This window comes from Macaca thibetana, chromosome 14 (assembly GCF_024542745.1).
Source record: "Macaca thibetana thibetana isolate TM-01 chromosome 14, ASM2454274v1, whole genome shotgun sequence".
In the NCBI taxonomy this organism is placed as follows: Eukaryota; Metazoa; Chordata; class Mammalia; order Primates; family Cercopithecidae; genus Macaca; species Macaca thibetana.
The window spans coordinates 16709956-16782044 of record NC_065591.1 but is presented as its reverse complement, the minus strand read 5'-3'; the positions used below and the strand labels follow the sequence as shown (position 1 = coordinate 16782044).

Sequence of the window (72089 nt, the reverse complement as noted above, 5' to 3'; positions counted from 1 at the left end):
TAGAGGTTTTAGTTCTAGAAGGAGGAACACTAACACCAGGAGACACAACAACAATTCCATTAAACAGGAAGTTAAAATTGCCACCTGGACACTTTGGGGTCCTCCTACCTTTAAGTCAACAGGCTAATAAGGGAGTTACAGTGTTGGCTGGGGTGATTGACCTGGACTATCAAAACAAAATCGGTTTGCTACTCCACAATGGAGGTAATATCCACATAAGAATATCCAAAAAGTACAGGCGATCCATTATTGCATTTCTTAGTATTACCATGTCCTGTGATTAAGGTCAGTGGAAAACTACAACAAACCAATACAGTCGAGACTACAAATGGCCCAGACCCTTCAGGACTGAAAGTTTGGGTCACTCCACCAGCACAAAAAAAACACCAAAAACCATGATCTGCTGAGGTTCTTGCCGAAGGCAAAGGGAATATAGAATGGATAGTAGAAGAAGGTAGTCATCAATACCAACTATGACCATATGACCAGTTGCAGATATGAGGACTGTAATTGTCATGTGTATTTCCTTTTTCTTTTGTTAAAAGCGTGTTTATGGATGTATACACTCGTATGAAGAAATATCTTCATTTTATTTCCTTTTTCCTTCATCATGTGACATAAGGTTTATTGACTTCATATCAGTATTTAAGTATTGTTCACTTTATGTAATAGCATTTGGGTTGGGAATTGGTGCATTGACACCTCTTCCCTGCCACCACCCCACCTCCACACAACACTCACAGTTTTGGAAGAGTCTTTGTTGGAGGAAAATTCAGAGGTGGAAGAGGTCTCTGACGCACTGTTCTTATAGTTCGTTCCATGTTAAAGTAATGCAAACACCATCTGGTCATATCCACCTTCATTATTGAAAGGCAGGATATATAGCTTTTAACATATAATCTGGAAGGAATAGATCCTCTTTAAGTTGGTCTGAATATGGGATCCTGTAGCCACCCTGGTCAAACTCTGGGATCTAGCCCTTTTCAGCGAACTCAAAATTCATTAGTTCTGAGAGCTCCAATTTCTTCTATAACTTGAACTAAAGACTGAAAAGCAAGCCTTGCAATCGAGACCTTTCATTGGAACAAAATCCTGACATTGCCACCAAGCAGCACCACCACACCTCAGGTGCAACCAAGGGCTGAGGTCCAAGTCTTGCAGTTGTAGCCCTACAAACTAGGAGATATGTGATCTGAGCTGCCACCTCGGCATTTGTTCTAGTTATATGGTGCTCTGCTACAAAACTTAGTGGCTTAGGCCAGACTTGGTGGCTCATGCCTGTAAGCCCAGCACGTTAGGAGGCCGAAGTGGGCGGATCACGAGGTCAGGAGATAGAGATCATCCTGGCTAACACGGTGAAACCCTGTCTCTACTAAAAATACAAAAAATTAGCCGGGCGTGGTGGCGGGCACCTGTAGTCCCAGTTACTAGGGAGGCTGAGGCAGGAGAATGGCGTGAACCCGGGAAGCGGAGCTTGCAGTGAGCTGAGATCGCGCCATTGCACTCCAGCCTGGGCGACGGAACGAGACTCCGTCTGAAAAAAAAAAAAAAAAAAACTTAGTGGCTTAAACCAGCAATTGCCATTCATCTGGCTCATGAATCTGTCATTTGGGAAGGGTTGGATAAGGATGAATTCTCTCTGCACCGCAACATCTGGGGTATCTTATGAAATCACTAGAACATCTGGGGCTGGAATAGCTTGAAGGTTGCTGAGTATCTCTTTTTTATTTAGTGTTAGTGCATCTCCTTTTGGTCTTTCCACATGTTCTCTTCCAGAGATGGCCTTAGGGTAGTCCAGCAGCAAGTGTTTCAAAGATCAGGGCAGACTCTGCTAGCCTCCCATGCCCTAACTGGAGGAATTCCAAAACATTATCCATCATTCATATTGTCTGCTGAGGAAAAAGCAAGTCACCAATGATATCCTGTATTCAAAGGGAATCCAACTTTTCTTGAGAAGTGTCCATGAAGTTACAGCCATCTTTATTCCATCACAGCAATCTATCATAATAGATAGAATTAATAGAATGTTATAATTGATTTCTCTAACCTCTATCAAGTTTTTACAGAGGTTTACAAGAGAACAGCCAGCAAAGACTTAGTGTTGGACAAATTTGCCCTTAACTTTTATTCCTGCCTTCTCTTAAAAATGACAGCTTTCATTGTTCAACCCCCACGTATGAGTGAGAACATGTGGTGTTTGGTTTTCTGTTCCTGTGTTAGTTTGCTGAGAATGATAGTTTCCAGGTTCATCCATGTCCCTGAAAAGGACATGAACTCATCCTTTTTTATGGCCGGATAGTATTCCATGGTGTATATGTGCCACATTTTCTTTATCCAGTCTATCATTGATGGGCATTTGGATTGGTTCCAAGTCTTTGCTATTGCGAACAGTGCTGCAATAAACATACCTGTGGCATGTGTCTTTATAGTAGAATGATTTATAATCCTTTGGGTATATACCCAGTAATGAGATTGCTGGGCCAAATGGTATTTCTGGTTCTAGATTCTTGAGGAATCACCACCCTGTCTTCCACAATAGCTGAACTAATTTACACTCCCACCAACAAAACACATGGACACAGGGAGGGGAACATCACACACCAGGGCCTGTCGGAGATGGGAGGCTAAGGGAGGGATAGCATTAGAAGAAATAGCTAAGATAGATGATGGGTTGATGGGTGCAGGAAACCACCGTGGCACATGTATACCTATGTAACAAACCTGTAAGTTCTGCACATGTATCCCAGAACTTAAAGTACAATAAAAGAAAATAATAATAATAATAAATGGCAGCTTTCATAGTGATTTACAGCTCACTAGATCAGTGATATATACCATTTTAACTAAAAAGGGCCTTGAGCATAATTCCCGGCATTGCTGTAGGAAAGAACTGTATCCAGCGAACCCAGGAAAGAAAGGTATGGTAACACTGAAACCTTCTACTGAACCAGGGACCAAGATTATTGCAAGAGAAAATATCCAAGGATGCTGAACGAATACTTAAGAAGATCACGTGGACTTTTCTTAAGTTCAAGGGACTGCCGATGTTGATCTATACATAACAGTATATGTTGGTCAGGATGCATGTATCACCCTGGCTGCTTAAGAGAATCATTGTAATGTAAAACAACCTTTCCAGACCAGGCCAAGCTTGACAGGTTAATCCATTTGCCTCCAGGAGCTGGATGATCTTTTGGCTCTTTGGCATAACATGACTAGCAGAGCTCAAATTATTTTTATCAGCTTAGTTACCTCTACCCAGTAAAAAATACAACTGCTGAAATTGTGCTTAGGTCTTTTGTGTTCCTCTAGTACCTGCAAAGTGTTGCGCATTAGTTTGTAAGACTAAATATGATTGTGAAAGGCTGGAAAAATATCCTGGAAAAACAGATGATTTAAGGGCCAATCCTGGAGTACAGGCTACATTCATGTGTGGTTAACAAGGGTAGAGATTTGTCCACATAGGAAGACTGGCCTTACAGGAACACTTGGTCCATTACAGAGGGGCTGTGTTAGCCAGCCAGTCAGTAGATATTCTCCCAGTGATATCATATGGATTATATAAGCCAGGCTGACATCCGTGGCTCCAGTGTGAAGACCTGCAACATCGCTCAAAAGCTTCTTTCAGTGACCAGGGAACCTGTTTTTAAGAGGGTGTATGTGCTATGAAGAATGAGGACATCTCGAAGATCAACCTCAATGTTTATAAGGCAGGAAGCACTGGCCCTTCCCATGGCTTGACTGAGATCAAGGACCTATGGTCCAAGCCACATACCTGCAAATATATGACTTTGGCCAAAGACCTGATTGGCCTCAGCCTTCATAGAGAAGGGAACACCATCTTTTTCACTGTCTGAATCAGAGACATGGATTCCAATTGGTCAGGTTCAAGTTTGTGAAATGTCAGAAATTGTAGTGTGGTCCCAAGTTCATCCCCTCAGCATCTTCTCAGGTTTTACTACCTTAGCAGTGATCTGTAGCTGGTCTCCATGCAACTTTGCAAGAAAGCAGCCTGCAGATAATAAGTTTTGGATAAGTTAAGGCTTAACTCTTTATTATTTTGGAAGAAAAATGCAGTGGCTTTGGTTTTCTATATTAACAAGTTTTATTTTATATTTTACTAGTGAATATATTTTATATTTTCACAGAATGTATGTCAACTACCATTTGACTTACTGGTCATCTGTTTTGAGAGGTGGCATCCATTTATAGAAGTACAGGCAATGTTTGATTATTCTGTTTGTGGTACACACATTGCCTTTACTTTTTGGAATTCAGATAAATTATTCATTAATATCCAGTCTCTTCAATTATTCACATATGCATAAATATACAAATTTATTCTTTAATATTTTACAATTGATACATCTATTATTTATTTCTACCTAATTCTGTGAGATATAGATTAGAATAACATAAAATGCCTTCCTTTGCTCCCTCCCTCCCTCCCTTCTTTCTTTCCTTCCTTCTTTCCTTCCTTCCTTCCTTCCTTCCTTCCTTCCTTCCCTCACCCCCTCTCTTTCTTTCTTCTTTTTCTTTCCTTGTTTATTTCTGTCTAGCACTAGATTTCATGGCAGACATAGACTAAGATATACATTTTTAATCCAGTATCATCAAAATTTCACTAATGATATGTGGGACTCTAGATGTAAAGAAATTATAAGCATTTAATTAGCAAAAGTTTATCAGTATGCTAAACTTAAAATATTACTAAGGAATTTAACTAGTATAGATAGGAAATCTGTTTTGGAATATTGAACAAATAGTTTCATGTATTTTATTTTAATGTGAGTAATTTGTTGTTTTCAAGAATGGCTTTTCTGCACAGAAAAGACTATACATTGTTAATTAACTATTTTATTTTACTTAACAGGTAGTGTTTTACTTTAACAAACATGATAATCAAATTTTTTAAAGTTATGATTCAAATTGCCAAGTATGTTATTCTAATTATGTAACAAGCAGATCATCACAATCACTTTTGCAAAGGCTCAAAGTTTCCTAACGTATACAATCTTTATTTAATTAAACTCTCAATATTTTAAATTGAATTTATAAATCCCTTTTAATTTTCTTCTTAAGCTTATGTATCTGACCAAGAAAAAATATCAACACAAGAATATAAGTACTTTTTGTGTACTAAATACATTAATCTATAAATATGGTGAATTTCACATTATCTTAATTACTTCAATGCTGTTTAAAAACACAATAAATCGCATTCTATTTTTAATTAAAAAATAATCCAGGTCTAAATCAATTTCTGAATTATATATTTGAAATTTGTTTCACAAATATGATCAGTCTGATGATCTATCTACCAAATTATCTTACAGGCATTGTTTCTCAAAAGACCGAAGTTGTGTATCTGCCGAGAGATTCCTGGCTAGCATACAAGATTTTCTTCTTGCAACTGACACTGACTGATCCCTTCCTTGAGTTACCATAACAGTGACTTCGCAGATCATAAAGGGGTTGGTTTATAGCATGTACCATTGATTTGATTTCATTTAATAATGCTCTATTTTGCCATTAATTAATTAATTAATATTCATCCATTAATTCTTGCCTAGCTCCTTTCATTAATTGACTGTTTTGCTGGGTTTAAATTTATTTTTCTCTTTTTTACATAGCAATAGCTTCCATTTGCCTCCAAAGGCATTCTTATGTTGGTCCATTGGAATCTTCACACTGTGTGTAGCTTTGCCATAAATCTGTGAATTTTGTGCATATTTGAATTGATATTTAACTTTATTATTTCACTTATTTGCATATAACACTCTGCTTTTCTGTTACAATACTAACAACAGAACTTAACAAAAGCATCCAAGCACACAAATAATTAATCAACCTTATGTAAAAATCAATAAATCATGTGAAACATATGTGAATTCCCTACTTTGTAATGTATGTCTAATACCACTGTGGGATAATGGGAGTTATAAAAAATGTATAAGACATAATTCACAGATCTATAGTGCCTACTGAGTTATTAGGGAGAAGAAAAACATACATTTTCAATATAAATAAGACAGAAATAGAGCACGGAATTCAATTAATTCTCTGTATGCGTGTGTGTAAAATCGTACTCATAAAACTAATTCAATAAGAGATTATTAAAGTTTCGGAGTATAACATGACCCATTAATCCACATCGATTTCAAATATGTGAATGTTCCCACTTTATAAGAAAGAAAACTTCAGCTGTTCCATCATTAGCACATTTGAATGTTTGTCTGAGTAGCAAATATGTGATCGGAACCATTTATTTTGTTCCTGCAATTGCATTTAATATTTGCATTTTGGTTTTATCCCTAGATCTTTGATTTAAATAAAATGTACTTTAAAAATTATCTCAGAATATAATTTTCACATTTATAAAAATAATCTTATTTTCACATTTTATCCATGTGAAATCAGAGGCATCTACTGAATAACGATTGAGAGAACGTGAAGCTTTATGATTAGTTCCAGTCTCAGAAGACAAGAAAGGATGCCAGTGATGCAACTTGTGGACAAGACTCACATCTGCACAATAAGCTGCAGCCTGTGTCCCCAGTGAAAAGAAGCTACACATAAAAAGTCTCTATTCCCAACAATAAGTCCTTTAACAATCATGAAATCCTGGTTATCTGCACTAGGTACTCTGCTTAATTTGGACTCCTCTTATTTGTGAGTATGTTTAGGAAGTGGTAGTGTAAGTTTCTTTTACACTTCTGTTATTCCCTGTTACTTCCTCATGCTAGAATAATCTGTGGACTCCTCTTAGTTGTGAGTGTGTTTAGGAAGTGATAGTGTAAGTTTCTTTCACACTTCTGTTATTCCCTGTTACCTCCTCACGTTAGAATAATCTGTTACTGACTGTATGATCTTAGCATTGCTTCTGAACAGCCAGAAAACAATTTCTTAAACTGTAGTTTATTTATTTTTCAATGGTCTTCTCATTTCATGAAAAAGGGCAATATTTACATAATACCTATAACCAATATTTTCATGTGTGTGCATGTTTATGGTGTTTAATACTTGATTTATATAGTACCCTAGAGCTACTTGTGCAATTTAACTTTATTATTTTATTTATTTGCATACAACACTCTGCTTTTCTGTTACAATTCTGACAACAGAACTTAATAGCATCCAAGCACACAAATAATCAATCTTATGTAAAAATCAATAAATCATGTGAAACATATGGGAATTCCCTACATTGTATTATGTGTCTAATACTGCTTTGGGATAATGGGAGTTATAAAAAATGTATAGCAATATAATAACATAATTATATTATATATTGTAATATATAATATATAATATTATATAATTATTATATATAATTATTATAATATTAATTATTATATTATATAATAATATATAGTATAATAATATAATGTGTAACAATATAATATAATCGAATTTCAATGCGTGTTAACTACATGACAAGGAAAAGAATGTCTTCCCCATTTTATACACAATAGTCTTTGGAAATCAGATGTAATTTTAAGATAGCAATATAACATTGTAAGAACTACTTTATATTTTCTCTGATTATTTTTCACTACTTCTTGTGTTTAACAAAACCAGGACATCTGCACAGATACTTTATTCCTGGAGCCCAGGACCTTTTTAACTATAACAAATTGTTCATTCTTTCCACCACAATTTTAGAGTGCCTGCATAAAATAGACTTCAAAAAGACCATTTTTTGATGATGCGTTTCTACACTTTTGTTATTGCTGTTTGTCAAATTTTTATTTATTTTACATATTCGACTTTTGGCCATTTTTGTCTTATAAACAGTTTTTATACATAAAGCATTCACTATATACTATTTTAAAAGTATAAGTGCATGTATATCCTTAAGAATGTATATCATGAATTTACATAAGTAATATATGTTTCATATAATGTTTAATCAGGTAAATATACATTTCTATATAATATTCTATAATAAAATTAACAGTACATGGAATATTTATATGCACTATTTATAATAAATTCATCTATAAATATTACATCATCAAAATCATATTTTATGAGTCAACCTCCTTGAAAGCATACAGTGAGCTATTTCAGGTTTGGTTAACAAAATTATAGTACAGTTTTATTTTGAAAATCTTTAAATCATTTGATAGGCTTTTGGCTGGATTCCCTTTAATATAATAAAAAATGCTTTTAATTTTGTGATTTCTCTCACCAACCTTATCTCCAATTGTTTTATAGATCAATGATGATTGCATATTTTTAAGTGTTCCTTTGGAGTCATGAATTAAAAATAAATTACCATGAAGTGATTTCACATTTTTAAGCAAAGATCCAGATTTTGTCATGATACTTATCTTATTAGATTATCTCCAAATTTGTATCCTTTCAAGTTCAAGATTTTTACAGCTTACAATGAAATACCAAATTCCAAACCAATCTGTATAATTCCCAAGTAATAGATCTCATTTTAAAAAGTTTTGCCAAATACATTCTCTCATGTCTTCCATATCTTGAAAAATAACAACTTCATTTGACACACACACACACACACACACACACACACACACATGCCCTTAGAACAATATTTTATTTCATGTTCAACTCTCCATCTTTTTGGTTACTACCCCAAAATGGTTATGGAATAGAGTCACTTTATAGTTTTTCCTACTGCCACCTCAATGTAAGGCGTAGTTATCTCTCTCTAGTGGATAACTGAAGTAGCCTCCTAAATAGCCTCCCTGCTTCTGCTCTTGCCTTGCTGAGATTTATTTTCAGAGCGTGTAAAAATATAACTCAGGCAGGGTGTGGTGGCTCACGCCTGTAATCCCAGCACTTTGGGAGGCCAAGATGGGTGGATCACCTGAGGTCAGGAGTTCGAGACCAGCCTGGCTAACATGGTGAAACCCCGTCTCTACTAAAAATACACAAAATTAGCTGGGCATGGTGGTGAGTGCCTATAATCCCAGCTACTTGGGAGGCTGAGGCAGAAGAATTGCTTGAACCTGGGAGGTGGAGGTTGCAGTGAGCCGAGATCACGCCACTGCACTCCTGCCTGGGTAACAGAGTGAGACTCTGACTCAAAAAAAAAAAAAAAAAAAAATATATATATATATATATATGTATATACATCTCAAATATGTGGATATGTGGATCCTATTACACACTTGTACCCTATGTAATGGGGTATATATGCAAAGCAACTTCCCATCTCACTGAGAAAGCATCCAAACCTCAAACAAGGCAAGGTGTGATAAATACAGCATTTCTTATTCCCCACTGGCCACTCTCCATCTTGTTCTCTGCAGTTCAGTCAATTTCCTGAAGTTTCTTGTTCAACACAATCCCACCTCAGGATTTTGAACTTGCTGTGCCATCTTCCTGGAAAAGTCTTTCTGTAGATAGCCACATATTTAGTCAAACCACTTACATCAGCTTTCTGTTCAGATTTCATCTTATATAGTTTTTTTTTTTTTTTTTTTTTTTTGAACAACCTATATGTGGTAGACTAAATGGTGGCCCCTATTCAAATCCTAATCCCATACCTGTGAATGTTATCTTATATGACAGAAAATACTTTTCAGAGATGAGTCAGTCAAGGATTTTGAGGACGGGAGATTACCAGGGATTATATGGGTAAATACTAAATGTGAGAGGGAGGCAAAGGGAGATTTTTCTATAGAAGAAGAAAGCAGTGTGATGACTGATGAAAGTGCTATGCTGTTGTCTTTGAAGATAGAAGGGGCCAAAATAGCGCTGTTCATACAGCCTGAAAAGGCAGTAAAACAGAGTCTCTCCTAAAGCCTTCAGAAGAAGTGTGGCCCCACACACAACTTGAGTTTGACCCAGTAAACTGATTTCTGGCTTCTGACCTGCAAACTGTAAGATAATACGTTATGTTTTAAGCCTCTGATTTGGGGGTAACTTGTTATAGCAGCAATAGAAAACGTGTACACTATGTAATAGAGTAACACACCATCTCTTTCTATTCACCTTTTCTTATTTTTCTTCATAGTTCTTATCATTTTATACAGTGTATCAATATATGTTTATTTTCTTAGCTGAATGTGAGCTCCTTGAAGGCATGACATTTGTCTTTTTCACTGTTTTATCTCTAGCAAATAGAATATTTCTTGCCACAGAGTAGAAATACATATTTATCGAATGCATGAATGTTTATGTGAATGAATTAAATTGTTGATACTTCATTACAAATGTTGAATTGGCCAGGTGCAGTGGCTCATGCCTGTAATCCCAGGATTTTGGGAGGCCAAGGCAGGTGGATCACGAAGTCAAGAGTTTGAGACCAGCCTGGCTGGCATGGTGAAACTCTTGTCTCTACTAAGAATACAAAAATTAGCCGTGCATGGTGGCAAACACCTGTAGTCCTAGCTACTCGGGAGACTGAGGCAGGAGAATCACTTGAACCCAGAAGGCAGAGGTTGTAGTGAGCTGAGATCACACCATTGCACTCCAGCCTGGGTGACAGAGTGAGACTCTGTCTTAAAAAATAATAATAAGGCCAGGCACAGTGGCTCATGCCTATAATCCCAGGACTTTGGTGGGCCAAGGCAGGCAGATCACCTGAGGTCAGGAGTTCGAGATCAGCCCAGCCAACATGGTGAAACTCTGTCTCTACTAAAAATGACAAAAAATAATAAATAAATAAATATTGAATTTGTAGCATATCATGTCAAAAACATGAGAAACTAAGTGGCAGTCCATGATTTTGCAAACAAGAAACATACAATAGATATAGTTTTGGTACCTCACAATGAACCTCAACTCTTTATAATGGTTGTTCAGGTTTGTTTCAATGCTGATAAAAATCAAAGATGCAAAAGCAAGGTTACACAAAGCTGCAAAAGCAAAGGTTGTAGAGTTAACACTGGTGTTTTCGATCAGCCTTAATACTAAATATCAAATAAAAGGAATGGCTTGCCTTTTTCTCTCAACTCAATTTTACTGGAGGGCACAATCATTGCTCTTTCAAGTTGGCAATCAGGGCAGAAAGTGAGGCAAAAAGAGGTCTAAGGTTGAGATTTGGAAAGAAATGGTGCTGCGTATGATGAAACTCATTTTCAGGAGCTTAAACAGGTATAAAAGAATAGGGACAGGTTAGTCACAGAACAAGGGAATATTTGTCACTGGATGCTCCTGTTTGTAACCCACATTAGCAGAAGGCTTATATATGTCACAGGATGAGTGGACATTCTACTCATTGTACTTGAGATTTGGTACCAGTCACATCTGGATTTAAATGTTAATTCTACCTTTAATAGTTGTGAAATATAAGAGCTTTCTTATCCCCCCTCTGACTTTTTATGATGTGAGAACTAAAAACAAGGAATAAAACAATCTCTAGTACCAAAAATTTGAATCACTATATATAGTCTAGCACATATATGAGCCACTTCTTAAGTGAACGTTCTTTCTTTATTTAACTACAGGGTAACCCTAAATGTCCCATGCTGTTCTGGATACTGGATGATGAAGGGATCATTTCTTTTCCATCACGGTCATGTCTTGTTCTGCAACTAAGGAACTATATATACCTGAGTAAAAATGAGAGGCTGGAATCATACAGGTGTGAAGGAATTCCTCCTGGTAGGATTAACTGAAAATCCTAATTTGCAGATCCCACTGTTTTTGCTTTTCACTCTTATTTATTTCATCACTTTGTTGGGTAATTTGGGCATAATTATCTTAATCTGGTTAAATGTCCAACTTCATACTCCAATGTACTTCTTCCTTGGCAACCTCTCCTTTTGTGATATCTGCTACTCTACTGTCTTTGCTCCTAAGATGCTAGCCAATTTCCTATCAAAACATAAATCCAGCACATTTTCTGGCTGTGTTCTACAGAGTTTCTCTTTTGCAGTATATGTAACCACAGAGGGCATTCTCCTGTCCATGATGGCTTATGATCGTTATGTGGCCATAGCTAATCCCTTGTTGTATACAGTCATTATGACCCAAACAGTTTGTATTCAGATGGTCCTTGCATCTTACTTGGGTGGGCTCATTAATTCTCTGACACACACAATAGGTTTGCTCAGATTAGACTTCTGTGGTCCTAATATTGTGAATCATTATTTCTGTGACATTCCTCCTCTTCTGAGGCTTTCTTGCTCTGATGCTCATATCAATGAAATGCTGCTCTTGGTCTTCTCTGGGCTTATTGCAATGTTCACTTTCATTGTCATTATGGTGTCTTATATCCGGATCATCATTGCCATCCAGAGAATTCGTTCAGCTGAGGGAAGGTACAAAGCCTTCTCCACTTGTGCCTCCCACCTGACCACTGTGACCTTATTCTATGGGTCTGTTTCTTTTAGTTACATCCAGCCAAGCTCTCAGTATTCCCTGGAACAGGAAAAGGTCTCAGCTGTGTTTTATACATTGGTGATCCCCATGCTAAACCCACTTATTTATAGCCTGAGAAATAAGGATGTAAAAGATGCAGTAAAAAGGTCGATATGGTGGAAGAGAAGCCCCACTTGACTCAGTCCTGCATATAGCTTTGTTAACCTAATTTTACCTGCAAATATATGGCTTATCTTTAAAATGATATCAAACAATTATAAATAAAACTATACTCCAGACACTCTTGTACAATTTGGATCAGGAATGATGAGTTTGACTTGAAGACTGAAAATCACTTTATTTCACAATTTATTGTGTTGATGACTTAATAAAATCATTATTTCAAAAGGTGAGAAATATTTTTCTTTTAACAAATTTTCACGCTAAGCTCTGAAAAAGCTCACCATGGATTTAAAGAAGGTTTTAAAGAAGGTGGCATTGATTCAAATCAAAGTAACACTCTAACAATAGGTGCTTATCAATTGTCTCAGAGGTAATTTTCAGAGAAAAATTCACATGTTCCTGTGGTATGACTTTCTTAGATTATACTATTATGTCTTATTCTAAAAGGGCTGTCATTCAATTAAAAATGAATATCTTCCATTTTGTATTTAATCTGCATTTCTTAAGAGTATCTTAGAAAAAATGACTATAGGAAATGAGTTCTTTTCCATGGTAATTTATTATTATTTACAGTTTACTATATAGTATTTATAATTTGCTATTATTATTTATGGTTTACTCATTCAACACACTTCTACAGTGCCAGTCACTTTGTATGTGTGATATAAACCTAAAAACGCCACGGGACCTCCCTCATTGCTAGCACAGCAGTCTGAGATCTAACTGCAAGGTGGCAGTGAGGCTGGGGGAGGGGCACCCACCATTGCAGAGGCTTGAGTAGGTAAACAAAGTGGCCAGGAAGCTCAACTGGGTGGAGTCCACCGCAGCTCAAGGAGGCCTGCCAGCCTCTGTAGACTCCACCTCTGGGGACAGGGCATAGCCAAACAAAAGGCAGCAGAAATCTCTGCAGATGTAAATGTCCCTATCTGACAGCTTAGAAGAGAGTAGTGGTTCTCCCAGCATGGAGTTTGAGATCTGAATGGACAGACTGCCTCCTCAAGTGGGTCTCTGACCCCCGAGTAGCCTAACTGGGAGGCACTCCCAAGTAGGGGCAGACTGATGTTTCACACGGCTGGGTACCCCTCTGAGATGAAGCTTCCAGAGGAACGATCAGACAGCAACATTTACTGTTCAGCAATATTCACTTTTACTCTAAATATCCTAACTAAACCATTAGGTCTTAGTTTGGAGATCCATTAACAATTGATGTGAGGTAATTTTTCAGAAATATGTGTACTTTTAAACCTAGCATTATCTATAACTTCGAGAGGTTAATAAACCTACAGAAGTCAGAGGACCTAATTTACAAGAGGCCTTTCTGAATGTACTTATTTGCTGTGGTTTCTTTTTGTATTTTGTTTTAAATTTTGGGTTGTTTGTTTTGTTTACTGTTTAAGTTCTTGTCAACTGAATGCCTGCAAATATAGACATTTATAAAGTCTTTTCAGATTCTTTTTTCCTTAATCTATAATATTCTAGGAGAAAATAGAATATTTATTTATTTATTCTTCATATACAGATTGGAAATAAATTATATTAAAAAAAGAATGCATCATAGGTACTTAGAATGTTCTAAGGATTCTGAAATAATGGATCATCTGCTGTACTAACTCATCGTAGAATATCACCCAGTCCTCACCCCTACAATCTGCTCCATTAGCCTCCAATTTAGGAAACTAATACATTTTAATTCAAGAAGATGAAATTTAATTTTTTTTTTGTATAAAGAATAAAGGCCCATTCCTATGTGGCCACATATGTAAGAGAAACATGTGAAACATTGTCACCAAAGTCTGTCACCATACAGTTTAAGCTGGAAAAAGCAGCATTATTGCTACATCAGCTGACACCTGCAGGACTGGAGGAATAAATCAGGAGGGGGCACTGGGTAGATTTCAAGAAAGCCTTTTAAGAAATAGTAGTTTTAATTTTATTTGATGATATTCTTGGAAAGGAAATCAAGGAGTGGAACTGATTTGATATTTTATGTTTTTGCTTTTGTCTTTTTTTTTTTTTTCTATTACTTGGACACCTAGGCCCAACTAAAGTGTTCTTAAAAGCATGAGAAATTACCAAGCAAGCATCACTAGGAATTCTATTGAATTTTTTCAGAGCTCATACTTTTGGTTTTCCCCCCACACTTGCCCCACATTTCCTTTTATTCATTGTAACCTTCAGGAAATTAAACACCTTAGGGGAGCCATTAAGTTCTTCAGAGTTTCCTAAATCCCTCAAGAAACAAAGAAGAATTTTTAATAATACATGCACTATATCCTTTTAATGACAGGATTAACTCCAGGGACTTTATTCCCATTTTGTTAGGGAACCACAAACTAGAGGAAAGCCAGGGTGACACCACTTTAAAATCAGCTCCATCTTAAAACTAGCAAGGCACATTCCTTCCCTGTCGCTGCCCATGGTCATAAGACGATTACAGTTAAGGAAGCAGTTTAATAAAGTGTGTAAGGAAAATACCTGTGACAAAAAAAAAAAAAAAAAGTCTAGATACTTCAGTATTGCATAACATCATATGCTTTTAAGGTAATTATAGTGATGCCTTGATTTACTTACACACTAAAATGCCAACGATAGTTTTCTTTAAATCAGCAGAATAATAAGTGTTGCCATGCTGTCAGCTGCAGGTAGACATAGCTTAGTCTTATTTTTACACAGATAAGATTTCGACGTAAATAAAGCTTAAAGACTAGACGTTCCTCTGCTTGCTTTCTGAGGACACCATGATCTGTATCTGCGCAGCTTTCAATGAAATATCTCTTAGAACACTCTACAATTCATCTTGAATTCCTTTGTGCATCAGATCCGGGAACCCTCTCTTGAGATCTACATCCTGACTCCTTTCTTCTGCAACAATTTGAACTAAGACAAATACATAACTAACTTTTTGTCTAAAATTATCTTCTAATACAATTACGTTTTTCGTTTTCATTTTATTTATTTATTTTTGAGAAGGGGTGTCACTCTGTCGCCCAGGCTGGAATATAGTGGTGCAATCTCAGCTTGCTACAGCCTCAACCTCCTGGGCTCAGGCAAACCTCCCACTTCAGCCTCCTGAGTAGCTGGGATCACAGGTGCATGCCACCACGCCGGGCTAATTTATTTGTGTGTTTTGGAGAAACAGGGTTTTACTATGTTGCCCAGGCTGGTTTCGAACTCGAGCTCAAGCAATCCAACTACCTCCACCTACCAAAGTTCTAGGATTATGGTATGCTTGGCCTGAAAAGTTTTTGTTTTGATTATTAGTTTTTACATTTTACTTTAAGTTCTGGGATACAAGTGCAGAACATGTATGTAGATTTGTTACATAGGTATACGGTGTGTCACGGTAGTTTTCTGCACCTATCAACCCCCATCATCCAGGTTTTAAGCCCCGCATGTATTAATTGCTTATCCTAAGGCTTTCCCTCCCCCACACCTTGACAGGCCCTGGTGTGTGATGTTCCTCTCCCTGTGTCCATGTGTTTTCATTGTTCAACTCCCACTTATGAGAAGCACAGTGTTTGGTTTTCTGTTCCTGTGTCAGTTTGCTGAGAATGATGGTTTCCAGCTTCATCCATGTCCCTGCAAAGGACATAATCTCATTCCTTTATAAGGCTGCCTAGTATTCTGTGGTATAAATGTACCACATTTTCTTTATCCAGTCTGTCATTGATGGGCATTGGAGTTGGTTCCATGTCTTCGTTATTTTAAATATTGCTGTAATAAACATATGTGTGTTTTGATCATCTTCCTCTTACTTTCATACCAAGGAGATTGTACCTTTGATTCTCATATTGCAAAGAATAAGTTTGAATATCAGTGCTGCTACCTGTAACTATTATAATATCATTTACTTAATTTATGCATCACTGTAAATTTAAGACAAATTTAACGAATTATTGTCCGTGCTTTGTCTTTGTGTTTGTCTTAGGCAGACCACAGAGAGATAAACCATGAGAAGAGGTGGTTATGAGGTTTCTAAATGAGCTGAGGTATTGAACATTTTTTCTTCTATTGGTAAGTTAAAGTCACTTATTGGAATAACACATGCATTCTACAAATTAGTTAAAAAATTTTAAAATAAAGAAGAAAGAACTATTCATATGTTTCTACTTTTAAGGTATTAAAAAGTATAAGTATTTTATACTTGAAAATGTCTATTTTTATCTGAAAAACACTTTAAATTACTGGGACAGGAGGAACTTGTAACTTGGCTATTTGTTCTCACCCTCATCCTACACTTCAATCTATTTTTCTACATTAACTTCGAAATAGTTGTGTAATTTTCTTTGGAATAATGAAAAATCTCAGTGTTTTAATTCAGTGGAACAGTCTTTCACAAAGAGGAATTTCAATCTAAGTCATAACTACATATTCCCATGGGGATTATTCACCTATCCCCGTAGATGCTCCAGATCTCACAGTTCTCTCCTGTTTGCCATTATTTCAGTAGTTTGTTCTTTTCCTGAGTTTTACGCACTCTAAAAGAATTGTGTCTCTCAAGTGAAAACATGATGAAATGACCAAACACATTATTTTTATTCTGGAGAGGTAAAGCTGCCAGTATCCCAATTAGTTTGAAATATTTATATATCCTCACCTGGTTCAGAGAGGCCCAGAGCAAACGTACCCCATCCCACCCTTATGGGAGATTCACCTCTGTCCATGGTGTCCTCACACACTCCCTTTACAGAAGGATGATGATGAAGGCATGCCAAAGATTGAACAAGAAAAAGTACAGTACAGTATATAATGACTATGTAAGGAAGTCAGCCGTTTATAAATTTCAGTTATCTAGTAGGACACTGTTGACTTAATGTTTAAAATATGGTTTAGAGTAAATAGGAATCACCTTCTTTCTCATTTGATTCCAAAAAATGATACATGGTTCTTCAGTCAAGAGTCTGGACAAAGCCTGCTAAAAGTGCAATAATCTAGGTCTAAAAGATGGTACCAATTTATATTCATTTATATTTTTATAAATAATAAGAGTTAATTTTTCAGGCAAAATGTGGTAATAATTGACAGATATGCATTGGTTATTTGAAAAAGATATTGCATATTCTAAGAATTGTGTTGTAATATGAAAAGAAAGCATTGCAAATGTATCTGTATGTTGTATAGGTTTACTTTAGTTTATGGATTTGGTTTGCTTTTTCTCAGGAAAAAGTGTGAGGACCTCTTGAGTCTCAGTAAAGTATTTCTATTGGATACCAAAGACCGATTGTAAGTTGCTGTTGCCATATTTCATATTTCAGTTTAGAGTGCTTTCTCCCCTCATACCCAGTAGGCACTCTTCTGGGAAACCAGGCCTCTGGTTACTTTCAAAGGATGACTCCAGAGCCTTCGGTTCTCAGCTTTTGTCATATCTGACTTTAAAAATGTGGAGTAGGAACTAAGCATGAAGACGTTAGTGGAATATTTCAGGCTTAAATGCCATAGTACAGTTACTCTTACATCTCGATATACTTGACATTAGCTACCATTCAACTTGAAATTAGAAGTGTAAAAATGGGCTTCTGTGGGATATACATTCTGTTTCCAAATTTAGTTCTTATGCATTTGTAAACTGGGCTTTTCTCCTCTTTTGTTTTCAATTTTTATTTCATGTTCAGTCGTACATATGCAGGTTCATTATATAAATTGTGTGCCGTGGGGGTTTGGTGAACAGATAATTTTATCACCCAGCTAATAAGCATAGTACTCAATAGGTACTTTCTTTATCCTCACCTTTCTCCCATCTTCCACCCTCAAGTAGGCACGAGTATCTGTTGTTCCCTTCTTTGGGTCCATATGTACTCATTGTTTAGCTTCCCTTTATAAGTGAGAACATGCAGTATTTGGTTTTCTGTTCCTGTGTTAGTTTGCTTAGGATACTGGCTTCCAGCTCCATCCATGTTGCTGCAAAGGACATGATCTCATTCCTTTTTATCACTGAATAGTATTCGATAGTGTAAATGTACCACATTATCTTTATCCAGTCCACCATTGATGGGCATTTAGGTTGATTCCATGTTTTTGCTACGTGAATACTGCCTCAGTGAACATACACATGCATGTGTCCTTATGATAGAATGATCTATATTCCTTTGGGTATATACCCAATAAAGGGATTGCTGGGTAAAATGTTCATTCTGTTCTAGATTTTTTTTCTTTTATTTATATAGACATAAAATAAAGTTTACTTTAGGTTTTTGTTCACATTAAGACAGCATTTTAAATGCAGCCTTAAGCTAAGACCCTAACTTTTAAAAAAATTTTTTTTCACTCATGGAATTTTTTATGGAATAAGCAAATAAACCGCGTTTGGAGAAAGTGTTGAAATATTCTGATTTTATAGGTAAGACTATCAGAGAAGTCATTAACTCAAATCACATGGCTAGGTAGTGATTCCAAATAGTCTTGATATTGCAGTGTCATCACACTGAATTAATTCCAATCTCCATATCATTAACAGGCATCAAGAAACAAAAATCCATGGCTGAAGTTAATTTTACATTGGTTACTGAGTTTATCCTTTTGGGACTGACAGATCGTGCTGAACTAAAGATGGTCCTCTTCATGTTGTTCCTGTTGATCTATATCATTTCCCTGGTGGGGAATCTAGGAATACTCTTTCTAATCTATGTAACTCCCAAACTTCACACACCCATGTATTATTTCCTTAGCTGTCTGTCATTTGTTGATGCCTGCTATTCATCAGTTTTTGCCCCCAAAATGCTGCTGAACTTCTTTGTTGAGCAGGAGACAATCTCATTCTCTGCATGCATTGTGCAATATTTTTTATTCGTGTCTCTCCTTACCACTGAGGGCTTCTTGCTAGCCACAATGGCTTATGACCGTTACGTGGCCATTGTGAACCCTTTACTTTATAAAGTAGCTATGACTAAAATGGTTTGTATTGTGCTCTTATTTGGGTCATGTGTGGGAGGTTTAATCAACTCATTGACACATACAATTGGCTTGGTGAAACTGTCTTTCTGTGGGCCAAATGTCATCAGTCACTTCTTCTGTGATCTTCCCCCACTGTTGAAACTGTCATGTTCTGACACATCTACGAATGAATTGTTGCTTTTGATCTTCTCCGGCATTATTGCCATGCTCACTTTTTTGACTGTGGTGATCTCCTACATCTTCATTGTTGCTGCTATCCTGAGGATCCGCTCAGCAGCAGGTAGACATAAAGCCTTCTCCACCTGCGCCTCTCACCTAACTGCCGTGACCTTATTCTATGGATCGATAAGCTTTAGTTACATTCAACCAAACTCCCAGTATTCCTTAGAACAAGAAAAGGTGGTGTCTGTATTTTATACCCTGGTGATTCCTATGTTAAACCCATTGATTTACAGCTTAAGAAACAAGGAAGTGAAGGAAGCTGTGAAAAGGGCTACAGAAATTAAATATTTTCCTTGTTAATTTCATATTTCCATGTCCAAAAATAGACTACAGTGGTTTATCTAATGATATCTATAAAGATTTAATAAAATTTCGATCCTACAGGAGCCTTAGAGTTTATTCAATTGGAGCCCTCTGTTTTACAGTGGAAAAAAAAAGACCTAGAAAAATGTGCCATAGAATATATGGCTGGTTACCGGGTTAACTAACCTAAAAACCAGACTAAGATCTAAGGTAGTTATCTTTAGGCAATTGATGACATTTTCATTCCCTTATATAAGTAAAAATAAATATTTATGGGACATGTAGACACTCAAACACATGCATAAATAGAGATAAAATTAATAAATAATAAAATATATGTTGCCTTGGTCTCTCTATTGAGCACGGAAATAAGTAAAATACATTCAAGGAAAAAAGTATTGGTACTTTCCTTATCCAGAAAATAGACAGATACACATACCAAAAATTAACCTGGATTATTTATTGCTTGTTATTCTTCAAAATAAATATATACACTTAAAAATACTCAGAAAGAGAACATGGGACTAGATTACCTTTCCATGTGCAATGGTTAGTCTAAACCATTTCCCTATTCCTGGCCTCAGTTTCCACTACTACATATGAAATCACATTGGATGGAATGTCAGAGTTTTATTATCACTCCACATGGAAGGCTCACTAATACTCAGAGAAAGCTTACCCTGAAGACTTTCACTGCATGTTTAGAAAGGATGGCTCCAAACTCATTAGGATGTCATTAATAATCAAATTCGCTTTCCTCTTTCCTTTAAAGATCTTCCAGAATCATGTTTAGACACTAAACAAAAAAATTCCCAGAAGAGTCATTCTAGGTAGGGAAAATCTGTGAAGCCAATTTTTTTCCCCTCAATTCTAATTATATGTACAAGCACATCATCATAAGATCAAGCCTACAAATACTAATTGTCCCATATTGATTTATCCTCAAATTGTTGTAAAAATTGTATCCTATCTGGAAAAATATTAAAAATATATAAATAACAGTACTCTAGAGAATATATTCACTTACAAATAAAATGAAATAGTTTTAAATTTTGTTTCAAATATTGAATTAGCTGGTGACAAATGAGCTAAGCAGCACAATGCAACAGCTGAAGACTCAATAAAATATTAATTCATATATTTACATGGTAGGCTAGATTAAATTTTTTTATCCTTGTTGACAGCCACAGTTATGTAAGTGAATGGCATCAACGAGAAGGGGTGGAATTTCATGGGAAAATTATTATCGTTCTGCTTAGTAGCCACCTTCAACTCATCCTAATAGACAGTTACAATATTATACTCTAAACAAAAACCAGGTGCTTCAATGAGAAAAATATCACTCCCACAATTCTGATAGAAATTGAGGTGGTTAGTGACAGATTTGTATAATGTAGATTGGAAAATGCATAACATAATCATATATAAGTTTATTCTGAAAGTAAATGAAACTGAGGCATATCCTAAATGTTCCTACATGATTGATACAATTAATTAATAGAAAATAAATGAGAACACTGAAAGTGAAATAATCTGTTGTCACACCCATTAGTTGACATGTAAAGTATCAGGAAAATAAAAATTTGAGAGTGCACTCTTACTGTTCAATATCAAATAAAATTGGTTACTGTTCAATATCAATACTGGAGGAAATCAGGACTCAGCAAATGCTGATCTGACATGACTTTGTGCCCTCAGAAAACATCTTTCAAAGATGTATTTGTATTCCATGTATGTAGCCTTGGATTTATGATGCGAAAATTGTCCTGACTTAGGGAAATATGTTGCTGGCACCGTTTGGACTGGCTATGATGAAATTTGTATTATCATGATTGTTGCTCTATGAAGACCTAGGAGACAATGTAATGAATTTATGTTCCTAAGATTTGAGATTTTGCTGACTACAGCGATCCCAGCTGTGATGGCAACTTTCACTTGTCATTGGTCAAATGTGGCCTGTATCTAAATTCCAACTGCTAGAATCATAGACATCTAGAGCTTACATCAGTTTTAGATATTTCTTACGAATTCTCAGAATTCATAGATTCTCATTTTTATTCTTAGACTTCTATGATATTCAGTTTTTGCTAGTATACCCTTCTGAGTCTAATATGTCCTAAAGTGTAAACTTGAACAATTTTTTTTTTTTTTTTGAGACGGTGTTTTACTCTGTCGCCCAGGTTGGAGTGCAGTGACACGGTCTCGGCTCGCTGCAACCTCCACCTCCTGGGTTCAAGTGATTGTGATGTCTCAGTCTCCCAAGTAGCTGGGATTACAGGCTCCTGCCACCACATGCCTAGCTAATTCTTATACTTTATTAGAGACGGGGTTTCGCCATGTTAGTCAGGCTAGTCTTAAACTCCTGACCTCAGTTGATCTGCCTGCCTTGGCCTCCCAAAGTGCTGGGATTACAAGAATGAGCCACCACGCCTGGCCCAGCTCCTTAAATTATTTTGGGCCACCAGTAACGTGAATCATGTAAATTAGAATATGTAATTAAACAAAATCATATAGTGATTAGAGATAACAGTTGTGAAGTGCTTGAAAAATCATAGGCATTTAATAAATAGAAGCCATTCCAATTAGGATTCTTCTTGATAATTTTTGCAATGGCAGAAAATACTCTTTTAAATATTTATTATAATATTCCATGTTTATTAGTTCATATTCATTATTGCTGTATTTTAAAATTGTTCCAAGTTTTCACCACTATGTTCTTATGCATTTGTGTTTGATTCTTAAGTTGCGTTTGAACTATATTAATGATAGCTTTTTTTTATTCAGCCCTTCTTATATTTGCTGTTCTATCCTCCAATTATCAGCCTACTCAATATTTGTATTTTATTTTATTTTAGTTCCAGGGTACATGTGCAAGATGTGCAGGTTTATTACATAGGTAAACGTATGCCATGGTGTTTTGCTGCACAGATCAACCCATCACCTGGGTATTAAGCCCGACACGCATTAGCTATTTTTCCTGATGCTCTCCCTCACCATCCTCCTCTCCACAGGCCACATTGTGTGTTGTTCCCCTCCCTGTATCCACATGGTCTTATTGTTCAGCTCCCACTTATTGGTGAAAAATGTGTTTGATTTCCTGCAAATGGAAATACCATTTGACCCAGCAATCCCATTAGTGGGTATATACCCAAAGAAATATAAATTATTTTATCATAAAGATACATGCACACATATGTTTATTGGAGCACTAGTCACAATAGCAAAGACATGGAATCAACCCAAATGTCCATTAGAGATAGACTGGATTAAAAAAATTTAGTACATACACAGCATGGAATACTATACAGCCATAAAAAGGAACAAGATCATGTCCTTTTCAGGTTGGTAGGCTATTTATTACTGCCTCAATTTCAGAACTTATTACTAGTCTATTCAGGGATTCAACTTCTTCCTAGATCAGTCTTTGGAGAGTGTATGTGTCCAGGAATTTATCCATTTATTCTAGATTTTCTAGTTTATTTGCATGATTATAGTATTCTCTTACAGTTGCTTGTATTTCTGTGGAGTCTGTAATGATATCTCCCTGATCATTTCTGATTGTGTTTATTTGAACCTTCTCTCTTTACTTCTTTATTAGTCTAGCTAACACTCTATTTATTTTCTTTATTGTTTTCCAAAAAAACAGCTCCTGGGTTCGTTGATTTTTTTGAAGGATTTTTTGTATCTCTATCTCTTTCAGTTCCACTCTGAGCTTGGCTGTTTCTTGTCTCCTAGCTAGCTCTGGGGTGCGTTTGTTCTTGGTTCTCTAGTCCTTTTAGTTGTGATGTTAGGATGTCAATTTAAGATCTTCCTACCTTTTCAGTGTGGGCATTTCGTGCTATAAATTTCCCTCTTAACTATGCTTTAGCTGCATTCCAGATATTCAGGTATGTTGTCTCTTTATTCTCATGGGTTTCAAAGAGCTTTTTGATTTCTGCCTTAATTTTATTATTTACCTGGAAGTCTTTTAGGAGCAAGTTGTTCAATTTCCATTTAGTTGTGTGGTTTGGGGTGAGTTCCTTAATCTTTATTTCTAATTTGATTGCACTGTAGTCTGAGAGACTGTTTGCTATTATTTTAGTTTTTTTGTATTTGCTGAGTGTTTTACTTCCAATTATGTGACCAATTTTAGAGTATGTTCCATGTGACACCAAGAAAAATGTATATTCTCTTGTTTTTGGGTGGAGTGTTCTGTAGTTATCTATCAGGTCCACTCAATCCAGGGCTGAGTTGAAGTCCTGAATATCTGTTAATTTTCTCTCTATATGATCTGTCTAATATTGACGGTGGGTTATTAAAGTCTCCTACAATTATTGTATGGGGATCTAAGTCTCTTTGTTGGTCTTTAAGAACTTGTTTTATGAAGCTGGGTGCTCCTGGACTGACTGCATATGTATTTAGGATAGTTAGCTCTTCTTATTGAATTAAATCCTTCCCCATTATGTAATGACCTTCTTTGTCTTTTTTTACTTTTGTTGGTTTAAAGTATTTTGTCAGAAACTAGGATTGTAAGCCCTCCTTTTTTTCTGCTTTCCATTTGCTTGGTAAATTTTCCTCCATCCCTTTATTTTGAGCCTATGTGTGTCTTTGCACCTAAGATGTGTCTCTTGAATACAGCACACCAATGAGTCTTGTCTGTGTATCCAACTTGCCATTCTGTGTCTTTTAAACGGGGCATTTAGCCCATTTATATTTAAAGTTAATGTAGTGACTGGTAATGGTGTTTCCTTTCCATGTTTCGTTCTTCCTTCAGGAGCAATTACAAGGCAGGCCTGGTGGTGACAAAATCCCTCATCATTTGCTTGTCTGAAAAGCATTGTATTTCTCCTTCACTTATGAAACTTAGTTTGGCCAGATGTAAAATTCTGGGTTGAAAATTATTTTCTTTAAGAGTGTTGAATATTGGTCTCCCATCTCTTCTGGCCTGTAGGGTTTCCTCTGATAAGTTTGCTTTCAGTCTGATGGGCTTCCCTTTGTAAGTGACCTGGACTCTCTCTCAGGCTGCCCTTAACATTTTTTCCTTCATTTCTTTTTTTTTTTTTTTTGAGACGGAGTCTCGCTCTGTCACCCAGGCTGGAGTGCAGTGGCCGGATCTCAGCTCACTGCAAGCTCCACCTCCCGGGTTCACGCCATTCTCCTGCCTCAGCCTCCCGAGTAGCTGGGACTACAGGCGCCTGCCACCTCGCCCGGCTAAGTTTTTGTATTTTTAGTAGAGACGGGGTTTCACTGTGTTAGCCAGGATGGTCTCGATCTCCTGACCTCGTGATCCGCCCGTCTCGGCCTCCCAAAGTGCTGGGATTACAGGCTTGAGCCACCGCGCCCGGCTCCTTCATTTCGACCTTGGAGAATTTGACGGTTGTGTGTCTTGGGATAGTTCTTTTCATGGAGTATCTAAATGGGGTTCTCTGGATTCTCTGGAATTGAATTTTGGCCTGCCTTGCTGGGTTAGGGAGGTTATCTTGGATAATATCCTGAAATGTGTTTTCCATCTTGTTCCCTCCCCACCTACTCAATAGTTTAAAAATTATTATTATGTTCAGCCAATAAAATGACAAAAATATTGAACCTGATAATTATCCTAGTATCCTAATTTGTTAAGTTACCCCTAATATTAAAAAGTAATCTACTATATGAAACTTCACATACATACATATGCACACACATACACACACACACACCCCCCCCTGAATTCTATTTAGTAATTGCTTCTACATTTTTGGATTCTCTCACACTGGAACATGTATATATTTTTCATAGCTACTATAAATAATAATGTATTAGTAGAAGGATATGACCATGACAAATTGGAATTTAGAGCTCTTTACAAATAATATATATACTATATCACCTATAATATGTACATATAAATTATGTAAATTTTAATTATTACCAGTGGAGTTAATTTCCCTTGTAGAGCCTTACATAGGTGAGACAAGAACATCTACGACAATTTTTCTCTGCAAGTGAGAAAAGGCCAAATATATGAATTGTTACACTTTGGAAAGAGTGCTGGGGCCTTACTTTCCTCGGGCCTATTTTTTAACTGTTTTAATGAAATCTAGTTTTTAATAAATCACTGGGGAGTCTATCCTCCAAAGGTCCTAAGCCAAATATAAACACAATTGTCTGGAAATTAAGAGAAAAGAGCCAGGGCTTCCTCTCAACACCAGGTAGGTATCTTGTTTATGTGTTCTAACAAAGGGTTTATAAAATACCTTCTCCTGTTTTCAATAAAGAGAAACTCTCAGTACCTTGCGAGTGTGATATGAGAAAGAAGCATTTGCCTCAAATCAAGTTCAATCATTGAGATAAGTGAAACAGAATTACAATATTCCCAACATCAACTGGCTTTTGTGAAATAATTTGTGGGTTTATTTTATGTTTTCCTTAAGTAGTTGTATTTAAAACTTCATGTCTTTGATTGATATAAGTTGCAGAAGAGAATTTATTTGAAGAAATTCTTTGAAATATAAGGCTAGTTATTATAAACTGTTGAATTTTGTTAAATCTGAGAAAAGGAACAGCAATTTCTTTGGCCTTATTTCAAGCAACAATTTTGAGACTCAAACATTATTTTATTGTAACTGATTTTATAGCAAAAGAAAAATACAATGTGAAAAGTAGTCAAGGTCAAAATGATCATTTATTAAATAAACATTAAAGAAACAACTATGAAATTAGTGAATAAGAAGAAACTCATAGTCAAAGTCACAAATTTATTTTTTTAAAAAAAGAAAGTCAATCAAGGCAAAGCTGGCTAAACAATATTAAACCAAAGAAGGCAAAGAACAAAAATGTTAATTTAGTCAAAAAGTAATTTGTCAAGTATGTGGACAGACACCTCTATTTTCTCAGTCTATTTTCTTCCTTTTATTTCGAATAGGAAACAGACATTCAGAGAGCTCCTATGGCATGCCAGACGTTTTCACATATTTTCTTTCTTTTATTAGTATAAATTTAAGGAGTTCAAGTGCAGCTTTGTTCCATGGATACATGGTGTCATGGTGAAGTCTGGGCTTGTATTGTAACCATTACCCAAATAATGTACATTTTACCCATTAATTGATTTCTCATCCCTCATTTCCCTCTCTCCTCCCACACTTCCGAGTCTCCAATGTCTATTATTCCACGTCTACAAATTTGCACTTATGTTTTATTTAATTCTCATAGTTATATCTAGAGGAAGATTTATAGATGAATTCAATCTTTGGGCATGAAATTACAAGTTTCTCTGGTAAAAAGTGACTAGTCATTCTTTTTAACTTTTTGTAATTGCAGTAAAATGGACATAATTGAAGCTATCTTGGAGCGTGTTTGCAGTATTTAAATGTTATTAAATAGCTTACTTTACCTCACACTGGTAGTACAAGGTAGAAATCAAAGCCCATGTCTTTATCGCTCTTTAACCAATATTAGGGAAATATTATTCCCAAATAATTTTGGATTGTGGATTGTGAATTATCACACCCATAAATGTTCTGTGAATATAGATGCCATTGTCAAATTAATATAAAAAATGTTTTTGTTTGTTTATGGAAACTATCTACCACAGCAGTATAAGTACTCCTAAAACTTGTAAAGACAATTTTCCTTAAACATATGTAACCCAGTGTTTTCCAAATATATTAGATACTTGAAACTTACTTTTTATGTATTTTGGGTTAAATGATAAAACCTAAAATACAATAACCTTTTTCTAAATAAAAAGATCCATATGTGATTTAATGTGCAGGATACACATGCTTTGTCCCTGAAATACAATGAGAGACTTTGGCTGCAGAGATTAAAACATTGTGAAAAGCTTTCATGACCCAATAAATAATGAAAAAAAGTAAAACATTATGAAAATGTCAGGTATAGACAAATCCAAGCTGTTGGATAATAAATGCTTTAGGAAGTCAGAGGGTGCAATGATGAATATCACTTGGAGTTTCAGAAGATGACTTTCTGGTATAAATGTGTTTTTAAAAATAAACAATTTTATTATGATAGAAAATGTTTGATTTTTTAAATTCTGTATTCCAGACACTCCCTGATTCTCACCTTTTTCATAAATAACCTGTATGTTTTCTTAGATGAGATTATATGTATGCATATGCATTCACATATCCACATATATAAAAGCATACACATATATACATTCTTTTGTGTTATTGTTTAATGTATGTGTCATGTGTACTAGCTGTCCAAATATCATAGAAATTAATTATGCCAGATGTATAAAAATTCCACGTGTTAAATATTGAGGATGTTTGGGATTTTGTTGCTGCTCCTTGCTACATAATTTTCTTCCTTAATGGATGAAGTCCTTGCCTTCTATTACTGAATCTGGAATATACTGTTACCCAGAATCCATCTCCTAACATCTCTCTGTTAAACAAATGTTCCTATTAGAGCTCTGCAGGGAAACTCTAATTTTTCCACAGGTTCTTATATGGTGCATAATGTTCATTTATATTCCTTAGTGAGACCCAACAAAGGTCTGTATCAGATTAACTTTTGCATGAAAATTCAAGTTTACCACAGATAATTATTATTGATCATTGAAACTATGTATTTTTGAAGGAAGTTAATAGCTGCAATTTATCTACTCAAGCTGTACTCTGTGGTTATTTTATTTTTCCTATTGTTCTCTGCAGATCCCCCATAGGGCAGCCATATAAATGGCTGACAGAAATGTCAGTGTGATAACTGAATTCATCCTCCTGGGGCTGACTGATAACCCTGAAATGAATGTTGTCCTTTCTGTGCTCTTTCTATTAATCTATCTCATTACTGTGTTGGGCAACATTTGGATTATCATAATCATTCTGGCTAGTGCCCAGCTCCATTCACCCACGTACTTTTTCCTTAGCCAGTTGGCTTTCTTGGATTTCTGCTATTCTTCAGTTTTGATTCCTAAAATGTTGGTGAACTACATAGCAGGACAGAAAGTCATCTCCTATCATGGGTGCCTCCTTCAGTATTCCTTTGTCAGCTTGTTCCTGACTACTGAATGCTTCCTCCTGGCTGCCATGGCATGTGATCGGTATCTCGCTGTTTGCCGCCCACTTCACTACAAAGGGTTCATGACTCCTACTTTCTGCATCTACCTGGTGACTGTTTCCTACCTGCTTGGCTTTGCAAACTCCCTCACCCACCTGAGTAGCTTGCTCAATTTGTCTTTCTGTGGGCCCAATGTTATCAACCATTATTTCTGTGACATTCCGTTGCTCTTCCAACTCTCCTGTTCCAACACCCAACGCAGTAAGGTTTTATTTACTGTCCTCTCTGGAGTAACATCAGTGACTACGTTTTTGATAGTGGTTAGTTCCTATCTGGGAATCCTGCTCACTGTCGTGAAGATACATTCCACCAGGGGAAGAAATAAAGCCATATCCACAGGTGCCTCCCACCTAATGGTAGTGACTCTCTTCTATGGAACAGTGATATTTACTTATCTGGGAACAAGCTCTAGCTACTCACAGGATAGTGCCAAAATTCTGTCTGTATTGTACACACTTTTGCTGCCAATACTAAATCTTCTAATATATAGCGTGAGAAACAGAGAAGCCAAAGAAGCCATGAAAATAATTATTAAGAGGAAAATACTTCCTCAGCGAACATGAAGTTTCAGCCAGAAACACTTAAGACTCTCGATGCTGCAGTAAGTACGTTGTTAAATATATGCAGGACCTTTGGGGTGGAGGCAGAAAGCTATTTTCAAAGCAGTGTATGTGCAAAGATGCATTCATTTTTAGCCTTCAGAAACATACATGTGCACATGTGGGAACATACACATACACACACATATATCTGAGAAACATTTGTTTTACACTTTTAGGTTTTTTAGTTGGAAGGCCCATTAAATACTATGACAGAGGGATGATTTATAAGAGAAGAGGCAAAGTTTATTCATACATATATGGGGGCACACAAAAGAACTGGCTCAATAATTAGAGACCAGGGTTTATACACCTAATTTGCCACACGAAAGCAAAGGATGAGAAAGGTTTCTATGGGAAGAACAAATGAACTTTTAACAGAACAAATAGGACACAATGTTTCCGATATTGTTTGTTTTATGCAGATTCCTGTGTTCCCTTTCTTCTTCCAGGCGGAAAATCCTCCTGCTAGAGGCAATTTATGGAGGTTTCATTCTCAGAAGTCTCTGCCTTCAGTATAAGAAAAGCTCTAATAAAGCTTCTTTCTGCATTTGCTGAATCTCAAATGTCTTCAGATAAAAATATTTTTATGCTACTTTGGTATAATTTGAATCCTTTCAAATTTCAAATTGTGATTCTGAAAATCGAACTTCCTATGTGATAAACTGTCACCCATTGTCTGTGGATTGGTTAGTTATAAAATACAATCTGTAGTTTTGTAAAAAAATATAGAAGAACCAGTAGGTGCACAATCACAGAGACATGTACCAGACACACAGGCACATACACACACTCACACATGGATGCACAAACACACACACACATCTCTCAAGGAGAATAGGTTAAAGGAAGTGTACTGACTTCTCCTTCTTCTTAGTGATGTCCAAGAGCTGAGCCGTTTTGCAGATTTTGAGATTCTTCTGAAAGAAGAATATGAAACCAAGCATCAATGGGATAAAAACTCACCCAAGATCAGACAACATCAATATTTGATCAGACAACATCCAAATAATGGCATTTTTGGGTAAAATGTATATAAATATTTGTTTTGATATTTTGCCTAATTATTTTCCAAAATTTTGTATAGAATCTAATTACTTCAGCAGTGCAATTATTGTATTTATTTAAAAGTTTAGTTATAGCAGATAGAAATAATGAATATATTGTATAATAAAATCTCCAAAAAAGAAAAAGAGGCCGGGCGCAGTGGCTCACGCCTGTAACCCCGGCACTTTGGGAGGCCGATGTGGGTGGATCACGAGGTCAGCAGATCGAGACTATCCTGGCTAACACGGTGAAACCCCGTCTCTACTAAAAATACAAAAAACTAGCCGGGCGTGGTGGCGGGCGCCTGTAATCCCAGCTACTCGGGAGGCTGAGGCAGGAGAATGGCGTGAACCCGGGAGGCGGAGCTTGCAGTGAGCTGAGATCCGGCCACTGCACTCCAGCCTGGGCGACAGAGTGAGACTCCGTCTCAAAAAAACAAACAAATAAAAAAAAAAAAAAAGAAAGAAAGATAAAACCAACAATGTGAAAATTTACGAAAATACAATGATTAAACATAATCTTTCCACAAATTATTTACTAGCTTCATGAGAAACAATTTGAGAAAGTAAGGTTTCTCTGTGTTTTTACTTAGTAATGGATTTGAGATTATGCTCGTTGGACCAAAATCGTGAAAAAAGAAGCGTATTAAATTGAATAACAGAAGATGAAATTCAAGGGGATAGACTTTCTGAAATACTATAAACTTACACAGAGGGGTATTATTTAGAAATACCATTAAAGCTACAAGAAACCTAGAAGTCTTTAAATATTTGTTACTCAAACTATCAATTGTTAGGAAAGTTTTCCCAACAGCTTTAGCTTTAATATAAAAAGGCTACAAAAATTAATTCATCAGATCTAGGAAGACCTTAGATTATGGATAGTTTCTCCAACAATCACTAAATAACCCTAGTCAAGCAAATACATCTCTGTAGTTTACTTTATCTGCTTTTGTACTCTGTGATGACCATGTTTCTGACATGTATTTTATACATTAAAACAGCTTAAAACAGTTTAACAGCATGTGAATGGATGTGGTTTCTTTCTTTAGATCCATAGTCAATCTAAAAATTTGTGCTTAACTTTTGTTTCTAGTAAAAGCCTCTGTTAGCAGTGCAATGCTGATTTCATTTATCTGTATGTCTATATTTTATATAGATATAAGAATCCATATATATGTAAATGAAAAGGAGTGTTTCTATGCTTCAATTAAGGTGTTTATGATCCACTTGAATCCTCAGTAGTCAATCTTGAATTAATATGTGTAGCTGTGGATATTGTACATTTAACATGTTCCAAATTGTTCAGGTTCTTTGCAAGGGAAAGTATTAAGGATAATAAAAAACATCATGTGGAGAATATTGAATTGAAAGGGTTAGAGAACAATTTATAATTTTCTCTTATTGAAAACAGGCCATAAAGAGAAGGGATTAAATTTGTTTTATAGGGTTCAAAGGAATCCAGTTATTAAAATTTAAAAATTTTTGAACAAGTGCAGTTCAAAGTCAATTGAATGTATATTTAATAATAAATTAACTACTTATATGCTATGTGAAAACACATTTTAACTCAATATAGACTACTCCAAGATGCAGTGAAAAACATCACTTGGAAGATTTAAGCTAAAGTGAACAATTGGTGATACTTTGTAGGGAGAGGTTTGAATATCAGATGGATGGCTATGTGTGTAGGTTTCTGAAGACCATCCCAACAATGAGGCATTTTACTGGTGGCTAGCAAATGTTCTCTAACTTAGAAATATGAAAAAACTGAAAATGGCCCTTTTTACTGTCTTAATGTGATTTTTTAAAATCAGAAAAATTAAGAGTTAAAGGGAAACTTCTAATCTGTTCTTCTGGCGACAAAACCAAATATGGGACAGAATATATGTTTTTTCATTAGATCATATGACTTCCTAAGCATTCTGAACTTCAGTCCATTTTGCATTTTGCTGTACATACCATGAAACAGCAACTTGTTCCACAAGCTAACAAACATAACTAAGAAAATCTGAGTAGAGATATTCACATTTTATTGGACATCTGAGTATTTTACATCTCATCCAAGACAAATAGTTATTTTTCTGAATGCCTTTCAACTTCCTCAACCCCAAGGTTCTAAAACTAATATCACAGTATTGCATGCACCCATTTTCTATTTTTATATTATTTTGTTTGAATAAAATGTTTCCATTCACTCACAAGCCAAATATCTGGCAAGTCAGCATAGATCCATCATCTCTTTTCTTTTTTTTCTTCTTTTCTTTGAGACGGAGTCTCCCTCCACCGCCAGGCTGGAGTGCAATGGCACGATCTTGGCTCACTGCTGTCTCTGCCTCCCGGGATGTATTAATATTCATACTGTGATTAATTTTAACATGAGTAAAGCTAGAATAAGTGTTTATAGAAAATCTGTCGGTCTAAAACTATTTAATAAAAAAGTTAAAAAGAGTTGATCGACAGACACCGAAATAGATGTATAGAAAAAATGTAAATTCAATTAATCAAGTAGTTATTAAATGTCTATTTATCCTGTAATATGGTCAACAATAGCCCTATATCAACTGTGTATTTGTGACCACTATACATGTTAGTTCACCAAATATCAGAATATTAAATAGCTGAGGCAAAATCTGAATCTTGAAACAGGCAATTAACACTAGGTAGTGTGAAAGGAGAAATGATACTATTTTCATATTACACACAAAGCATAGTACCTGTTGTCTAACAGCTGTTTAATCAATTTGCATTGAACAAATAAGTAAAACGGTAGATGAAACATTGAGACTGCAGGTGTACAACTCAATTCTTTCAAAGTTTTATTTTCTCAAGTGGAGCACTTAGAGGGGGAAGAAATTACTGTAGTCTCTCCTTATCCTCAAAGAATCTACGACCCTTGGTGGATACCTGAAATTTCAGATAGTATCAAACTCGATATATACTGGGTTTTTTTTTCCTGTACATACATACTTGAGATATAGATTAATTTTAAATTAGACACAGTGAAAGATTAACAACAATAACTACTTATAAAATGGAGCCATTATAACAATACTAAGAAAAGCACATTTAAACCTATGAATTGTCCATTCCTGGTGAAGTTTTCCTTTTAATATTTTCAGACTGATTGACCAAGGGTAACAGATAATGGGGGACTACTGTCTACAACTTATTTTGTCCTAATATCTGATGATATTGATAATCAGTAAGTGATATGGTACATCTATAATAGATTTTCTTTTTTAAAATCTCTAATATTAGAGATAGTTTCTATCACTACAAAAAATGTATTTTTTTTCTCATAAGGCAACTGTCTTGTTTCATTATGTAACACTTGGGAGAGATTTGTTAAAGGATACAAAATTACAGCTAAACAAGAGGAATGTGTTCTATTGTTCTATACAACTGTACAACGACTATAGTTAACAATAATGTATTATGTAGTTTCAAATAGTGAGAAGGAGAATATTGAATATTCCCAACACAAAGAAATGATAAATGTTTGAGATGATAGATATATATGATCTGACTTGTACTCCATGAATATATTTGTCAATTAAAAAATAAGCCCCTTTAAAATATAAGTGGTATAAGAGAATATAACAATCACAGTAGAAGAAGAATTTCATTAGAGGAGTCTGTGAGATCCTGCCTAGCTAGTGTTTGTCAATGTATAACCCATGTAATGTGGGGTATTTTGAAAAATTTAATTTTATGGGTCAATATCAGACCTAATAAACCAGAATCTGTACAGTAGCATAGGCTAGGAAGCTGCTTTGAAACAAACAAACTCAAGAGATAATGTGAATACAATTGTGCGAAATATTGTATTTACTCATAAATGGAGAACATGAGTTTGATTTGTACCATAGGTTTCTTGTTCATTTTCCTAGATGGCATACTTATCATCAGACAATGATATTGCATATATACCATTAAGCACAATTAAAAATAATTGAATGCCTGAGTTAAAAGTAAACACATCCATGTTTGTTGACATAGATGGTAATATAATTTCAACACATATTAACAGCATTAAATCAGTGAGTAGGAAAGCTTACTTCCGTTTCATGGGAGGGTTATCTGGGAAACAGACAAAGGCAGTGGTTACCTGAGATTCCCTAACATCATATGTCTCCTTTAGTTTCATAATAATGTAATGTTTCATACATGTTTCATGTCTATATATCTACCAATAACATGAAAATAACGTGATTTTTAAAACTACATCAATTGAATTTTTCAATGTGTCTGCTACCATTTAACTGAAAAACAAAAATGAGGAATATGTATTTCCTAACACTTCCATTAGAGATATACACCAGGCAAATTAAGAATAGACCCTGGAGTACAATTAAAATATGAATCTCAAGAGATCAAAGATGCTAACTGACCAACTTTTTATTAGGTGAGTCGAAGTGTTTGAGGAAGAGTTGCCGGTATAAGAATACTGCTTAACACATGAGCTTTCAAAAGAAAGTCTTTTGTCGTGGTATTGCTTTAGAAATACACTAAGACAACAACAATTCTAAACGGGAATTCAGGCTTGAGCAAAAAACATACATTTTTAATTCTCAAGAATGTGCATAAATACAAGTTAACAAGAAGTTAATTTGGCTCTTATTTCTATCCTATCAATGGAAGGTAATATATACAATACCCAATACTATCATCAAACCCACCAACATTTTTTCATCAACATCATAGCATTTAGGGTCCATTATACAGGAAATTGAGCTCTATGCTAAATAAAAACTTTTGTTATTTGATGTTTAGCAATGTAGAGGAGGCAAATATATCGAACCTGAAAATAAGTGAAAGATTGCTGAAACGTAAGATGTTCCCTCTGGATGACTGAATCCCAGGTACGTCTAATTTTCTCATCTTCTTTTTCCTAAAATTTATGTGTCTGTCTGTGAGTATAGTTTGCATGTTTCTCATATTGGGAAACTTGTTCTTTTTTTAATGTCTGCATCTTACATTAGGCTTTAAGAAAAATGCCTTTCATGACAGGCAAGACAAAATGTCTTCATTGAATAAATGCTTGTCAAGCAAATGAATGGATAAATAAGAACACTGTGACCATGGAACATATTAAATGATTAAGTACATGTGACATACAATAAGAATAATGTTATATTATTATTGATAATAATTATTAACAAGTCCCCTTTGGTTACTCAAGGAGAGTGCTAATATTTAAACAAAGGTGATTTAACTTTGCATGGCGTACTATTTTCGATTGCATTTATTTGTCATATATTTATGTTAAGTTAATTAGGCAATTAAGTTCTCCAGTTTCTAGCGTGCCCACCTTGTAATTTAATTCTTATTTCTAAATGTAACAAATCAGGCTTGTTTTACTGTTTTTAACGTTTATATCATTGTCTTAAAGACTGCTGTTCAGCAATAAGTTGGCTAGCATCTGATGTCATAGATTAATATGTGCTTTATATCTAGAAACAATCATGTTGTTTGAACAAACATACATGAAAGAATTTCAACTATGTTATAGATGAAAGTCCTCATTTGGTCTTATCTCACTGAATTTTTCATTTAATTGCTCTATTCATTAGATACAATTCATTTTGCTAAATTGTTATATTTATTAGATAAAAATTAATTTCATTAGATAAGTTGCTATATTCATAAGATACAATTGATTTCATTTGATAATTTGCTATATTTGTTAGATACAATTGATTTCATTAGATAAATTGCCAGACCCCATGACAGACAAGGGTAGAGAATGGTACACTTAGGAGGAATTTCTACACATCTGTCCAGACATGTATTTTTTAGTCTGCACGATCGTGAACTTGTGTTTTTTTCTGTATTAATGTCTGTAAGTTTTCAGTTTTGTAGAAAATAAAAATGATGCATAAATCTCTAATTTGAAGTCATTAAATTTTACTTTCCATTTGTAACACTTTCATGGTTGGAGTCTGAGTCAAATTTGATTATAGGACCTTTAGATTTGAATCCTTCTCTAACTTTCCTTATTGTTATTCAGCAGGTAAGTCAAAGGCCTGAGTTGATATAAATGGCTGGCAACAATTTCACTGAGGTGACTGTCTTCATCCTCTCTGGATTTGCAAATCACCCTGAATTACAAGTCAGTCTTTTCTTGATGTTTCTCTTCATTTATTTATTCACTATTTTGGGAAACTTGGGACTGACCATGTTAATCAGAGTTGATTCTCAGCTTCATACCCCTATGTACTTTTTCCTGAGCAATTTAGCATTCATTGACATACTTTACTCCTCTACTGTAACGCCTAAGGCATTGGTGAATTTCAAGTCCAATCAGAGATCCATCTCCTTTGTTGGCTGCTTTGTTCAAATGTACTTTTTTGTTGGATTGGTGTGTAGTGAGTGTTTCCTTCTGGGATCAATGGCCTACGATCGCTATGTAGCCATCTGCAATCCCTTATTGTACTCTGTAGTCATGTCCCAAAAAGTGTGCAACTGGCTGGGAGTAATGCCATATGCGATAGGCTTCACAAATTCTCTGATATCCGTCTGTGTGATAAGTAGTTTGGTGTTCTGTGGTTCCAGCATCAATCATTTTTTCTGTGACACCACAGCTCTTTTAGCACTGTCCTGTGTAGATGCATTTGGCACAGAAATGGTGATCTTTGTCTTAGCTGGATTCACTCTTCTTAGCTCTCTTCTTATCATCACGGTCACTTATATCACCATCATCTCAGCCATCCTGAGGATCCAGTCGGCAGCAGGCAGGCAGAAGGCCTTCTCCACCTGCACATCCCACCTCACCGGTGTAACTATCTTTTATGGGTCTCTGATTTTCACCTATTTGCAACCTGATAACACATCATCGCTCACCCAGGCACAGGTGGCATCTGTATTCTATACGACTGTCATTCCCATGCTGAATCCACTCATCTACAGTCTGAGGAACAAAGAAGTGAAAAATGCTTTTCTGAGAGTCATACATAGAAAACTTTTTCCATGACAAATTTCTGTATGTTACAATTAAAACAAACATGGATGACTTCAGGAATTCAATTATGCCAACAACTAGGATAATAGTAGAGTGACCTCAAAAAGCATAACACAATCTAAATGAGAACTTACAGTCTTGAAGTTCGTGAATGGAATTATTATTTCATTCGTTTATATGGACCACTAACTCACCTCACTATATTTGGAGGTCAATTCAGTATATAAATTATTCAGATATAGATATGTACAAGGAAATAAGAGGCATCTAAACATGCATATGTAAGCATGCCATCACACTGAAACATGTTTAAAATTGTTACATTAAGAACACGCAATTTTTGTCATTCTGTGCCCAACTTATATCATGTAACTGGATTGTTTGTATTAGACTGGTGCAAAAGTAATTGTGGTTTTTTGTCATTAAAAAAACCCAGCAAAAACCACAATTACTTTGCACCAACATAATAAGTCAATGGATAAATGCTTCAGAACAAGGATAACCCATTCTCCATGATGTGCTTATTTCACATTGCATGCCTGTTTCAAAATATTTCATGTACTCAATAAATATAGACATTTACTATGTATCCACAAACATTAAAAATAAAAATATCTGAAAAAGAAAAATATTAAATTGGCAATATAATCAGACACTGTTTTCTCAGCTACTAGCAAACTGAGAGTAGAAAATTGGAAGATTAAGAAATAAGAACAGGTAAATTTTACAAAAAATATAAAATGCTGATCACCCAAAAGCAAAGAATCCAGAACTAAAGAAACAAACAAAAATAACAAAGCAATATTAGCCACAGGGAAAAATAAAAGATTGAAGTAAGTTCAGTGCAAGCACTAATGGAACAACAGACAACAGGCAGTATACAGAAATCTCTTGATAATATGGAGTCATTTACCCCTAACAGTTAAGTTCTTGATAATGTATATATGAACACGATTTTTCTTTACATAGAAAAGTGATTAGTTTATGACATTTAAAAAAATAAAAACAGCAGAGTTTAATTTCTCATGGAATGTCTCACTAGCTGTGGCATAATCCCTAGATAGTTCTGGATTTATACAGATTCTTGCATCACCAAATCAAACAAAAAGACGTTGTTAAATCTATAGTATTAAAAGACGAAAATGTGTGTGTATTGTTCATGTGCGTGGGGTGGAAGAGGTGGTGCTTTTCTTGAAAAGAGACTTAAACCTGATTTAATGAACTCTCCCAGTTGTGGTTAGAAAGTAACCATTGAAAAAGTTTTATCAGTACTGCCTTTCATGTCTATTAATGAATGAATAATTATCAGAGTTGGGCTATCATATTTAAAATGTATGTTGAAAGGAATGGAAGATTAATTTGATGAAGCTCTTTTGAAAGAAAATGAATGTGCTTATAGTATTACTCTCTAGCAAGATTGTAAGCTCTTTGAGAGAAAAGTTTGCCTATTTGTATTTGCGCACTTCATAACAACTAGCAAATGTATCAATATGAAGTATATAAGTAAATATTTTCTTTTGTTTTCATTTGTGTGTGGAAGCACAATGATGAATTCATCAGGACCACAGGGTCTGTCTTACTTATATTTGTATATTCCTTTGGTGCTTGGACAGTTTTTTACGTAATCTTATTCAAATGTCAGTTTCGTTAGAAATTCTATTTCTAGAATTCTTTCTCAAACATTTCTCATTTATATATTAAACATGGCATAGTGATTTACAGATATATTTCTTCCCAAATGACATTTTTTTTCAGAATGGCTAGAATATGGAACTAAGTATATGCTATATATATGAATTTAAATAACAGAAGACAACTGATTAGGAATTCTCATCTTTCCATATGTCACAAACCTACTTCTGTAAAGAGAATATCAGTCTTCAGTCTTGGGAGTGGCTGAGAATAGCTCATGTGAATGGACCTGGGTGTGAACATGGTTGGGACTCAGAAAATGATATTGCAAAGAATAATGCTTTGGCATCCTGATCACTTTGAAATAAGAAATTACAAGACCTTAGAAGCTGCCTCGGAGTCAAAGACTTGTTAACCTTCTCTGTTTCCCTCCTACCAAGTACAGAGAGGGACATGCTCTGGAATTTTCTTACCTGAGTGAGGAAACATCTTCTGAAAAGAAAAGTAATTGTCTTAAACTCCTTCTCTAGGTATCTCATTAATTAACTAGGAAAGATTAACCACTGAAGAAGGGAAGAGACTAAAAGTTGTCACCATACGCACACAATAGTTTTCATCTGTTCTTCTGAGGGCAGCTCCAAGAGATTCTGTAAGAGATTTTATCAGCATAATAGACGGCACTTGTTCACAACACAGTTCTGGCCCTTCCCTTAAATTGCTGGTTCCATTCAGTTTCCTTCTAGAATCATTTATAAACAGTCTATGCTTTGGGCTCATTTATTTCTCCCCTATGAAAAGGGTATTTATGCCTCAACCATCTGAGACTTCTCTGAGTCTCATATTTTGAGCAGCTCTTGTGCTTATGCAGATTAACAAATGTGCATGCCTTTTCTCCGGTTTATTGTCAGTTCATTTCAGCTGACTTGAAACTTCAGAGGGAAATGGAAATTCACTTCATCACTACACATTCATACATTCTAAATAAAATGATCACTTTTATAAGTGTATAAAACATGACTTTTACACTTTACTACGTTTACCCTGATTCTAATGTATCCATTTTTACTTTTAATTGTACTGAACGTATATTTTTCTATAGATAATTTCAAATATTCTTATTTACTTAGTATTAATAAAATTATGTATCAAATTTATCTTTTAATGTTATTAACGTTTTATTGCTAATCTGTTTCTAGGAGCAAAACCATACCCCACATTTTTTGCTCATAACACATAACAATATATTTTATTTACCCCAAATTGTGCCTAAATTTCCATATATACTCTTCTCAATATGCTTCTCACAATTGCCCCTGGTATATTAATATCTCCCACCATTCTCTCTTCTAGTTGCTCTGTGTGCACCTTCCCTCTAGATCCTGTAATGCAAGTCTTTCCAGGATAAGCCTTGCCTTTTCTCCAGTCGTTCCTTCTGCCGCACTCTTCCAGCACTCGATCTTTCCCACATCAGAAGATTAATTGTAGTCTTTGAAACTAAGTCCCTAGAAGTATCCTACTCTGTGCAATAGTCCAGATGTCTCTTTTCTTTTTTAATATGCTGAAGAAAAACACTCAATTTAAAATATGTTTGATGTGTAAGGCTTCAAAATAAAGATACATAGTTTTGGTTCTGTCTGTTTAATCAGTGGTGCCCTTGTAATGTTGCTGTCCACCATTTGTATTCCTTGAGTTTGTGTTCTATTTCACTAACTTTAAGATACATTTTTGTATCAAAAGTTTTTAAAAATTGTTTTTAAAACTTGTTTCATTTCAAGAAGTATTTCATTCTCCTAGCTGTATATTAATATTAAAAGTCCATTTAAAATGAATTCAAAGTTATTATCTGTTACTTGGAGTAACTAGTGTAGAATGGCTAGGAATTTGCACAGATATTTGCCTTTTAAAATAGGGGAGGAGAAGGATGGGTAGAAAAACTGTCTAAAAGTAATAGCTAAAGACAACAGATACAAAAGAAAATATATTTTAGAAAATAATGTATAGAAATATTAGCATGATGAAATATAAGTATATTAGAGAACTATATAACTTTTACATTTATTAATGGTAATGAATGCCTCTAAAAAGCCAAAGATTGTTCGGAACTCAGTATATTATTTTGCTTACACAATTTTTACTAAAATAAAGTGATATAAAACATTAGGACAAAGTTTCTAATTTTATAGAACATTGTTTTTACTCTTCCATTTGCCTGAAGCTCACATTCTCCGGGTATTTTTATGGCTCTCTATTTCACTTATTTCAGTATGGCCCTATCATTGAAGACTTTTCTGAAAATTATTTTTTAAGAAAGAAAGCTCAAAAGTCTCCATGCACTACCTCCACTTTTTCTTCACAGCACACTTACCACATAGTCCTGCTTGTCATTCCTTCGACTACCTGGTCCATCCTCTTCACAGGTTCTTTGCCCTGATGTTCCATCCGTGTGGAACACATTCCCACCTTGTACCTACATGACTAACTCTTCCCTCCTTCAAGTCCTTGCTCAGCTGTCACCTTTTCACTGAGAAACACCTTGTCTTCCATTTTGGTTGCTTCCTCATGCCCCTGTTTCTGAACAGCCCTCCCATCTTTTATGCTGTTTTACATTTCCTTTAGTTTATTTATAGCACATTTCACCTTCTAATAAAGTCGAATCACTCATTTTTGTATTTATTTCTGTTTGCTCCTGCTGAGAATTTATAATCTACGAATACTGTAATAGAAAAAGCCAGACTTGCATATTGACGTATGAATCTTTCTTTCCCAGAATCTATGAGTAATTTATACCAGTTGATTAAAAGTAATTTACAAATTTACAAAGCTTAAAGCAGTCATAACCACAAGGCAATTCAATAAAAAGTAAATATTGGCTGGACACAGTAGCTCACACCTGTAATCCCAGCGCTCGGGGAGGCTGAGGCAGGAAGATCAGTTGAGGTCAGGAGTTCGAGACCAGCCTGGCCACCATGGTGACACTCCATCTCTACTAAAAATATATAAAAACGAGTCGGACATGATGGGCGTGCCTGTAGTCCCAGCTACTCAGGAGGCTGAGGCAGGAGAATTGTTTGAACCCGGAAGGCAGAGGCTGCAGTGAGTCAAGATTGTGCCACTGCACTTCAGCCTGGGCAGCAGAGCAAGACTCCAAATAAATAAATAAATGGTAAAAATAATTTAAACTCAAAAATTTAAAAAATTAGAATCATAATTTTACTATGATTTTAATAACTTAGTAACTACGCATAGCTGAGGTTAATCTTAAATAAGAAATGAAAAATTTAACTTTAGACTACTTATGTAATACTCTGCAATAGGAATAACTGAGATCACTATGTATATAGGTGAAAAGTGACACCTGGATGGATAATGCAAATATTAAATTCTGTTAATATTAAACAGGTAACCATAAGAAAATACTGTTACTAGGTGGTAGAGGAAAAAATAATGAATCCAACCTGATAAAGTAGGGGAAATAAAATGTTAAAATAAGAATTAACTAAAATAACTAATGAATAAACAAATTAATAAGTATTTGAACAAAATATATCAAAAAAGTTTTTTTTAATTGAGCCAAAGATTTTAAAAAAACATAATCCATGAGAGAGAGATATTGAGAGAGAGACAGTAGAAGAGAATAAGAAACATAGTTTGAAATATAATGACCTAAGGCCAGGCACTGTGGCTCACTTCTATAATCCCAGCACTTAGGGAGGCCTAGGCAGATGATGATACCTTGAGCCGGGAATTCAAGACAAGCCTGGGCAACATAGGGAGAACTCTAAAAAGACTATAAAAAATTAGCTGAGCCTGGTGGTGAGTTCATCTGTAGTCCCAGCTACTTGGGAGGATGAGGCAGGAGGATCGCTTGAGCCCAGGAGGTGGACGTTGCAATGAGCTGAGATAGCACAACTGCACTCCAGCCTGAGCAACAAAGTGAGACTCTGTCTCTAAATAAATAAATAAATAAATAAATCATAAAAAATATGACTAGCTAGGACATTACATTATTTCATCATTTAAATTGAAAGAGATCTAAAATCTCTGATCAGAATTAGGCTTCAACAATGACATAGTAAATGGTAAAATAATTTTCCTGCCATGATAAACAACTCTGAACCGGAACAAAATGGTTTTCAATGTTAGAAAAACATCAAGCAAGAAAATCCCTTGCTCATGGAGATTTTATGAACACCAAGCCTATTGAGGTGGTTTTGACATAGTCACCTTTTGCCTCTTCTTTGGTTTAAACCCTAATGTTATCTATTGTTAAAGAGTGTGACGCTGGCTTTTAAATCTTCAAATCAACCTGTCTCAGGATCACTAAATTTCTGATGAATACCATCACCCTTCCCAAAGCTCACCAAAGGTACAATAAATACATACAAATGTAGCTGCTTTATACCTACCAACAGATTATCTCCTGAAATTCTAGATTATGGGCATGCTTTCCTTCTAGACTCACTTTTAAATGGACATGAAATAGATTTTATTATAATGACTTAAGATTCACTTTAATATTTTACTCTGATTCGTATTGTATATTGTTTCAGAATCTTCCCTTGTTTCCTCATCTTGGGCAAATAATTCTTAGTAGAATACTTCAGCTCTCTTTTTGTATTTTAATTTTAACTCGTATTTAAGAAAAAAATTTGACCTGACTATATACGGAGGAAGGAAATTTTTGGCTAATAAATTAATTATAAAATGTTTATTAGTCTCAGGGCTGATTTTGTCTTTCTGCTCTTACTTTTGTTTCATAAAATTTTAAAAAGTACAGGAAAACAGCAAAACATATTGCACAAATATTGCATGTGGATGAATTAGATGACAGCACCACACCAGAATGAATAACCTACACCATTTTTTGATAATGCTTCAAAATGTCTATTTATCAGCTGGTGAACGCATAGTTAACTTAGTAAGTTACAGGGCACTAACCAATACACGAACCATAGAATTGTGTGGTTGATAAAACATTCATATAAGATAGCTCATGGCATAGCATAAAATTTTGGTTATTAAATGAGGAAAAGACACTGAATATATAGTACAATAATTGTTATGCAATCTATAAGTACATGTACACACAACACACAAAGGAAAATAGGAAAAATTATAATGTTAACAAAATGTTAATGACAGCTTTGTATTGTTTTCATTTACTTTTTTGAATTTTGTTATCTTCTGATTCTTTTCCAATTAACATGGTTTACTTCTATGATACTATCACACTTTTAAATATTAAGAAATTTAATTGTGAAAAATGTATTATTCCATTTTGATGGTGTCAGTCATTGAGTAACTATTTTTTTCTGGAAATGGCTTCTTCACCACCCCCATAAAATATTGAGAACGTCACAAGAAAAGACCAATTCATAATTTCCTCCATTTGTGTGGCTTCTAAGGTAAAAGGGAAGTCTTTGCACAAAACCTAACATGGCTCTCTTTAGTCCCTGAACTTTTGTCCTTGGAAACATGCCAAACAATCTTCCTTGGCAAATGGTCCCCAGGGCCTAGCAAAAGGTGCATTATCATCAGCCTCTGGTATGTGAGGTCCTCTGGAACTATCAGAGTGAGAGGGAAAGAACAGTCTCCTTATGGTCACAGTGGCTGCCGGTCTTCCTCGATACATAGCTTCTTGGTCATCTTTCCGTTAGACCAGAACCTAAACAAAATGTCTAGATTGGTTTATTTTAACTTAGAATAAAACAGAATGAATGCACAAAAATGTAAAAACAAAGTATCTCAAGGAAAACAAATATTATAAAAAAATCACCTCCTTAAAGAGTTTTCATATTTTATTTATAACAAAAATTTGAAGTTGACAAATTTCCAGACTGATAAGAAGAAAATTTTTTCATGAATGTTGACTCACACACAGTAAGTATTATTTTCAAAATTGGAAGATTTTGTTTCACATTTTACTTCAGATGAAATAAAATGGGGACTTTATCAGAATAACATACCAATACATACGCATATCATTTACTCTTTACCCTAAGTAATGTCAGGGTTTGTGAAACAAATTTGGAGTTGTCAGAATCAGAGTCTACAAGCAAAGTATGTATTTTGAAAATATAATTTTTGGAAGAAATTAGATTTTGATTAGTTAAGTCAGGAAAACATCACCTCTTTTGTAAATTAATACTTATATATTGTCTATAATTTTAATGTAGCTGACTAAAATCCCCAAGGGTGAAATTTATTGAAAATTATTATTAAATAATATTGGAAACAAAAGGGCCATAAATGATATAATAAAACTGTTTCATTTTTTATTACACGTCTAGCTGTTTTCTCTATAAGTACATGTACACACAACGCACAAAGGAAAATAGGAAAAGTTATAATGTTTTCTGAAATTATTTATAAACAAGAGTGTAGTATTATAAGCTTTCTCTCTGAAGTTAAGATATCTTTGTAGAATCAGTGTCAACAGTAAATTGATCCAACAACGTTGAATAAGTTACTCCAACCTTCCATACTCTTTTTTCCCTCACCTAAACTATGTGGATAATAGTAGTATCTATGGTATAATATTTTCAGGTGGATTAAATATGTCAATAAAGGAAGCCATTCAGAACAAAGTCAGGTTCATTCTAATTATGCAATATGCTATATTTTATTATAACATATGCAAATGTTAATTTGTATATATATCTATATTGGCAATACAATTAGTTTTATTATAATATATGCAAATGTTAATTTGTACATATATCTATATTGGCAATAAAATTAGTTTCTTGAGTCATATTCTATAAATTTGTTAGCAACTTATAGAAGGCTAAACTAATTATTAAATGCTAGGTCATTCGTATAAACAAATTTTTTTTGATTGTTTGTTTACTTTTTTTGAGTCGCAGTCTGGCACAGTTGCTGGGGCTGGAATGCAATAGTGCGATCCCGGCTCACTGCAACCTCCGCCTCCCGTGTTCAAGCGATTCTTCTGTCTCAGCTTCTCCAGTAGCTGGGATTACAGGCGCCCCTTCTACCTATCAGCTTTGATTTCTCAGCAGTTTAGAGCAGGCGAACATGATGGGTAGATGGAATAACACAAATGTACCTGACTTCATCCTTATGGGACTGTCAGATTCTGAAGAGATCCAGATGGCCCTCTTTATGCTGTTTTTCCTGATATACGTAATTACTATGCTGGGGAATGTGGGGATGATATTGATAATCCGCCTGGACCTCCAACTTCACACTCCCATGTATTTTTTCCTCATTCACCTATCATTTATTGACCTCAGTTACTCAACTGTCATCACACCTAAAACCTTAGCAAACTTACTGACTTCCAACTCTATTTCCTTCACGGGCTGCTTTGCCCAGATGTTCTTTTTTGTCTTCTTGGGTACTGCTGAATGTTATCTTCTCTCCTCAATGGCCTATGATCGCTATGTAGCTATCTGCAGTCCTCTACACTACCCAGTTATTATGTCCAAAAGGCTCTGCCTCGCTCTCCTCACTGGGCCCTATGTGATTGGCTTTATGGATTCCTTTGTCAACGTGGTTTGCATGAGCAGATTGCATTTCTGCGACTCAAACATAATTCATCACTTTTTCTGTGACACGTCCCCAATTTTAGCTCTGTCCTGCACTGACACATACAACACCGAAGTCCTGATATTCATTATCGCTGGTTCCACCCTGATGGTGTCCCTTTTCACAATATCTGCGTCCTATGTGTGCATTCTCTCTACTATCCTGAAAATTAATTCCACTTCAGGAAAGCAGAAAGCTTTCTCTACTTGCACCTCTCATCTCTTGGGAGTCACCATCTTTTATGGCACTATGATTTTTACTTATTTAAAACCAAGAAAGTCTTATTCCTTGGGAAGGGATCAAGTGGCTTCTGTGTTTTATACTATTGTGATTCCCATGCTGAATCCACTCATTTATAGTCTTAGAAACAAAGAAGTGAAAAATGCTCTCATTAGAGCCATGCAGAGAAGACAGGACTCCAGGTAGTTAAAACAGCAGAAATGGAACATTTAATCTCATCTTTTCTTTCATTCCTATTTGGGTATTTTCTTGGCATCTCTATAAAAACAATTAAATCCTTTAATTTGTTTGCATTTCTGTTGTGCTACTCTTTGCTTGACTAAACATGATTTAAAACATTTTAAGGCATGTGTTTTTAGAAATCCAAATGGTAATTAGAATCATAATATGTGTGTCGTGTTTTCTGTCTACATATATATTTTTGAAGCAACTGATGTGGAAAATAAGAAAATATGGTTGTCACTTAAAATTATATTATTCAAATTCTTGTGTATACTTCAATTGTAGATAAATTTATTATAGAAAGAACTATTTGGGACACAATGATAATAGTTTTAGATGTCATTCCATTTATATGAGGAAGAATTATAGTGGAGTGTGTAGGAGTACTTATTTTGGAATAAAATTTTCCAAGTGTTAGATTATAAATATGCTACACTTTCAGCTGTATAGTCATTAATTTGTTACCTAAAGCTTAAGCCTCCTTTCCCTAAGTGCACAAGATAAATAATAACTCCAAATCTGATCAGAGGGTAGTTGTAGAGTATTTAAGGCAACGATAATTAATGCTTCCCATTATCATTAGAAAACTTACATTACTGCACAATGCCTTTTTTCAAGCATGTAAACTTGTGTTTTACAAATTACTTTTGGTTAATTTAATTGACAGAACTAAAAAGAAAAAAAAATCAGCAGCACACAGTTTTGGATTTCAGAAGTAAAATATTTCAGTAGAATTATGTCATAGAAAAATAGCATATATTAATATAACGTTAGAGAAAATTTGAAAAATACCGTAAAATATTGAAAAAATGGAAATCCTCTACAAATACTGAGTTTTGTCTGCTCTTCCTGTGGAGTCACCATTCTTTTGTTTATTTACTTCTCTAATAAACTTGTTTTGTTTCAGAAAAACAAATATTGAATTTTGTGCATGTTCTGCTAGATCAATAGTTTCAAATATGTGCACGTATATAACACATATAAACAAAATTTTTATCACTTTCCACGTACTATTTTCAGCTTTCTGTATTCATTTACAAGTTTAACATTGGATAATCTCTTTGTCATTGCCAACTGTAATATAAAGTTTTCTTGATGCATGGGCACCATCAAGACTCATTTCACAATGTTTTGGACTTGAAATATAAATTCATCAAGTTAAAAATACACATGCAGTGATATGTCCTTTGCATGCTAAACATGTGAAAACTGGATTTCTGTAATGTGTCAGATTGCTTCTTTATTAAAATCCTGTGTGCCTTTAAAACTCATTGCCTTTCTCCTGGTTTCTACAGGTTTGTTTCAGTTTTAAAAATAACTCTTTGAATTAAATGCTTTATTCATTGATTTTACATTTCTTAGTACAGAAAAGATGTAAAGCAAAGAATTGACAATGAATTCAGATCTGTGACATCCTGTCAATTTTAGTCAGGTAGTGTGCTTAAATGTCTTTTATTTTTAAATATTTTCCTTACATAGTCTGGAATCACAGTTTTGTTTTTCTCTGCTATTTATAGGACCCTTTAGAAGCTACTTTTTATTTTCCAAGTATTTGTCTTTTTTGTTTAAACTTTTGTAACAGTTACTAGTTTTCATTCAAGCAAAACTTTTTTTATATATCGAAATTTGTTTTGTTTGTACAATTATATTTGATTTTTTCTAAGTGCATTTTGAGTGTTTAAAATAGACTGTAACCTCTATTTTAGGAGTTAACATTTTAATAAAATTTCACTAATTCAAACTGTCAACTAGCAAATTCAAATCTTTTAATACATATTATTTCCTTTCTTAATTTATTTCATAATTTTGCTTCTCAAGTATTAATGCCACATAAAGTTATTATGATTTAATTTTTGCTTTGATATTCATGTTTTCAGGAATACATATCTATAGGTATGTATAGGTATAGATAACACATATCTATTTGTTTTCCTTTGATTAGAAATAAGTATTTAATCGACATTTATTATTTAATAATATGTTTTTGGCTCATTCTCATCTTATAAATGCATAATATAAGTTCATGTATTTACAAGCTCTTTCCATTTTTCTATTTATTTTTATGAGCTATGGTTTTATCTTGGTTTCATTTATGTCTACTTCTATGATTTAGAAAATGGATCCTGTCAATGTGGGTTACAAAGATGGTCAACCGAATCTACCACTTCGTGGTCAACACATGCAGAGAAATTGCTTACATTCTAATTTAATGAGGACCACCCTATCATCTTCATAATACAGGCTAAAACATATTCACATAATGTTACTAAAAAGTATACAATAATCTATGCACAACATGAAAGATTTAGACTGTTCACATTTGGCCTACACTTTCCCTATTATATTGGTGTAAAGTATATTTTATGTAAGATATTGTCTAATTGAAGACATAGTTGTCTGGTTCATAGTGTCATGCCAAAATGCCATATAATATAAATATGAAAAAAACCCTGTAATTCAGCATAGCAAGATCTGAACAGCTATTTTTTTACTTCCAAATAATTATGGCTATAGGAAAATAGTAATAATATATTTTTCTGAGCACTTTCCATGGTCAGGCAATATTCAAAGGCTTTATATAAATCAAACTAACATAATGTATCATTATAATTTAACTGTCGGCCGGGCGTGGTGGCTCAAGCCTGTAATCCCAGCACTTTGGGAGGCCGAGACGGGCGGATCATGAGGTCAGGAGATCGAGACCATCCTGGCTGACACGGTGAAACCCCGTCTCTACTAAAAAAATACAAAAAAAAAAAAACTAGCCGGGCGAGGTGGCGGGCGCCTGTAGTCCCAGATACTCGGGAGGCTGAGGCAGGAGAATGGCGTGAACCCGGGATGTGGAGCTTGCAGTGAGCCGAGATCTGGCCACTGCACTCCAGCCTGGGCGGCAGAGCGAGACTCCGTCTCAAAAAAAAAAAAATAAAAAATAAAAAAAAAATAATAATAATAATAATTTAACTGTCAGGTCAGCACTAGCAGTATGCAAAGTTTAACCTCATATTAATGGAAAACCACCCTTTACTTGTTCAAGCAAAGACTTAAGAATTATCGTGGAATTTTCTTCTTATTGAACACACTTTAGTTCCATTCCATCAGCATATTAAGGTGATTCTAAATATAGACTATATTTGGTGTCTACTTTAACATGTTTTTGCTGCCATCCTGGCCAATATAACTATATTTTCCATTTCACAATTATTGCTGCAATATTGTAGCATGCACCTATTTTTTTCTTATTCCTCTTGAGTCTGATCTCAATGTAGGAGCCAGAATTATACTGTTAAACAGTAGGTTGGATCATAATTTTTCTTCACAAACCCTATGCAATATTTCATCACACTAAGAGTAAAAGCCAATAGCTTTACAAATGCTCATTGGTTAAAAATGATGTCCTCAGTTCTTAAATCTATGAATTCCTTTCTTCTTATCCATCTGTCACGCTCACTTTGTTTCTACTCCATGACCTCTCAGGTCTTCTCTGCAAACAATAGTACAAATACTGCCTGAAATTTTTCCATTTTCTTTTTGCTGAAACTTTTTTTCCCCAAAGATAACTGCATGATTTGTTTCTTATCCTTTTCTTGACAAGAAAATTCCTCACTACCCTATTAAAACTGGTAGCTGTTCACATCCTCTTTCAAACATTCTTTTTTTTTTTTCATAGCAGTTATTCCCACCTGATGTTCTGAATATTTTTCTTGTGCCTTTTATTTTGTATCAGTTTTCCCCTATTATCATGTAAGCTCTAAGAGCAAAGGACTTTCCCCCAGCACCTAGAACAGTACCTTAATAAATGTATTTGAAGACTGAATTTTAAAGACCATGAAACTGGAACACAGAGAGATTCAATAATTTCTCCAACTTTTTAAAAAATACAATGGTTTACTACTATAATCACACTGAAAAAAATAGAATTTGATATTTTTTAAAGACATTAACAAAATAACAGAGGTTATTAAAAGGTATATGCTGCTGATATACATTCTCTAGGGCTGCTGATAGAGGATAGTGTGATTTTGGCAGTACTAGCTCAATCTCAAATATATAGGTACAGTCCGATTTACAGAAAAATAACTCAATAAAGAAAGAACAGTTTGGGCCGGGCGCGGTGGCTCAAGCCTGTAATCCCAGCACTTTGGGAGGCCGAGACGGGTGGATCACGAGGTCAGGAGATCGAGACCATCCTGGTGAACACAGTGAAACCCCGTCTCTACTAAAACTACAAAAAAAAAAAAAACTAGCCGGGGAGGTGGCGGGCGCCTGTAGTCCCAGCTACTCGGGAGGCTGAGGCAGGAGAATGGCGTGAACCCGGGAGGCGGAGCTTGCAGTGAGCTGAGATCAGGCCACTGCACTCCAGCCTGGGCGACAGAGCGAGACTCCGTCTCAAAAAAAAAAAAAAAAAATAAAGAAAGAAAGAACAGTTTATCAGATGGGAAGATGTTGGTGAGAAAATTTGTATTTAATCAGAATACAGGATTTTCTGATCTAAAAAATAAAAAATAAAAAAGATTCAGAAACACAGAGACCCAACTACAACAAAGTATTCCTAAATATAATCTGCAGAGTTTTCTCTGTTTTATCCTATTACTCTTGACCTGACTAGACTTTGTGGGAGCTGTTTTTCACAAGGCAATCCTAGGACACAGGTTCTTTTATGTTATTGCTCTGTTTTCTCCTTGATGTTGTCCTCTTCTGTGTTATTGAAGAGAGTTAATCTAGTACGTTGTCCACATTCCAGTGAGAGGAAAAGGTGAGATTTTTTGACACTAGGAAGGTAATTTGAAGCTCACTGTTCATAGGGATGGTTTTTATGAATGTATTCAATTTATTAAGTAGGCATAGGACTACCCTGGTTAACCATTTCTTCTGATGTAAGCCTCTTTAGAGAATTGTACTTTTCATTTAATAGTTTTCATTTAAGTACTTTTCATTTAAGTTTATAGCAAAATGTTGTTTGTAATATTCTTCTTTTCTTTTCGTATTTGTGGGGACCATAATAAAATGCCTTATTTCATTCCGGATATTGGTAATATTTATCCTCTCTCTTCTTGGTGGTGACCCTGCATTATGAAACGCATGGTTTATATATTATAGTTGAAATAAAATAATCTACAAGATATCTTTTCACATAAGACCCTTTGGGTAGTGTCAAGTCAGATCTTCTCTTCCATTCATTTTGCTATTTTTTGTCATAAATTTTACTGTTATGTATGGTTTAAACTCAGAAGACATCAGCATAGTTTTGCTAGATTTTTTTTTAAAGGAATTAAAACGTCCAATATTTGTTGTTTTTTATTTTCAGTTATACATTTTAGTGTTATTTCTTTATTTGTGTGAAGCCATGTTTTCTTAGTTATTACACACCCTTTGCCTGGAAAATAGTTGGAGCACAAGTCGCCTGATTATCAATTATTTCAGCATGAGTGTGCACTGAGCATGTGTGTAGGTATCTGTGTATGTGTATTTATTTTCCTGAAAATAGGCTTCATTTAGTTTCATTTTTTGTATGTATCCTTTCTGGGATCCTCTGACCTTCTTTGACCAATGGTTTGATGGATTTCTTACTTTTACAAAATTATTCACTATACTTCTCAAGCTTCTGTTCTGTTCTGTTCTCCATTTTCTCCATTCTTCTGCTTCCCCGCCCCCACCCCCGGCTCGGTGGCCCAGGCTGGAGTGCAGTGGCGCGATCTCAGCTCACCACAAGCTCCCCCTCCCGGGTTCATGCCATTCTCCGGCCTCAGCCTCCCGAGTAGCTGGGACTACAGGCACCCGCCACCGCTTCACATTGCCATAGAGTTCTTGCATACTTGTGCTGCAACTTTTTTTCTTTAACTTTCTTTCTCTTTAATTAATTACTATTTGTGAGCTTCAAGTTCACAAATTGTTTCCTCTAAGATCCTTAAAGACTCCACTGATGAGCTGGTTGAATGAATGCTTCGTCTCCAATACTGTGAGTGTGTGTTTGGAGAGTTGGGTGGGTGATCTTACTTCACTGGACACTTCCTGTAGTCACTATCTGATGAAATTTCTGTCATATTTATTCATGTTCCTTACTCTCTCCACTATAACGTTCATTCTCATAGTTGCAAATGCTCTTTAGTCAACCCATCTGGAGCACCTGTATTTGAAAAATTGACGTTATTAGTAAATCTCATAAGCATTTGGTAGGGGCCTGCAGAGAAAACTAATAGTGAATGTAAATCCTTTCAATCTCGAACTTTCTGATTTTCTCAACAGTACACACTTGGATTTAAGTTTTGTTTTGTTTTGCTTTTAACTTAGCTGATTTATTCCTACATGCCTACATGGTGGCCTCATCTTTCTCTCATCCTTTGCCAAAAGTGAAACAATTCATGTGTCCTATTTGCAGCGCAGCCTTAGTTCCAAGATAGACTCACAAAAATTATGATTTCATAGATTAACTGAAGTGTTTTAAATAGGTTGGGAGGAAGGTTCTTTGTAGTTTTCCACACTCTATGTGGAAAGAGAAGCTCTATATACCCTTTGAATACTACACATTGCATTGGTATGACTTCAAATATTGCTGTTCTGCGTAAATCCAGACTTACCACTGCAATATCTCATTCTGCATCTTGAATGGGATCTCATAATCTATCCAGATATAATTCATCACATCCACTCTTCTCTTAAATTTTTAAATTCTTTGCTCTTTTTTTCTCCTTTCTTTTCTTTCTTTTTTTGTCTTTATCTTTTTGATCACTGACTGCCAAAACCCGTAAACTCTTCATATCCCAATGAATGGAATAAATTAGCAAGTTTAGTAGAAACCACTTCACCAATATTTTTAAGTGCATTCTTTTTCTCTTATTTCTGTCATTGGCTGTAGGAAAACTGTTAATGTTTCCTAAAGTATTGTTAGAAGCAAAAAAATTAAGTTGGTAAGTTAAAAAAGATCAGTCAATTCTTTCAATCCATATATAACAAGCAAAAAGGAACTCTGTAGTTAAGTAAGTTAGGTTTGAATCTCACATCACTCTTAAGAACCATGCGGCATCGAGCAAATTAAGGTTTGTGTGCATTGTTTCTTCATGTGTAATAGAAGGTAATACTGCAACCACTTGGAGTTGCTATGAGGATTACATGAGTTAATAACGGTAACATTTATATGAGTGTTCAATGCCTAATAAAGCTGCATATAAGTGTTATTACTATTGTAAGGGAGGAAACTTTCCTCAACTCTCCTAGAGTTCCTAGCTAGGTCTGAAAATAAAATTGACAAAGATAAACAGGAGAGAGCATACAAATTTATTTAATGAAATTTTTATGTGACATGGGAGCCTGCTGAAATGAGGATCCAAGGGTCCAGGGAAACTGTCTAGTTTTATGCATAGGTTCAATGAAGAATGGCCAACTATGTAGAAGTGGGATTAGGATAAAAGGATATAATCCGATGGCAAAAGATTGTGGGAGGAGAGTAACCTAGCAAACCTGGTGTTCAGATTCTATTTGGACTTTTGGTGTTCTGTAATTCTCATTATAAAACTTTGGTGTAACATTCCTTTTCCTTAGGTATAGGACAGGACCCTTCTGGAATGTGGGTCTATGACCTACTTTGGGACAACATAAATCAGAGAATTTCTTTACAATGAGCTTCTACACAGAAAATCAGGGGAAGATCGCAGTAATATTTTTAGGGCTGGCTTGCTTGCTTGCTTGCTTGCTTTGGAGAAGGAAATTCTATTTTCTATGACACATCTTGGGGAAGAGAAACTCTAGTTTCTAAGGCTTGGCTTGGGAGAAAAGGGAAAGCAAAAGAAAGGAAGGTAGGAGCAAGTTCTGAAGCCCTTTAAGTCTCATTTGATTCAAAGCACTGAGCATGCCAACATACCATACTTTAAAATATGGTGCTCTGAGCCCCAACATTTCCCCCATCTGCAACTTTGTTGAAAGTTTCAAAAATTCAGAGCTGAGCTAGTGTCTGTGAAGAGGAGAATCAGGTTAGAATATGCATAGTAAAATATCTGCAAAGGGACAAAAGATATAAATTATAATGATAATAAACAAACAGAAAAGAACAAATGTAAGCACATTGAGCAATCTATGTTGTACAGAAAATCTCATGTACAACAAATCCCCATGACACAAGTTTACCTATGTAACAAACCTGCACATGGACCCCTGAACTTAAGATAAAATATTTTTAAATAAAAAGAAAGCCTTAAAAACAGCAACAACAAAGAAATCATGAAAAAAAAAATTGAGAAACCTGTAGCCACACTAACCAAGAAAAAATTATATACCTAGAAAACCCTATAGTCTTGGCCCAAAAGCTACTACAGCTGACAAACAACTTCAGAAGTTTCAGGACACAAAAATATTGTGCAAAAATCACTAGCATTCCTATCTACCAAACAGCCAAGCTGAAAGCCAAATTAGGAACACAATCCCGTTCACAATTGCCACAGAAAGAGTAAAATATCTAGCAACAGAGCTAACTAGGAAGGTGAAAGAGTTTTATAATGAGAATTACAAAACCCTGCTCAAAGAAATCAAAGATGACACAAACAAATAGAAAAATATTTCATGCTCATGAATAGAAAAAATCAATATCCTTGATATGGCCACACTGCCCAAATCAATTTGCAGATTCAATGGTATTCCTGTCAAACTACCAGTGACTTTCTTCACAGGACTAGAAAAAACTATTATAAAATTCATATGAAACCAAAAAAAGATCCCAAATAGCCAAGGTAATAACAAAAAAAAGGAACAAAGCTAGAGGCATTACATTCCCCAACTTCCCACTACACTGCAGGGATACAGTAACCAAAACAGCATGGTACTGGTACAAAAACAGGCACATAAACCAATGGAACAGAATAGAGAACCCCGAAATAAGGCAACAAACTTGCAATTATCTGATCTTTGACAAAGCTGACAAAAACAAACAATGGGAAGAGAACTCAGTATTCAATAAATGGTGCTGGGATAACTGGCGAGCCATATGCAGAGGATGGAAACCAGACCCCTTTCTTGCACTCTATGCAAAATTTAACTCGAGATGGATTAAAGACTTCACTGTAAACCCCAAACTATAAAAACCCTAGAAGACAGAATAGGCAATATTATTCTGGACATAGGAATGGGCAAAAATTTCATGATGAAGACACCAAAAGCAACCAAAACAAAAGCAAAAATTGACAAGGTATCTAATTAAACTAAAGAGCTTCTGCATAGCAAAAGGAATTCTCAGCAGAGTAAACAGACAACCTACAGAATGGAAGAAAAATTTTGCATTCAATGCCACTGACAAAGGTCTAATATCCAGCATCTAAAAAGAGCTTAAACAAATTTACAAGAAAAAAAAAAAAAACTCCTTTAAAAAGTGGACAAAGGACTTAAACAGACATTTTTCAAAAGAAGACATACATGTGGCCAATAAGCATATGAATAAAACCTCAATATCACTGATCATTGGAGGTATGCAAATCAAAACGACACTGAGATGCCATCTCACCCCAGTGAGAATGGCTATTATTATTTTTTAACATTTAAGTTCAGGGCTATATGTGCAGGTTTGCTACATAGGTAAACTTGTGTCCTGAGGGTTTGTCATACTGATTATTTTAACACCCAGGTAATTAAGCCTAGTATCCATTAGTTATTTTTTCCTGATGCTCTCCCTCCTCCCATCTCTAAATTAAAGTGTCCCACTCCTACTGCACATAAGGTAATGACTATTTTTGGCAGGCAGAAAATTCATCATGACATGGATTTCAATAAATATTTATCTGGCACTTCTGGAAAGTGGGGACAGTTCTTTAGGAAAATTAAGACATCTATGTGGATAAATATAAAAATATTTCCAAATCCTTTGGGGTAGGCAGGATATGAAGCAAAAAGGTGGGAAGCAAGATACACACTTTGGTGTATAAACTTTTGGATTTTTGTTCTCTTTCTGTGAAGAATGGCGTGGGTATTTTGATAGGAATTGCTTTTAATCTGTAGATTGTGTAGGACTGTATGAACATCTTTATGATAATTGATTATTTCAATCCATGAACATGGAATATCTTTAGATTTTCTTGTATCCTTTTCAATTTCTTTCATAATGTTTTCTAGTTTACATTGTAGAGATATTTTACTTCTTTGGTTAAGTTTATTGCTAATTTTATTCCTGTATGTTTAAGAGCTTTGTGGTTGGTCTCTATAGTCATAAGTAGGTCACAAAGAACAGTGCTAGTCTCTTAGTGATCATCAGAAGATACTAGGCTTTAAGGGAGTTTTCTAAGTTTGATTATGTTGGTTTCCGATTCTTTCCTACTCTCTATGGCCCAAGTCACAATATAGAAATTCTACACAAGCTTCTTCTGTCATAGTTCTTGTCACTGTAATATGACAGTCGTGCATTATTTCTGACTGAACATGGTCCTTAATAGATATTTATGCAATGAATACATAGAGGCTATAGCACAGGACACATTATACCAAAGTGTCTTCATTTGCTCCACCTCTCTTTTCCACCTCCTACTTTTTGTTTTCCATCTCACTCCATTCTTATTGGCATTTTATCTTTTCATCCTTGATATCATCTTTGGTCACATCTTCTCACATCACATCATTTGGAGGGAAACAACATCTCTTTGACTTACCAGTGTAAGAGTTCACTCTTTCCTAGCTCGACATTCTCATTTCCTTTAATAAATAATATTTTTATAAGCCTCCTTTTTAATTTGCAATATCAACAGTGGTGGATAAACACTCATATATATATGGTAAATTTATAGTGAATCATTTAGTTACTATAAACATTGCATTTAAAAAATATGGGACACTTTAAAAAAAAAAAGCTGGGTAATAAATGAAAGTAATAGAGAACACCCAAGTGTGGAGATCCACAGAAGAGAGGACATGTAAAACAGATAGGATTGAATATTTTTACGAAGAAACCTCTGAAGATTAACATACCCAGAAATCTCCTTCCAAATGAAGTTGTACTCATAGCACCATTAGCTTGCATAACACAAAATTTATTAAAAATGAAAAAAAAATACCTGAAGTGACTTTATCATTATGCACCGAGTGTTCTAATATTTTTCCCTACTTTAGGGTCAAAATAAAGTTACCTATTTTCTGGAACACTCTTCACAATACCAGACTCGTATAGATGCCCAAGCATTTCTGGCAAATTAATTTCTAAGAAGGATAATTCTTCTTCACATTAGAAATTCCCAGATTATTACATGCATACACATAAATAGTACTCCATTCATTTATTATCACACTAGGTAAACCAATTATTTTTCAATTGATAAATTTTCATTGTATTATAATATTTAGACTTGAAAATTTAAATAAAAACCTGACATCAATATATAATAGATCTGGTAAAATTCATCATATTTCATTTGTCATATTTGGCTACAAACAATTTTATGGTCTTCTAGCCTTTCTTCCTAAATCTAAAAATCGTCATTTGAGGACCTTCTTAATGGTTTATGAAAACTGACTTTGGTGGAACAAATTTTGTTATTAAACATGTGGTTACATTATTCCATTGTTCAATAGAAGGTCTAACTAGAAAATGATATTCAGTGGAATCCAAAGATAATTTTTATAAAAACAAAATTATGATGGAAATGTAATACACAATAAAAATGGGAATGAATTTGGGACTGTGGAAAAGTGATTATATTACCTGAGACATCTCATCTTATGCAAACAAGATAGCTTTTTCCTGCGTTTTCATTCTTTCACCAAGTGGAAGAAAGATTGGTATAAAAAGTAGACTGAATATCTCAACACCAAGGCAAATTTAAAAATACCCAATCATTACTTTTCCAGTTACTTGAGTCTAATTTTGTCCTGTAGAGTTGTATTGTATTTCCTTTTTAATATCACAATGATTTATATCTTATTCATAATTATTCATATCATAATTATTCATAATTATTCATGACTGAAGATTTAGTTTCTTTGGTTTAGTCCTGAAGGAACTCTTCAACACTGGAACCAACTTACAAGTAAATTGAACACACACATAGAATGTCAACATAATCTTCCATATGTATCTTCCAGTCTAGTTCTTTATTTGTAAGGATATATTCCTAAGTTTCAATGCCAGAATCCCCATTGGCACTTATAATATGAATTTTCTGACCTTTGCTTTATGATTTTTATTTGACAAGTCTGGGATATAGTCTGATTACTCCTATATATTATAAGTTGTACAATAGGTTCAAGTGTACACTTACTGATCAAAAACTATCAGAAAAAAGAACAAAAATTAAAAACATATTCTCCCATGAACAAGTTTTTTATTATTTTATTATTTTATTTTTCTTTTTTTTGAGACGGAGTCTCGCTCTGTCGCCCAGGCTGGAGCGCAGTGGCCGGATCTCAGTTCACTGCAAGCTCCGCCTCCCAGGTTTACGCCATTCTCCTGCCTCAGCCTCCCCAGCAGCTGGGACTACAGGCGCCCGCCACCTGGCCCGGCTAGTTTTTTGTATTTTTTAGTAGAGACGGGGTTGCACCGTGTTAGCCAGGATGGTCTCGATCTCCTGACCTCGTAATCCGCCCGTCTCGGCTTCCCAAAGTTTTTTTTAAAGTTTATTAATATACCCAAATAGAACATTTGTTTTCCATATTAAGGAAGAATGATATTTAGAGGAAGGAGAAAAGGAAATTTTTATAAAATATGATGTTTACAAAGCAAACCCAGTATTATAAAAGCATATTCAATGATAGTAGTCTGTGCATTTTATTTAAAAATTGTAGAAAATATATTAATTGGAATAAAATATTTTCAATTATATCATGGTGAGGATTGAAAATATGTATTAATTGGTAGTATGTCTATATTGTTTCTTCAAACAATATTTAAAAAGAGTTAAAGAGCTTTATTTTAAATATTATTGTCAGTTCAAGTTTGCTAACTTTGTTGTAAAAAGGATTTTAGTCATCTGTATTCACAGTTTTTCAAGATGCAGGGATCCACGCTACCCAACCATACCCGGAAAAAAAAAAAAAAAAAGGAGTCCACAGAATGAAAAATATTCACTTTAATTCCCTCGTTCACATTCTGTTGCTCTGTTCAAACTTCACCTTTTAAAACTGATACTGCTCCTTACTCCTGAATATATTTTATTCAGACTGATTACCTGATTATTTCTGGGCAAAGTTAATGAATAATATTTTTGCTTTGTATTTCTCTCGCAACTCAAAATGTTTCCATGTATTTTACTTTTTAAATTCAAAAATCTTTAAATCCTACCTCTTGGTAATTCTTAGGATTGCTTGTAAACTTGTAAGTCAGGCACCTAAAGTTTTATTTCTCTCACGTAATGGCAGGGTACATGAACTATCTCTTCATTTATGTATATAGTTCTAAGATTACATTGATTTAAAAGATTAGCATGGATTTTCCATGAATTTCTTTAAGGCGACTTTTACATCATTATTCCTTAGGCTGTAGATCAAGGGATTCAGCATAGGAATCACCAATGTGTAAAACACAGAAGCCATCTTATCAGTATCCAGTGAGTGGTTGGTTTGGGGCTGCAGATACATGAACAGCATTGTCCCATAGAAAACTGTGACTGCCATCATATGTGAAGCACAGGTGGAAAAGGCTTTTTTCCTTCCTTCTGATGAATGTATCCTTAGAATGGACAAAACAATATTGAAATAAGATACTAGAACTGTAATCATGGAAAAAACCAAATTTGTTGCTGCAGATATGAAGACTATTGTTTCTGGTAAGTAAGTATCAGAGCAAGATAATGCTAACAGAGGTGCAATATCACAGTAAAAATGATTGATTATATTAGAAGAGCAATAAGACATAGAGAATATACAAGGTGAAACCACAATAGCTGTAGAAAAGCCATAGAGGTATGTGAGGGAGACCAGCAGGATGCAGAGCCACCGAGACACCACTACCATGTAGAGCAGAGAGTTACAAATGGCCACATAGCGGTCATAGGCCATCACAGCCAGCATCATTACCTCCGATACAATAAAGAACAAGAACCCTCCCAGTTGGGTGGCACATTCATAGAATGAGGTAGTTTTCTTCTTTACTAAAAAGTTAATCAGCATTTTAGGGGCAATGACAGTAGAGTTACCAAGATTGATGATAGCCAGCTGTCGCAGGAAAAAGTACATGGGGGTTTGAAGTCGAGAGTCAGCACTGGTGAGGGTGATGATGCCCAGGTTCCCTGCCAAGGTCAGCACATAGAGCACCAGGAAGACCAGGAAGAGGGGAATCTGGAGCTCTGGACAGCCAGAGACACCCGTGAGAACAAACTCAGTAACGCTGGTGAAATTTTCAGGAGCCATGTCAGAGTTTGGAAATTCATCTGTTTGAGGAAGAAAATAAGTGGTTAGAGACTTTAAGGAATCATTTTCTAGGACTTCCATTAGATGGCAAGAACAATTCCTGGGTGAGATCTTCTTGTCATGTATTAATCTAATCCGGTTTTTAAACTCAGTGTTCTGAGTCTAATAAATCAGCTTTGCAATCATTTGGGAGAGAGTAAAGCAAGTATGGTAAATGTAGTATGGCAAAGTAAATAGTTGTTTCAGCATCCTGCAACATTTTGAGGGTTTACTGCCTTGCAGTGTAATTGAATTAAGAATATGTTCTTAGCTTACAAACATTTGAAGCCGAGATATATCTGATGATTTTTGCATTGATCATGAGAAAGGCTTAAGAAATTGTATATCACCAAATAATCCAGTGACTACTTGCAATTTCCTAATCTGATAATTCTACTTTGTCTCAAGAATAGGTACTATACTCTTCATTTTAAGAATTATATCCCTTTATAACATGTATTAGATGTATATTGAGCTTACAAATTACAACATGCATGTCTGTTTACTGCTTTTGCTCTTTCCATTTTATTGACTCAGACAAAAATACATGGGTAATGTCTTCGGATTTATTTTTCAGGTTGCTGTTTCTCTTCTTAGGTTCCCATAAATAATATCAGTAAAATTTTTATCATTTTTGTAATTCCTTGACATTATGCTTTCCTGGGTACTACTTTCTATTTCTTCCCTCTCATGACTATTCCTTGTGCTAAAATTTGTACAATTCTCCATGTTTTTTTCATGATTTTTCTTCTAAATCAGTTTTTTTGTTTATAAAATGTTATATTTCTTAAATTGACACAATAAACCTGCTCTTAATTTTAGCTGATCTTTTTTTATGTTTTTGATATTTATATTATTGTAACAGAAAAAAACACCTTCATTTTGAGAGTTTTTATGATAATTATGTTGCATGTATTTGCCATAGATTCAGCGTGCTATTTTGGTATGGATGAATATTTTCCTAGAGTTGTGTATTTTAATCATGATTATTTGCCCCTTACGAAGTGAATTCATGTCCTGTTGGAGTCACAGTTGATAGTTCCAGTGGTGGGCACCTGGTCCAAATAAGTCTTATCATATTTCTTTATTTTAAAGTTTGCAATTAAGTTCCAGAAAGTTAACAATATATTATCACAAAGGTCTGAATTTTAAAAGGTCAGAGCTATTGACATTTTCTCTCCTTCTAAAAGAGATAGAGTAGAAAGAAAAACAAATAATTATTCTGCAGTGAGAAAAAATAATGAAGTGACTATTTAAAAAAAAAAACAGAGAAATAAGACCAAAATGACTCCTAACATTGTCGGATGTCTGGTACCAGTTTGTCTGATGATACCAAGCGTAAATTTTTCCTTTGGGTTCCGTGAATCATCCTCTTATTTTTCGCATATTTATTAAAATTGTACTTTGTTCCAGACTATGTTCGAGCTTCAGATAAATTACCTGAACCTCAAATCATAAATACGTTATTGTAATGATAGGGAAGAGAAAAATCTGTTTAGAAGACATATAAACACAATAATTGCAGATTTAAATAAGCATAATATGTAAAACAAACAAGATAATATACTAGGATAACCTGGGAGAGTACTTTTACTTGGAATATTAATATTTTCACAAGGAAGGCTCTTCTGAGAAGGTGGCATTTGAGTTGAAACCTAAAGGTTGAGAAGGAAGCAGCTATTTAATCAATCACAGGAAGGGCTTTCCAGGATTCCAGGCAAGAATTAATTTCTTGAAAGTGCATATCTGGAAAAAAAAGTGTGACCTATGCCACATTTGTTCTTCATTCAGATAAAGTTATCCTGCTTTAGAATATGTTCTCATAAACGCTGTAACATACATAGATAGGAAATGAGAATAGGACAAGAGGGGCACTAGGTAGATAATGACAGACAAAGATCCGTGTTAAAAATAGATGAAAAGCGTGAAGCATTAAGTTAATAGCACTATATTGCAAGGAGGAAATAGTTTTGCAGCGTATAGGGGCCTTCAACATCTTTGGTGATAACTTAATTTAAGCTTTGCCCCTAAAAATTGTCAATGATCAATGCTTCTACTTACTTCAACAGAGAATCTGCTTTGCTTTCTACTTCTTTAGCCCTCACAGGTGGCTACAGAATAGATTTAAGGTTCTTTTCTAACCCCCTTGAGACTCATTTGGTTGAAGTTTCAATCTGATTCAAGGATAAAAAATTGTACATAATTACCTGAGAGAGTGTCTTGGATATTTGTTAATTCTCAGAATTTTCCATTAGAAAAAGTCATAATATTTTATGTTTCAGTCTAACTGAATAATTGAATTATGCAATATGACTAGACACAGGAAATTATAAATATGATTTTGTCAGCATTTCAGTTACACAATATTATGCTCATATTAAGTACACCACACAGACACCCACACATGCAATTTGTTAGCAAATGAAAAAAATAATTCTGGAAAAAACATGCAAAATTTGATAATACAACATCCATTGACATAGGATACTTCTGGTGATTATAGTATAATACTACCAGACATATAGTTATTGGTTGACATAAGAAAGTGTCATGACTTTTATTTTTTCTGCCAATATATCAGTGGTAAATCATTTCTTCATCTGTTTATAATATATCTTTAATCACTAGCAATTTTGAAACATTTTGTTATAATTTTTATAATCATATTTTAAAATAATTTTTTATAATTGATGGTGAAGCACTTTACCATCATTTTCTTTCTGTTTATTTTGCTTAGAGTTATTTTATCCTGTTATATCTTCATCATTATTAAAAAAATAGAAAGAAATTCTGGCTAACAACTTTTTCCATATTTCTTGTCCTATAATAGTTTTTTCTTTCCACTTAGACTTTATAATTAAAACATGTGGTAGGTATCTTGTTATTGTTCTATTGTTCTATGGATGACTGAGACTGTTTCCATGGGTGTTGTTTTTAGTATTATGTTTCTGTCTGGCTTCATTCTGAGTGTCTCTATTGTTGACAAGTCACATCTTTTCTTTTTCAGTGTATAATATGTATTTTACCTAGTAAATATTTGATCATATCTTATATTGTATTTTCATCTCTTGAAGTCCCATCTGACATTTTCAGTTTCATTTATTTCTCACAATGTTGGTATTTGTGCTAAATCATTCAGTATATCCAACATCTATAATAATACTTTGAAGGTTGCACATTGCTGCTTTCTCATAGGACTAGAATCTGTGATTGGACGTTGACTATTGTAAATTTTATAATGATTGCTGTGTTTTATTTTTATTTGTTTTCCTAAAAGAAAGATAAAAGTTTTAAAATGTACAAGTAATTATTGACTTTAGTCACCCTGTCGTGCTATCAAACAGTTACCAGTTGCCTCTATTTGAGACTTGTTTTCAAGCTAGCAAAGGGGTTTAAAATAGCTTTATTTCTGAGATTTCTACTGGATGTCTTATGTGTTGTAAAAGGACTTTCCACTATGACTTTTTAGAATTCTAATGTCTTCCTGCCCTGTGTAGTTTCTATGAAATGTTTCAGCTTACAATTTCCTGGTCATTCTTTTAACAGCTTTATGCCATGCACACGTCTAGAGTTCAGCCAAAGTCTCAAGAAAACTTATGGAGGAAAGGATGACCAACAATAAGGATAGGACCTATAGGAAACAAATAGCAATAGGCCAAAAGGTTGTTCTCCATTATTTGTGATAACTTTAAATGGACATGGATTACATTCTCCAATTAAAAGAAAGAAATTGACAGAATAAATTAAACAAACCAAAAAAATCATGTGATCCAAATATATGCCATCTGCACGAGTCTGACTCACTTTGTTTAAATAAAATGAAAACAAGATTGAGAATGTACATCCTATTTTAAAAAAAAGAAAAAACCTCTACAAAACAAATATATAGTTTACTAAAATATAGCTTAATGTGTGTTCTGCTGGTAGAATATAGGGTAAGAGATCACTAAAGAAAATAGTAAATCAGAAGAAAGACATTTTGGAAGGAAGTGGTATTTTCATTGAATTCTATTATATGAGGGTTAATTGGCTGATTATAATGAGAACAACAAATTTATGAAGTATTAAAATGGGTCTTTTTTGTAGAGTCATAAAGAATGTAATTATATCTATTAGAAACACTATCAAGTGATAAATATTTTCTCATAATTTATTGGAACAATGTTCTAAGCTAAAGCTATAAATCAAGAGGTTAAATCTGAGGATCATTAAACTGTAGAACAAGGAGGCCATTTATCCATATCAAAATGTAGAGATCCATAGAACGTAACTACCATTGTAAGATGAGAACCACACATGGAGAAAGCTTTTTTCCTGCCCAGTGCAGAATGCATTCAACATATGGCTGACAAAATCAGAATGTTTGACACTAGCAGTACCAGCAGGTAGGGATCAAAATAAATGCTGAAAGCAGTATGATCAGCAATTCTCTTTCCTGTGCATTCGAGCACAGCATATGGAACAAAAGAACAATATTGTAAATTTTAGTTAAAATATCTTGCTTTTATAATACTTTATAATAATAATTTCTGTGTTTTATTTTTATTTGTTTTCCTAAAAGAATGATAAAAGTTTTAAAATGTACAAGTAATTATTGACTTTAGTCACCCTGTCGTGCTATCAAAGAGTTATCAGTTGCTTTTGCAACTTTGGCAAAGATGTATTTCATTGTGAGTTCGTTACTAAAGTCCCACCCAGGGAGCAGAGGGGGGCCTAGATCTTAACCTTTATTAGCTGCATGTTATCTTTGACTCTTTAAGAATATTAAAATTTCACCAAAATTGTCGAACATAATAGAAATGTACTAAAGAAAAACTGTGATACCATTATGTAGAGTAAATTTAATGTAATATTCATATATTGACATACATAGAGCTTTGCTATATCAATTGATATGCGCAAACATTCTATTAAGAACTTAATCTATGCTGTATCAATGTAATATATTTATCCCTGCATTTGAAAAGTTACAACTCTTTTTGTTGTGGAGGTGGTGCTGGTTTTTACTTCAGTGTTGTTTTAAGGTATAGATATTTTATTTGTAACAGTTTACTTTCAAGGGTAATTATACCCCTTCGCATATAAAATAAGAACTTTACAGTATTTAATCACTCCTGCCATGTCCTTTATAACAATTTTGTTATATATTTTTATTACTCTTAAACAAATAATTATCTTTCACATAGATTTAAATTATTGAAATCACTATAGTTATTTCTGGTGCTGTTCATTCTTTTGTCTAGAATCATGTTTCCATCTGGTATTTTTCCCTTCTGATTGATGGGCTTCATTTATCATTTCTTCCAGTGCAGGTTTAATCATGAAGGGTTCTTTCAATGTTGATAGGTCTGAAATAACTTTATTTCACATTCTTTTTCAAAATATATATTCCCTGGGTAAAGAATCCTAGGTGATAGTTATTCTGTTTCAGTGTTTTGATGCTGTTGCTCTGCTGTATCTTGACTTACAATGTTTTTGAGGAGAAGCTAAATGAACAATGATGTTACATGAAATAAAATGTTATTATTTTTCCTATTCCTCAGTATACAAAGTGTTTGTGTTTTGACTGCTTAAGGTTTTTATCACTTGCTATGTGAAACTGTGTTTTGTTTTTATTTTGTTTTGTTTTCTCTCCACTTTTGTTTGGGGTTTAGGGCTACATATGCTGGTTTGTTACATGGGTAATTTGAGTATCACTGAAGTTCGTTATACGAGTGATCCCATCACCCAAGTAGTGAACACAGTACCCAATATGTAGCTTTTCAACCCTTGCACCTTGCTCTCTCTTCCCCTCTAGTATACCCCAGTATACTGGGCAGTGTCTATCATTCCCACCCATCTTTCTATTCGTACACAATCTTTAGTTCCCACTTATAAGTGACAACATGTGTTATTTGATTTCCTGTTCCTGTGTTAATATGCTTAGAATAATGGCCTTTAGCTGCATCCACATTACTGCAAAGGACATGATTTTCTTCTTTTTACAGCTCAGTAGTATTCCACATATATATTGAATATTTCATATAGTATTCCATATATACTGTATCAGCCACATAGTATTCCACATTATAATCCAATGTGAGATATATATATATATATATATATATATATATATGGAATATGCGAATATATATAGCACACTGGATTACAATGTGCCTTCAGTTAGTTTTCTACATATTGTTTGTACCTGGGATTGTTTAATCTTCTTGAATCTTAGGGTTTTTAATTTTTAACTATTGGAAAACTTTCACCTACAATTTATTTAAATAATTTTAATGTCCCTCTTCTTTGCGGAGTTTAATTACATGTATATTTGGCTTCTTGAAGTTGTTCAGCTTATTGTTCTTTGTTTTTTAAAAAAATATTTTGATTCTCTGTTTCATTTGGGATATTTTCTATTGGTATGTCTACAAGTTCACTTTTTTTTTTCTACAATGTTTAATCTGCTATGAATACAATCCCATGTACTTTTCATCTTTTACACTGTACATCTCTCTGTGGGAATTCAATTTTTTTAGTGTCCTCTGTGCTCCTGCTTACCTTTTTGAAAATACAGCATGTACTCACAAAACTTTTAATGCTCTTGTTTGATAATTCTAACATCCATGTCAGTTCCTGGTTAGTTTCAATTGATTGGTTATTCTATTCATTATGGATCATGATTTCCTGATACTTTGTATGCCTAACAATTATTAAATGTACCCCACATATTACCAATTGTGCCTTGGTGTTAGCTGGATAATTTTGTATTTTGTGAATACTATTAAGCTTTGTTGTGGGATACAATTAGTTGAAAACAATTTAATCCTTTTAGATATCACTTTTATTATTAATCAGGTGAGTCCAGATCAGTACTTGGTCTAAGACTGATTATTTTCTTATACTGGAGTAGGATCTTGAATACTGTACACATAACCTCAGGAATTATGAGTTTTTCTAGTCTGTGTGTAACAAATTGGTATAATCCCTGCCTCTATTTGAGTGCTGGACACTGCTCTCTTTATTTTTAGGATGATTGTTTCTTCAGTTACGTGTGGTTTCCTTTTGTATGTTCTGATCAGTCATCTCTTGAATAATTAAGGATGATTCTCTGCAGAGATACAATGTCCATTGTGCAGATATATAATCTTTGGTACTCCATCCTGCAATCTCCCCTGGCTACCTTTATCTCAGCAGACTCTCAACCGTCTCTTAAACTCAGGAATTCTGGGCTTCACTTGGGTTTGCCCTTCCTGCAGTCCAGTCTGTTCACTCTCATAAGAGAGAAAAGAGAAGATATCACAGGAATCAACTGCTTTGTTTTCTGTTTCTCAGGGGGAACTCTCCTTAGTTGCCTGGCACCTGTGTTGTGAAAGCTACCGTTTCATATATTGTCTTTTATTTTCTTTCTCTTGTCTAAATGGGAAGTTAAAATCTCTTCTCAATTACTCCGTATTGTTTGGTAGCGGAAGATAATATTCAGGAAATATTTAGGTGAGCTCTGTAAATATGTTTTCCATTCTTTTTCTTAATCATGAATCTTTAAGCCTCTTAGATTCACATTGATATGAAGATTTTTTTTTTCCATTCAAGGTTTGGAACACTTCTTATCCCCTGAACATTCCCATCCCGGCTAATGCCTCTGTTCACTTCTGAGTGTATCATAATTAATCCTCCACATAATTAACCCTCCATTTTCCATTCTTAGTATTCTGCAATCTCTAACTTGTGCAACAGTCATAGCTATCCATTACCCAAAGATAGATCAGAACACTTTTAGCTAAAAATCCTACAGTGGCTTATTTATCAAGATAAAATGCAAGATTTATAAAGGCCTGTATAGTTTTACTTGGCTGAGTTCTATGTTACGAATCTTCAATATATATTTTATTTCTTAATTTTATTTTATGGTCCAACCACCCTTCACTGTTGCTTTTCAAAACAAAAGTCATATTATTATTTAAAAACTGTTATAGTAAGAGTTCTCTCACCCTTGAATAGCCTTCCCATAAATATTCACACAGTCTGCTTACTCAATTCTTCAAGTGTTTGCTTAAATAGTGTCTTCTCAGAGGAATCCCTTGAAAATCTCAATTAAAAAATTAATTGTTGTCCTGGCTACTTGCTTCATTTAAAGTAACGGTAAAAACCACAATTACTTTTGCACCAACCTAATATATTCATTTTACTCAATACTGTCAACCATACAAAATAACTCACTTGTCATTCCACCCGTTTTCTATAAGCTTCATGCAGAGAGAAATGTTGGTTAACTTGACAATATCTGTTTACTGATCACATGAATCTATTTATACACGTGCCTTTCAGTGTACAAGGCATTTCAGATAAAATGCTGATAAAATATGCAGCCCCTAGCTTTAATTTTAAAAAGTTAATGGAATAGATATGAAGAAAGTTTCTATGTGAGAACACATAGGAAAGGCACCTAAGTTGAACTTAAAACTGAGTATTGATTAATAGTTAAAGTATGAGTATGAATTAGTCATCTGTTAGTGATAGATTTTTATTTAAAGGTAATTAATGAAATTATCTATTTCTGTGCTTATCACACTCTGATTTTTGCTCGTCACATGGAGGTAACAGTACAAATGTAAAGCAATATTGGTTCGTGTATATATTTGTTATCGCATCATTTACTGTTATCATAACCTACAATGAATTTTAAATAGATAATTTGCACATATTTTCCAGGTTCTACATAGAGCATTTTTTACCTCTTTGTTCCTCAAACTGTAGATCACTGGATTCAACATAGGTATTATCAAAGTATAAAATAAAGAGGCCATTTTATCAACATCAAGTGAACGACTGGATTTGGGGTGAACATACATAAAGAAGAGGGTGCCGTAAAATACAGTTATCACTGTCAGGTGAGATCCACAGGTGGAGAAGGCCTTGTACCTGCCTTCTGCAGAATTCATCTTGAGGACAGTGACAAGGATCAGAGTGTAAGACACAAGGACTATCAGAAGAGATGAAATCAAATTAAAAGCTGAAAAGATTAAAATGATCAATTTAATGTCTTCTGTGTATGAGCAGAGCAAATATATCAATGGCCGAGTATCACAGTAGAAATACTTGATGATGTTATAGCCACAAAATGATGAGGTAAACATTTTTATGACAGCCAGCAAAGTCAAAAAGACACTGTAGAGATAAGGTATTGCCACTAGAACTTGACATGCTCTTTGTGACATGATGATCGTATAGAGCAGCGGGTTACAGATGGCCACATAGCGGTCATAGGCCATTGCTGACAGAATGAAAATTTCACTAGTGATAAATATACCGAAGACAGTGAGTTGGGTAGCACACCAATTATAGGAGATTATATGTTGATCTACAACAAGGTTTGCTAGCATTTTGGGTCCCACTGCTGTTGAATAACCAAGATCAGTGAAAGCCAGATGCCTTAGGAAAAAGTACATGGGTGTTTGAAGCCTAGAATCTATCTTTGTGAGGATGATCAAGCCTAAGTTACCCACCACTGACAACATGTATACAATGAGGAGGAACCCAAATAATGGAGCTTGCAGTTCAGGGATGTCCGTGATTCCCATTAGAATGAATTCGTTCACTACTGTCAGATTGTGTTTGTCCATTCAAGTTACTCAGGGAACCTATACTGGGAATAAATATAAAAGTAATTATTAACTTCTAAGAAACATGACAAAAATATGTGTATGTATATATACACGTGTGTGTGTGTATATATATACAGAAGTATATATGTGTGTATATATGCATATATGTGTATAAATATACATATACATAACATAAATATGGAATAAATTATATGTACATAATTCTTTTACATATGTAAACATAATTTCATATCTCCAATTTTGGTATTTTTCCATAAATCTTGAAGGTCGAGCAAATGAAACTTTCTTTTCTGTAAATAGATAATATTACCACACACAGTACACAATTATTTAATTGTCCCTGAGGAATATTTTAACCCAGTGCATTAAAATAATGAGATATAAGCTAAGATCAAAAAGTAACTGAAAAAACTAGTGTAAACACCACCAAATAAGTTTACTTTCAATGGGGGGAAATTTGTTCAGAACAGTATTCATACTGTTACTGTGCCAACAATTTGTCTCACATACTTGTTAGCTGCAAAATGAACGCCATAATTTTAAAACATTCTAACCATCAGAATCATAACCCAAGATTTAACTTAGCATCAGTAATAATGAACCAACTTGGTAAGACAAACTATGGGTTGCAGAGAATCTTAAGTATTTGTAACAAAGGTTTTTATCCTGAATATAAACAATACTTTAGATATTACTTCCTGCTTATGGGTAACAGAAGCAATAGAGAAACATGGCAATGACAGTGGAAATAAGGTCAAGATTCAAAGAAATAAAGTCTTTATATTATAGAAAAATTAATGTCATTAAGAGAGACATTAACATTATTAATATGATTAACATTATGAAAACCTCCTGAAGAAATCCTATGTAGATGCATAGACCCAGAAAGAGAGAGAGAGAAGGAAAGAAAGGGTAAGAGAGAGAAAAAGAGAAAAACTGAAAGAATAAGAGAGAGAAA

General features: G+C 34.6%; 5 protein-coding genes across 5 annotated transcripts; 3 read left to right on the top strand and 2 right to left on the bottom strand.

Annotated features, from left to right (window-relative positions):
- Positions 1 to 18942: 18942 nt before the first annotated feature.
- LOC126936144 (olfactory receptor 1052-like) lies at positions 18943 to 19881 on the top strand. The gene has a single exon (XM_050758596.1). The coding sequence runs from the start codon at positions 18943 to 18945 to the stop codon at positions 19879 to 19881; it is 939 nt and encodes a 312-aa protein (XP_050614553.1).
- Positions 19882 to 36592: 16711 nt separating this feature from the next.
- LOC126936156 (olfactory receptor 8I2) lies at positions 36593 to 37658 on the top strand. Its single transcript, XM_050758610.1, has one exon. It carries the CDS (start codon positions 36618 to 36620, stop codon positions 37548 to 37550), a length of 933 nt encoding a protein of 310 aa, XP_050614567.1. The 5' UTR covers positions 36593 to 36617; the 3' UTR covers positions 37551 to 37658.
- Positions 37659 to 44750: 7092 nt separating this feature from the next.
- On the top strand, positions 44751 to 48816 carry LOC126936141 (olfactory receptor 8H3). The gene is made up of 2 exons (XM_050758593.1): positions 44751 to 45050; positions 46031 to 48816. Exon 2 carries the CDS (start codon positions 46206 to 46208, stop codon positions 47142 to 47144), a length of 939 nt encoding a protein of 312 aa, XP_050614550.1. The 5' UTR covers positions 44751 to 45050; positions 46031 to 46205; the 3' UTR covers positions 47145 to 48816.
- Positions 48817 to 60223: 11407 nt separating this feature from the next.
- LOC126936161 (olfactory receptor 8J3) lies at positions 60224 to 61487 on the bottom strand. The gene has a single exon (XM_050758617.1). It carries the CDS (start codon positions 61485 to 61487, stop codon positions 60558 to 60560), a length of 930 nt encoding a protein of 309 aa, XP_050614574.1. The 3' UTR covers positions 60224 to 60557.
- An 8681-nt stretch (positions 61488 to 70168) lies between these two features.
- LOC126936431 (olfactory receptor 8K3-like) lies at positions 70169 to 71128 on the bottom strand. Its single transcript, XM_050759227.1, has one exon. The coding sequence runs from the start codon at positions 71126 to 71128 to the stop codon at positions 70169 to 70171; it is 960 nt and encodes a 319-aa protein (XP_050615184.1).
- Positions 71129 to 72089: the final 961 nt, after the last annotated feature.

What these genes read in the sequence shown, in the direction of transcription:
- LOC126936144 (XM_050758596.1), top strand. Translation starts at nt 18,943, where the DNA reads ATGGCTGAAGTTAATTTTACATTGGTTACTGAGTTTATCCTTTTGGGA.
- LOC126936156 (XM_050758610.1), top strand. Translation starts at nt 36,618, where the DNA reads ATGGCTGGCAACAATTTCACTGAGGTGACTGTCTTCATCCTCTCTGGA.
- LOC126936141 (XM_050758593.1), top strand. Translation starts at nt 46,206, where the DNA reads ATGATGGGTAGATGGAATAACACAAATGTACCTGACTTCATCCTTATG.
- LOC126936161 (XM_050758617.1), bottom strand. Translation starts at nt 61,487, where the DNA reads ATGGCTCCTGAAAATTTCACCAGCGTTACTGAGTTTGTTCTCACGGGT.
- LOC126936431 (XM_050759227.1), bottom strand. Translation starts at nt 71,128, where the DNA reads ATGGACAAACACAATCTGACAGTAGTGAACGAATTCATTCTAATGGGA.